Source organism: Eleutherodactylus coqui, chromosome 9 (genome assembly GCF_035609145.1).
Source record: "Eleutherodactylus coqui strain aEleCoq1 chromosome 9, aEleCoq1.hap1, whole genome shotgun sequence".
In the NCBI taxonomy this organism is placed as follows: domain Eukaryota; kingdom Metazoa; phylum Chordata; class Amphibia; order Anura; family Eleutherodactylidae; genus Eleutherodactylus; species Eleutherodactylus coqui.
Genome location: NC_089845.1, coordinates 53,521,984 through 53,594,072, shown reverse-complemented (window position 1 = coordinate 53,594,072; position 72,089 = coordinate 53,521,984). Strand labels below are relative to the sequence as shown.

The 72,089-nt window shown below is 45.5% G+C and overlaps 1 protein-coding gene across 3 annotated transcripts; it reads right to left on the bottom strand.

Annotated features, from left to right (window-relative positions):
• Positions 1–19,078: 19,078 nt before the first annotated feature.
• Positions 19,079–65,913, bottom strand: RNF144B (ring finger protein 144B). 3 transcript variants are annotated; one of them, XM_066579420.1, is made up of 8 exons: positions 65,719–65,913; positions 49,934–50,130; positions 41,766–41,870; positions 40,015–40,075; positions 35,606–35,810; positions 23,586–23,730; positions 21,854–21,943; positions 19,079–19,838 (listed from the first exon to the last, which is right to left on the bottom strand). In XM_066579420.1, the coding sequence occupies exons 2-8, from the start codon at positions 50,096–50,098 to the stop codon at positions 19,695–19,697; spliced, it is 915 nt and encodes a 304-aa protein (XP_066435517.1). In that variant the 5' UTR covers positions 50,099–50,130; positions 65,719–65,913; the 3' UTR covers positions 19,079–19,694. The 3 variants fall into 3 exon arrangements, with proteins under 3 accessions (XP_066435517.1, XP_066435516.1, XP_066435518.1); XM_066579419.1 differs by having other exon boundaries at positions 49,934–50,135; positions 65,719–65,912; XM_066579421.1 differs by having other exon boundaries at positions 49,934–50,135; positions 65,829–65,856.
• Positions 65,914–72,089: the final 6,176 nt, after the last annotated feature.

Genomic DNA, 72,089 nt, shown 5'->3' with positions numbered 1-72,089 from the left:
AGGAAGGGTGGGCATGGGGTGGGGGCCACAGCCAGTTAGAGCAGCAACAACTTTTAATCCCAAGAGGAAGTAAAGGAAGTATACACATTCTTTATGATGTAAAAAATGAACATATTTTAATGAAATTGTTATTTTCTAATAAAATATTCAGATAATATAAAAGATTTTAATACAAAAACAACTTCTTTTGTGGTCAATGTTGAATGGTTCCAGATCCAACTATCATCCAAAAGTTTAAAGTGTGTTTTATGTTATTCTTTTTATAGCAATAACCATTCATGATGTTCAGCATGAGAGGGTGCCCCACTGTCCTCCATGGTGCCTCTTGCCCACTACCCTTGCTACCCATAGGGTAGAGTGCAGAGTCTGAAGGCTTGGGAAATCTGTCAGGAACAGGTTGGGTATGGAGTGGGTAGGATTTTTTGGATCTTGCTGGAAGTGGACAGGGGTTAGGTGTGGAGGGTGTGGGAATGGCTGGCAGAAGAGGACAATGTGATGGTGAATCTATGTGGTTGTTGCAAATATTTGTGAATGTGTTGGGACATTGTAAACGGGGTGGTGTGCGTGCAGGTGGAAGCAGTGTAAATGAAGGACAGTGTTGGCATGGTGGACGACAACGTGTTTGTGATGGATATGGGGAGGGTGAATAACGGCTAGCGGTTATATGAGATGTGATATGAGAAGGAGGGGGGATAGGAGTGGGATAAAGGATAATAGTGGGAAAGTTGGCGGTGCCAGATTTTCTAGACTTCTCTGTGTACCACAATGTGGCACTTGTACATCTGATCAGTCATCACTTGCTCCATCTCAGACAGTAGAAGTTGAAAAAAAATGATAATGCAGACTCGGGCTTTAATTAAACGATCCCAGCCCTTCCAATCGTTGAGCCAAGGACCATGTCTCTTCCTGGTTCTCCTCATCTGTTCGTCCAATCAGAACAAGACATCTTCACAATGCCTTTGCTAGATCCTTTCACTGCCAATGACTTCTGCAGCCAGCCCATGTTGCCGATATAAATCCCATTAGCTACTATTGGTATCAACCAGTTTATCAGGGATATTTGTGGACTCAGAAATGCTAGACATTCTGGGGAAAAAAAAAATTTCAATAAGTTTTTTTTTGTTTTAAATCACAGAAACCTCAGAGAGGCGTGGCTAGCAATGGCGGGATAAGTCGCTCCTCAGGCGAGCTCCCGTGTCCCTCACCTTAACCAGCGCTCCGAGGCACCAGCGAGCGGCTAAAGGTGAACACCCGACACGCTATGGGCAAGAGGAGACCCCAGCGCTCACAGCCTGGCACTCCAGCGGGACGCAGAGGCACACTAGAGCGTTTCCTGGGCGGCGGAGGAGAGGCCGCCGCCGGAGGCAAGATGGCGCCGACTCCCGCGGGACCGCGGTCACAGGAGCCCCAGGACAGCACAGAGACGGCGCGGCACTGCAGGGAACAAGAGGAGAAGATGGCCAGCCGTAACCAACCACACACAGGCTCACCAGCAAGGGGAGGAAGCCTACAACCCCAGAGAGAGAGAGAGCAGGAAGCCCAGGAGGGAGACAGAGCTACCGGAGGCACAGTGAGTACGCCTAGCAACAGCCCCATCACGCAGCATAGCTCACCACTACATACTCCACAGCTGCATATAACTGAGGGGAGTAGTAGTCCTCCCTGGCCGCTCTCTCAGGCATCCAGCATAACCAGCAGCCCCACACATAAGGAGGGAAGGAGCTCCCCAGATAAAACACAAGAGGAGGCATGGAAGAGCCGTATAATGGACATTCCAACTAAAAAAGACCTTGACAAATTTTTCCAGAGGTTAGAAACATCCAATAAAAAAGCACTAGAAAGCATACATCAAGATATACAACACCTAGGACATCGAATACTACAAGTAGAGGACGCGCAAGAAAGCACAGCAGCCATCTTGGAAACGCATAGGCAGGCCATTCAAGCACAGGCTGATCAAATCTCAGGCATCGTCATGCATTTAGACGACCTGGAAAATAGAAATAGGCGAAACAACCTGCGGATCCGGGGCCTGCCAGAGGAAGTAGAGGGTCAGCACCTCGACGCGTGGGCGCAGTCTTTCTTCCGACAAATATTAAACCGCAAAGCAGAGGACCGTATTGAAATTGATCGAATTCATAGAGCTCTAGGTCCCAGAGCCACTGACCCTAACAGGCCAAGGGACGTTATCTGCAGAGTGCATTTTTATAAAGACAAAGATGCAATCCTACGAAAGGCCAGAGAAAAAGGGGACCTGCAGCATGAAGGAAAGCCAATAATGCTCTTACAAGACCTTGCTCGCCACACGCTACGAATGAGGGGAGCACTCAGACCCCTGCTGACAACCTTGAAAGCCAAGGGGATCCCGTACAGGTGGGGGTTCCCCTTCTCACTAACAGCCAGCAAAGACGGGAAGACAGCAGTGTTTCGGTCAGCCGGCGACCTCCCGAACTTTCTAGGCGCACTCCAACTGCCATTGGTGGCAATCCCTGATTGGCCTGCGGTTCCATCGATCGTGGCCCCCACAGCCCAGGAACAATGGCAGACCGTACCGCCCAGAGCCCGAAGGGAGAAACCTCCGCCCCAAAACCCCTGATCGCGCACCAGCCCACTTTGAAGAAGATATTGATTCCTAAAGAGTGCCTACCCGCAGCTTTGTTGGCACGAGAGGAACTCTCCAAATATATGTCCTGAGGCATAAACCTCATTAAGAGCCTACAGAGGGGACTGACCAACAGGCGTTCTTTGATAGACTCAGGAACACGCAAGTACCCACCCTGCTTATCACAGAGCGGACACTCTATCCGGGACATAGGCGGGAAAGCGCCTTAACTCACCTTAACAATAGAAATTAGTTTGTTCAATTTCAATTCAATTTTTATTATTATTATTGATTTACTCTTTGGTGCCTCTAGCGCTTTAATCCAAGACCCCAGAAAGGGGCAAGTAGCAACCCAAAAGGGGTCGTGTTGTGGGGGGGACGCGGGGGCCTTAAGCTTGTCCTGACCGGGCTTCCGCGTACCTCACATAGGGCGACCAATCGCACTTCGTGCGAATACTGGTACTCGACGACCAGTAGTTCTCCCTGATTGTAAACGCAGCAAATACACGCTGCGCAAGGCCCATTTTTCTTTTGGGCCTTTCTTTCTTCCTAACCTCTATCTATACTCAGGGTTATACCGTAACCATGTCTAAACGCTATGTACCCTTCACCTCCCCCTCCTCCCATACTGACCTGCGCACCCTTCTCCGTCCGGCGTCAAATGCCGATTTATTGCTTGTCATAAGATGATGGCTAATATTACTTTTTGCACCTTTAACGCCAGGGGCTTGAACGGGCCTTCTAAGAGAGGACAGATCGTGGACCACCTGCACCGTAAGGGGATTATGATTGTATTCTTCCAGGAGACACACTTCCAGGAAACGAAGACACCAAATTGTAAATATCGGCACTACACAACGTGGCATCACAGTCCTCACCCAGACAAAAAAGCTGGGGGTACATCCATAGCGATACATAAACGCTTACCCCACAAATTCTTAGCTATGGAAAAAGATAAAATGGGAAGGTTCATATTCTTAAAAATCCAAATAGATAACGAAATCCTAACATTGGCAAATGTTTATTTTCCGAACCAGGACCAGAAACGCTTTGGAGTCCGAGTGCTGGGGGAGCTGGCGTCCTTTGCTGGAGGATCTTCCATCATCCTTGGCGGAGATTTTAATTTAGCCATGGACCCGACCAAAGACACATCCAGGGGTAAGTCGGGGATTCCCCACCCAGCACTACACAGAATCAAAGCAGAATTAGCTAACCTCAAACTAATAGATCTCTGGAGGGTTCTGCACCCAGGGGAGAGAGACTTCAGTTTTCACTCCCTGGCACACAACACATATCATAGACTAGATTACCTATTCATCTCTCACAATTTACTAGACAGATCGCCAACATCAACAATGGGCACATTTATATGGTCCGACCATGCTCCGGTCTGGGGATCACTGACAGGGGGACAGGGGGGCAACCCGAATGCTACCTGGCGACTAAATGACAACTTATTGGAGGATGGGGCGTGCCTGCAGGACATACAGCAAGCTATTGAAACATTTGTAGAAACCCACAATGCAGATACAACATCAGCCCCAATAAAGTGGGAAGCCCTTAAATGTGTCCTCAGAGGCATCTTCATTTCCCATGGGGCGCGTCTCAAAAAATTAAGGGCAACCAAACTAGAAGGATTACTCTCACACCTAAATAACTTAGAGATGACCAATAAAAACACACCCTCGAACTCCATTGCATCAGAAATATCGGCAGTCAGAATTAATATATTACGCATATTAGACCAAGCCTCGCTTTGTCAGAGAGATAAAATAAAAGGATGGCATTACGAACACGGAGACAAAAGCGGAAAGGGTCTAGCTAGAGCTCTTAATCCTAGATCACCCCAAACATACATCTTTGAAGTACATAAACCAGGGAAAGGGACAGTCCACAGCAACACAGAAATCCTTGAGAGTTTCCATATGTACTACGAGGAACTATACAATTTAAGGAAACACCCCGAGGACTCGACAGGAAATATAGAGACAGATAGGAACGCGTACGTGGCTGAACATACACATAGGCACATATCAAGCGAGGAAGCACATGCATTAGAAGAGGACTTCACCCTACAGGAGCTAAAGGAAGCTATAGCATCATTAAAAGTAGGAAAGAGCCCAGGCCCCGATGGCTTCTCTCCCCGCTTCTATAAGATCTGCATGGATCACCTGGCCCCTCTGATGCTGGAAGCATTTAACACAGTCTCTAGGACCTGCCCCTTCCCGGCACAGGCACTGCAAGCGACCATTACGGTACTTCCTAAACCTGGCAAAGACACAACGTGTTGTGGAAATTACAGGCCGATCTCACTATTAAATATAGACACCAAACTATTTGCGAAATTAATAGCGGGCCGAATGCAAACTTACATCCCAACCCTAATTCATGGAGACCAGGTTGGCTTTGTGCCGGGGAGGGAAGCGGGAGATAACACCATAAGGTCCATAGCCCTGGTCTCGAGAGCCACTAAATCAAAAGACCCATTGTGCCTGCTGTCAGTCGATGCTGAAAAAGCATTTGACAGAGTAGAGTGGAACTTCTTAGAAGTAGTGTTGAAGCAGATTGGATTGGGCCCTAGATTTATGGGGTGGATCATGGCATTATACAACAAGCCATCAGCAAGAATCCGAGTGAATGGCAGACTCTCACAGCAGGTACAGATAAGGAATGGAACGAGACAGGGCTGCCCGCTGTCCCCTTTTCTATACATTTTGGTGATGGAGACCCTGGCAAATGCCCTTAGGGCCAATCCCAGCATCAGAGGGGTTCAAACAGCTAAAAATGAACAGAAAGTCGCATTGTATGCGGACGATCTCTTACTATATCTTGCAAATCCAAGAGTGGCCCTTCCTAACGTATTAGAAGAGTTCAGGAAATTTGGTAGACTCTCTAACTTCAAAGTTAACCTAAATAAGTCAGAAATCCTAAATGTCAATATACCGGAGGCGGAGGAGAGAGCCCTAAGGGCGTCCTTTCCGTTTAAGTGGAGGAAGGAAGAAATTAAATATTTAGGCATACACATCACACCGAAGATAGAGGATCTATATAAAAAAAACTACGAACCACTTCTGACAAAAATAGGAAACGACTTTGAGAAATGGCGAGTGGCACCCTTATCCTGGTTTGGCAGGGCCAGCTCAGTAAAGATGAATATCCTCCCTAGACTGCTGTATGTTATGCAGACCTTGCCGTTACGTCTCCCTGGGACCTTCTTAAATAAACTGAGGAAAATGGTGATGAGATTCATCTGGGGCTCAGGGAGGCCCAGACGAAATTGGAGAGCTCTTACTGGTCATAAAGAGAAGGGCGGCATGGGGATTCCGAACATTACTTTGTACTATAGAGCAACGCTGACCAGATACATATTAGAGTTGACACAAGGCAGGTCCCCAAAAAGATGGGTAGCCATGGAACGGGACGCAGCACCCCACTGTACAGCCGGCCTAATCTGGATCCCGGGCTACGGGAAATATAAAGACGTAGGCCTATCCCCATTCATAGAAGAGATAATTACAGCTTGGCTGGGGTGGGCCACAGGTTCGGGATTGATCAGGAGACCAGGCCCATTAACGCCACTAGTGGGTAATATAGACTTACCAACATTCTTTAAGGGCTCGACTCTGGTCAATATGCTGAAGGAGGGTGAAGCACTAGACATTCCCAGAGTAAGAGACATGATTAACGAGGGGAGGCTGAAAACACTGGAAGAGATATTGAAGGGAAGGGGGTCCCCGACCGGAGCATGGTACCAGTACCTGCAGCTGGGTCACTATATAAGATCGTTGGGGGAGATTCAGCAGATCGAGATCAACCCAACCCCTTTTGAAGCCCACTACATCCTTAACACATCTACAAGGGGTAGCATCTCCGAATTATACCACTTTCTAGTGGATAGGGACACACAGAGAAGCGGGATCGCATTAGAGAGGGAATGGGCAACAGACTTAGGTCAAACACACCAGGAAGGGGCTTGGGAAAAAGCGTTTATCCTTACACATAAGCTGAGCATCTCCAGCAGATTGCAGGAGTTGAACTATAAGATCTTAATCAGATGGTACAGGACGCCGGAGAAGCTCGCCAGAATATACCCCCAGTACTCGGACTCATGCTGGAGATGCCAATCGGAAAGAGGTACCTATATTCACATGTGGTGGTCGTGTCAATCGATCTGTCCTCTATGGCGGGAGGTGGGAGCTCTCTATTCCTGGGTAAGCAGAAACCCCCTTCAACTGACACCGGAGATAGCCCTTCTATCAATGTTCACGGGGTCCTTGTCGAGAGTTAAAAAATCTCTGCTAAGATTCTTTATATTAACGACCCGCCAAGTAATTGCGAGGAATTGGAAAGCTACGTTAGCCCCCTCTAGACTAATGTGGCTGGAAATGTTAGACAGAATAAGTTACATGGAAGAATTATGTGCTAGAGATGAAATGCGACGTAACAAATATTTAGCGATCTGGAGCGGTTGGATCTCGCAGAGAGAGTCGATAGAGGTGTCCAATTGGGTCCAAACAGGATTGATCCCTCCCTCGAGGGTTCAGTCCACGAAACTATAAGAGGAATCAGTTGACACGGGTAAAACTGACGAGAAGAAGCAGGACAGTAGCCCCCCCCCCCCCCCCCCATCCCACCCCTTCACTCCCTACCTCTTTTCTTTACCACCCTTCTCTACCCATTCAAACGCAACCCCACTACTTTCTATCTCTACTTTCCTTCCTTCCGGGACCAACGCGCCTTGAGTCTCTTCTGAAGGTGCGCTGGGCCACCTAATTGAGTTATGTGTTATTGTTGAATAACGGAAACGGTTCCGAAAGCCTAAGTTAATTCACAGCAAAGAACAGAGTGCAAGAACCAAGTATTAAGTAGTTTTATTTAAGCTGTGTTAATTATAAGCTAAGAATGTTGTAACGTTGTTTGTTGGCCTGGATAGTAGGCCTTGTTGTTATACGCCTTACATAACATAAAACAAATAAATACCTTTTGAACTATAAATCACAGAAACCTGAGACAACTCTCCACAAAGCAAAAATGCAGTCAAAATATGTGCAACTTGAGTACAACTTTATGCACATGCATACGGTTGCTATACGGTGGGTAGTCTTCTTTAATTAGAAAAAAATGGAAACTGGCATTTTACATTGTTTCATGAAACACTCTGGGACATTTGTGATGTAACTAAATAATTGCATGGTAGAAAAGTCTAAAAAATGTAGCAGAGGGCCATGCTTATGCCATGTTTTAACGACTTACATGACGTTTCGCCCTTGCCTTGACACTTTCTTGAAAAATGCCCAGGGCTTCTCGGCAGGGGGCATGGCGGCCTGGGATCTACAGATTAACATCAGAAACTGGCGGACATTTTTGAGTCCACATACAGAGGAGCGGAGATTATATGAAGAAGCATGCGCCTCTCTATACAGTGGGTTCACTGTGCAGAGATTATAATAAGACGGGCCTTGAAAATTACGGTTTTATTAAATTTTCCTGAATCTGAGTTAAAAAAAAATTCAGAAAGGTAGACTTTCAAATAAAGTATACTTACTGTCACTCTTGGTCCGGCCTTCGTAGAAATTGTAGCATAGCTGTGTATCTGTAGATCCTTCTTCTCAATGGTGCCGAACCACTCGGGGCTGTGCAAGTTCCGGATAAACCAGTCTCTAATAGAGCGTCACCGTGTCATGACCTTTTTGTCTTTTAGACAAAATGTGAGTTTTCTGTGTTATTTCTGCATCATGGAGACTCTTATAAATCCTGAGAAGTAAAAGTCAGGGGTTAGTGCAGTATTAAATAACGGAGGGGGAGGGTTGTTTGCAACATTTACTCTGCAGTCTTCTGGATATTTTTGTTTGGACGTTGGAAACAGTTCTTGAAACGTAGCCTCCTACACTTGCCTGATAGCAACATGGTCCGCGGGTCTGCTGGTCGTTTGGTCCCATAAGGAAGATTGCGCGTCCATCAGCTGGATCAGCAAGTCGTTTCTTATATCATGATCAGCGGAGAGAGGAAACAAAGTGGAGATCGGCGCCGCTGCAGAAGATTCCAGGAGAGGAATTTTTAAACCTTCATCGGGCTGCGTATTTTTAGCTGCCCGTTGATTGGTAGAAGGAGACGTGACATCAGATGCTGGGCATTTCTCACTTTTTTACTAGCATTTAAGTTTGCTATCATGTTGTTTCCTGTAAGTGGCCTGATGAAAGAGCTGGTCCGGCACAGAAAATAAGCCATAGCTGCAGAATTTTTCTTTTTAAAGTATACATCACCTTAGAAGCGCTGTCTGGGGCTTCCTGCATTTTCTCCCTGCTCCCCGACACTGTTCTTCATCTCATCTGGCCGGGAATTGAAAAATCCCCACCTCCTGGAAGCACTGGCTGTAATTGCCTGACGCTTAGCCAAACAGAGCCAGCGCTCGTGAATGGCTGTGATTGGTTCATCGAGCACCGACTGTGATTGGCTAAGCATCTGCCAATCAGAGGCAGCACTTCCAGGAGGCGGGGATTTTTCAATTCCCGGCCAGAAGAGATGAGGGGGAATAGTGCCGGGGAGAAGACGAGCCAGAGATTGCAGCGCTTTCAAGGTGATGTATACTTTAAAAAAAAAAAAAAATCTTGCATCTGGGGCTTAGGTTATAGTTTTGACAGCAGGATTTCCTACTGTCAAAGTTGCATTGCACCGTACAAAAATCGTGTTTTCATGAAAAGCAACAGAGAGGCTTTATAGGGAAACATGGGCTACAAAACCTCAGGAGTCGTGTGCATATCGCCAGACCCGTAAGGTTTTTGTGTCAGGATGTTGCACCCTACAAAACATCACATGTGTGAATTAACCCATAGGAAAGCAAGGGGTCACATACATGTGATTTGTAGCATTGTCGCAAGGCAACAAAATCGCGTGACTTTGTCGGCCGTGTGAACGAAGCCTTACTGGAAGTGTGCTCTGCAATCCAGCGGGTGAAGGGCTGCAGCTGCTCCCGGCTTTATACTCACGCACCTGTAATATTCTTGCTGGGGTGCGAATTCAGCATTAAGGCTGGGTTCCCACTAGGTGGATTCCCGTCAGAAATCCCGCGGTTTGGCCGCAGCCGAAACTGCGAGATTTCCGCCGGGAAAACCGCCGCGGAAAAACCCACAGCGGCTTTGAAGCGGCCCAGACACTCGCTCTTCCGCTGCGGCCGGCGCTCCCATAGAGGAGAGCGCGGCCACGGCGGAAAGAAATAAAAATAGGGCATGCTGCATCTTCTGAAGCCGCGGCTGCGGTCACCGCAGCCACGGTTTCAGCCGTACTTACCGCAGCAGATTGGCCGTCCCGTGTGGACGAGATTTCTCAGAAATCTCGTCCACACGGCTGGCTAATCCAGAGATTAGCGGCCGCAGGCGGAATTGCCGCAGCGAAATTCTGCGGCAAATCCGCCCTGTGTGAATGCAGCCTTATATTTCTCATATCCATGATACATCCACGGAGTTTGAGTTCTGCACTATGGAAGCACTGTTTTTAATCTTTATTATAGTGGTTTCTTACATCACGCACATGCTCTTGCTGATTGGACCCTCTGGATCTTGTGGAAGTTTGCAAAAAAGCAATGGCAGTTAGTTTCAGCATAATTTAAAAAAACGCACCCTGGGGAAAAAAAAAGTCACATCAACATTTTCATTTTATTACCATGAATAATCAGTTTCTACATATAAAAAGTTTACTGACTTGGCCACCTCAGCCATGACGTCGTGTTGTTGGAGCGGTCTGTGAACTTTTGGCTTGTGATGGCCTTGCTCTTGCAGATGTGGTATCCTAAAAATAAAATAGCAAGACAGTCATGCAGCTACATTCCCAGACCAGTGAGCAAGTGCGAATGTTCCGTAGTGCCGCCAAGCCTGCAGAATGCCGAGAGTCCATTACCTCTTAAAATTAAGCTTAAAACCATTCGTATTTTTTTAATTACCCTCGCTTCATTTCCATTTATATCGTTAGTACTTACTACTTCTACGTTTTCACCAGTGTCTGTCGCACTACCTTGCTGTGATGATGCTTCACTCCACGATTCCTAGGAAGAAAAATGATGCACTGTACCGTTCGCAAATACACCCTTGCATGGGATCACATATAAGTGCACATACAAATATGTGTGGAGACTAGAAATGAGCGAGCATACTCACTAAGGCAAACTACTCGAGCGAGTATTGCCTTATGCGAGTACCTGCCCGCTCGTCTCTAAAGATTTGGGTGGCGGCGGGGGAGAGCGGTGAGTTGCGGAAGTGAGCGGGGGGGGAATTTGTGACAGGGAGATCTCCCCCCCCTTCCTCCCCGCTCTCCTCCGCCGCTCCCCCCCCCCCACCGGCACCCGAATCTTTTAAGACGAGCGGGCAGGTACTCGCATAAGGCACTACTCGCTCGAGTAGTTTGCCTTAGCGAGCATGCTCACTCATCTCTAGTTGAGACCAATGTCTGCTTATCCTTAGATGATGCCATGCTTGGGTATTGCCCAATATCAACCTTTCAAAAAAGGAATAGAAAAAAACCCCTCAAATGCAATGGAAGAAAGTACATCACATTTCAACTATGTAATACACTATGTATTCAGGAACTACTTTTCCCTTTAATGGCAATCCTTAGTATATGAGCGTGGATCAATTCCTGCTACAGCCAGAGGATATTACAAATGCAGCTGTGCAAAGAAATAGATGTCTAAGAAGCAGCTCCAACACCTTGTAATCTTTTTTGGGCAAGTATGACATACATTCCATTTTCCTCCATCACATCCACCAAAAAACTGCCTATTTGACATTAAAAAAATAAGTACTCCTGGATCATCACATGCCCTAAGCCCTATTTCCATAGCAGCGTACTTACAGCCGTCTGTTTCCAGAGTAAGGAAATGGCTTTCCTGCAGTTCGATTTCCCTCACTTCTGGGAATGCCTCCAGGGAACTTCTGTGCAGCCTGTCCAGATGCTGAAGGGTGGTGGCTGAGCAATTGCCTCCTCTTTCCTGCTTGTTTACAAGCATTTCTGTGTAAGGCCTCCTTCACATGAGCATATGCATAATTGCGCACGCATGAGCGTAGCATTTTTTGCGGAATGCACAATGCTTTTTTTGTGCGCATCAGCATATTTTACTGTACTTTTTGGGCCTGCAAGACATATTCATTTACGCACGCCAAAGATGCAGCAAAAATACGCGCATGTGATCAAACCCATTGAAATCAATGGATTTTATTCTTTGCGTATTGTGTGTGCAAAATTTACATGCACCATATATAGAGAAAAGAACCCATTGATTTCAAATACGTCTAGGTGAGTCTAGCCTATGTCTGCAAAAAAATTGATCAGTTTATAACGCATTCTGTTTAATTCCGTCTTCTATAGACAATAGTGGGAGAACAAAACAGACTGTTTGGTTTCTGCTCATTGCAGTAGAAAAATAGCGCTGCAAACTGCCTAATTTTTTCCGTCAAAAAAATATAAACCAGATGGAATGGGAAAAAATGGAAGTACTTCCGGTAAAAAAAATAAAATAAAAATGCAATCATTTTAATCAGCTATTCTCCAGTACTCTGTTTGAACAAATGGAGTAGAAAAACAGAAAATAGGCATAAAACATGGCGCAGATGTGAATATAGCCTTAATCTGTCCTTATGACGGTATGAAATGTTAGTATATATCATGTAGCTATCTAAATGACCACTAGATGGCAGTAGAACCGTACAATAAAATGAGTCACATTTGGAAGAGATGATCCATCTGAAAGTTATTAGAGTGGAAATCTTTTATTTTATGTTTATCCTGTGCGCCAAAATCATGTTTTGGATTTCCACTTTATTTTTGACCTGTGGCCAGAACCCAAAGGAATGTTCTATAACGGCTGATAATCTTACTTAGGACACATTTACAGGCTAAAAAGACCCTGCTATGAAAAGTCGTAATTTCTGCTCCACAATGTGGATGAAGAGTCAGAATTTGATATAAGTCATAGTACTGACTGAGCACACCCTGCCTTTTCTCACCAGTTTAGGCTGGTAGTGGTGGTATGATGGTGTCCTACCACATAGCATACCTCCCAATATATAAAACCCAAATTACTGGACATTAAAGCCACACCCCAGCACCACCCAGGAAAAACCTCTGAAAATTAGGAAATGCCTCATTTTATTAATCTGTTCATAAGGCCCATCCCCTCTGATGTGTTTTACAGAACAGTCCTACTATTGGCCAGTGTGTTTGGGTTGAGTATGTTATAAATTATCACATCTGTTCGAGTCTGCTTACATGTTATTTTTACTTTATGTTTGCCGTAAGCTCCTGGCGCACACATATCCATAGGCCCCCATACACAGTGCGTACGTCAAACGTGTGTCCTATTGGCATACAGCGGTCCAGTATGCACTAATATGCTTTTTTTCTCATTATAGAAAAGCTTAGTCAGTTGCACTTTCCTACACAGTGGGACAGAGTAAAAAAAAAAAAAAGCATTTAACCCCTTAGTGACCAAGCTGGTTTGCCCCTTAATGACCAGGCCAAATTTTGGAAATCTGACATGTGTCACTTTAACATAGAATAACTCCGTAAAGGCTTTGCAGATATAAGTGATTCTGACATTGTTTTTTCGCCACATGTTGTACTTCATTTAGGTGGTAAAAAGAGACCCATAGAATTTGTGTTTATTTATTAAAAGCGCCAAAAGTGGGAAAATTTTGAAAAAATTATCATTTTTTTCACATTTTCAACTACAATACCTCAAATATGTGCAAACATACTATACAAATTTTTGATGAGATATATATTTCCATCTGTTTCCTTTATCCTGGCGTACACTGGAAAAACATTTTTTAGCAATTTAGGAGACGTACAAATTTAACATTACTTATCAACATTTTGAGGAATATTTTGTTTTCCTATACCAAGACAAGATTGCAAAGGCTCGTAGGTATCAGAATCACAGATACCCCCACAAATGATCCCATTTTTTTAAAAATACATCCCTAATGTATTCACTGAGGGGGGTCAGGAGTATTTTGATCCCACAGCTTCTTTTCAGGAATTAAGGCACTTTAGAGGAGAAAAAAATAAAATGTCATATTTTTGCAAATAAGTCATTGTAAAGCCAGTTTTTTTCTATAGTGCACATGAAAATGAGGATTTGTACCCCAAAATGGATACCCCTGTTTCTCCTGTATTTAGCAACATACCCATTGTGGCCCTAATCTTATGTTCGTATGCACAACGGGGCCCAAACTGAAAGGAGCAGCTGGTGGCTTTCAGAACAGAAATTTTGCTTGAAACTGTTTTAGGCCCCATTGCCCACTTGTAGAGCCCTTGAGCGGCCAAAACGATAAAGAGCCCCATAAATGACCCCATTTTGGAAACTAGACCCCTTAACAAATTAATCTTGGGGTGTGATGCATTGTAATCCCAATCTGCTTACTGGACACATAGCAAGGCCTATAATGGAGGGGACACCCATTGGATTTCAGGGACCAACTGTATCAATTCCAGGCCCCTTGCACACTCATGCAGGAAAAAAAAAACAGACTCCCTAAAAATAATCCCCCTCCTTTTTCTTTCAAAATGTGTTTATTGATTTTCCATGCCAACAATACAGCATTTCAATAAAATGGGTACTAATATGAACATACAGGGCGTTGTTCTCTTTTCTTGTAGCGCGGTATGGGTCGCAGGCTATTGCGGGTTCGTGCCTCTCCACTTTTTTTTTTTCCCTTTATATATCGGGAGCTTAATATTCAAGGTATTTATTGAGTAAGGGTGTACCCGTCTAGGCCATAGTGTCATTATGTGGGCCACGGAGTCCGTGCTTCACAATTTCTATGAAGGTCTCTTACTCTCAATGACCTTTACTTTTAGTTATCGGTATCAACTGATGAGCTTCTGAGGAAGTCACCCGCAGTGCCCACCACCCAGGGACCGTCGCTTCTAAATTTCCTTTTATCCCTGTGGGATTAAGCAATGTGCATTGCAAGCAGATTTAGTAGGTAACATTATATATGAAACAGAACTAGACGAACAGATACAATGATATACCCCAAACAGTGTTGGGGGAAGAAAAGAGAAAAAGAAAGGGGGGAGGGAAAAGCTGGGTACGAGGGGGAGAGGGGGAAGAAGGAAGAGGGTTTGGCTGTCTCATAATTTCGCTGAGCGTATGTTGATGCTGGGAAGAGAGGAGTTAGAGGGAATAGGAGGGCGAGTAGAAAGGGGACTCCAACGTCACGCGGATAGATTTTCATCTCTGCCTATAGAGATCCGTCGGCCAACCATTTGAGGAATGATGGGGAGCCTTTAAAATCTATCCAGGCCACCCAGACATCTCGAGACCCGGCTACTGATTGGTTTTGCACAGTTTCGCTGTTCCGGAGGTCCTCCATATATTTAATATGTTTGACCGCCTCCACCCATGTAGTCCTCGGGATCGCTCCTCCCCGTCTCCAGTGTTGGGAGATAATGTGGCGCATGGCCATGATGAAGTGGCCTAGTAGGCTTTTTTTGGTCCTAGAAACAGGGCCGGGAAGCATGGAGAGGAGAGCGATCTCGGGGGTCAGAGCCATTGGGGATCTGCAGACCTTCTCGTAAACCCTGGCGACGTCTCCCCAAAGGGGCGCAATCAACGGGCAGGCCCACCAGATGTGTAGCATGTCTCCTACTTTGGAGCAACATCTCCAGCATGTGTTTGAAACTTCTGGGAAAATTCTGTGGAGCCTGTCCGGGGTTCTATACCATTGTGTGACAATTTTATAGTTGAGCTCCTGTGCCTTGGTAGAGATGGACATCTTGTGGGTTAGCTGATATGTCCTGCTCCAGAGCTCTCCGGAGAACCGTTTATTCAGCGCCTCCTCCCATCTTGTCTCCCATGGCGGTCGTGTCTCTCCCATTTTCACGTCAACCAACAACCCGTACAGCAGAGATATTGCGTGACGGGGTGCGTCAGGACCCACACATAGCTTTTCGAATGGGGTGAGCTCCGAGCTCAGTGCCCCAGGATTCCCAAGCGATCCTAGGTAGTCCCTCACCTGGAAGTATTGCATCCAGGCACCTGGTTTTTGTCTATGTGCCCCAACTAATTCACCCAGTGGGCGCATACCACCTGGTCCCCAGACCTCTCTAACTCATGGTTTAGGTGCATCTGGTAGGATTGATAGTTCAGTTACTGTTAGGGTGGCGGAGATTTGGGGATTGCCAGAAAGGTGTGTTAGTGGACCCGGTATGTTCATTATCTTCCTGCTCCTGACTATTCGGTTCCAAGCCCCCAGGAGAGTTACAGCAAGGGGGGAGGCCCCCTGTCCTCTCCAGTCTACTCTTCCCGGGACCCAGAATGCGCCCCCTAGGTTTAGGTTGTTCTCTTCCATCTCTAAAGTCACCCATGTTTTTATGTCTGGGAAATGGAGTATGTCTAGGATACATTTCCCTATTGCTGCCTTGTGGTAGAGTTCTAGGTCTGGCATGAGTTCATGATCCAGGAAAGGACCCTCGGGCCCAGACCCACCTCCCTCAACACCTGCTCCAGGAAAGACCATCTCACCCTGTCAAAGGCCTTCTCGGCATCCACTGCGAGAAGGCACAGTGGGGTATGGGAGCTCCGAGCTTTATTGATCAGTGATAATGAAAAATAATCCCCCTCCTTTTTAACATTCCCTAAATCTTAGATAAAAGTAATAATGTAAACGGTGTGGTATGCCTGAAAGCAGGGGTAATTACAAGGGCTGGTTGGGATGGGCACATGGGGCAATAAAACAGAGTATCCCTCCTTCTCCCAGGCTTGCTGTCTTAATCTTGCTGAAGTGCGGCGGTCTCACACAGAAGGCGCTCAACAAGCTGCACCTGGAACTGCAGGAAGGCGATCGTTCCCGGGGCTTCTTGTAAATTACATATTAAAGGTAGCGATCTAAATAATGCCAGTCTCACAGGGCAGTATGTGGAATGTGCTTGCGGAGGCCCACAACGGATCCCAGCTGTGAACCCGGCCGCGTCGCTGTGTACAGCCATGTAATGTACTGCGCATAACTACATACTTATATAGGCGGTCATGCGTAATATGCCTTTTTTGTTTATATTTCCCGTACCGTCACTTAGCGATGACTGCTGGTATATCCACAACCATAGAGCACAATGGGCTTTATGATGCAGGTATCCGCTGTACAATAGAACCTGGTGCGTTCTGTTTTCTGTGAGTGGATTACATAATTCCGACCCGGTAATGTGAGTGGAATTGTGTAATCCAATGCATTTGATTGATCCACATATTACCACGGATCAAACGCATGCAGAATCCACAATTATGATCCGGTCGGGCGAGACCGGCCTAAGGTAGATTTCTACCTTTTTACCACATTACGGGGGACCGCTCAACGAGGCCACCGGTCACTGCTCAAGGCTCAAAAGGTAGCCGAGAAAAAGGAGATTTTACATTGCGATTCAAATGCAGAGGTCTCTGGTGAGAAGATTCATCGCCCCTCACTATTCGCATCCATGAAAGGAGATTAAACTTCAACTTTTTTTTGTTTAACATATGTGATCGCCATTATCCATTGGATAATGGCAATCACGTGACCGGAGACCGCTCACCACGGCCCTCGGTCACTGCTCCAGGCTACGTTTAGTAGCCAGGAGCAAGGAGATTTTACATTTCCCAGGCCCTCCCCAGCTTCTGAGCTTGCGTCCACCAGATCCTTCGGTAAATATTCAGTCGGGAGACATCACTGGAGGCATTAGGTAAGTAATTTCACCTACCATCCGCAGCTTTTCAGCAGAGGCCTGAAGGTTTTGCGCCAAAATGGACTGCTATTTGAAAGCATTCATAATTCCCTCCACCATGCCTAAAGCTGCAGTTCCAGCAGCAGAAAAACATCCCCAAAGAATAATACTGCCCCCACCATCTTCACTGCGGGTACGGTGGTATTCCGGTGATGTGCAGTATTGGCTTTGTGCCAAACATACCTTTTGGAATGAAGGCAAAAAGTTCCCCCTTGGTCTCATCAGACCACAACATGTTCTCCCACAGACTTTTGGCAACTTGATGTAGGTTTAGGTCAAACATAGCTAGGCTTGGATGTTTTTCTTTGGTAGAAAGGGCTTTAGTCTTGCCTCCTACCCCACATCCAAGACATATGAAAAATATGGGAGAGTGTTGTCACATACACTATACAACCAGTACTTGCCAGAAACTCCTGCAGCTCCTTTAATGTTGCTGTAGGCCTCTTAGAAGCCTCCAAGGACCAATTTTCTTCTAGTTTTTTCAGCAATTTTTGAGGGACGTCCAGTCCTTGGTATTGTCACTTATGCCAAATTTAATACACTGTGTTCCATGGTATGTGTAATGGCTTGGAAATGTTTTGGTCCCCTTTGCCTGACTGATGCCTTTCAACAATCTGATCCCTTTGATGTGCTGTAAGCTCTTTATGGACCATGGCTTATGCTGGAAAATGCAACTAAGAAAAGGTCACGAAAATCCTACTAGAAGAGCTGAACTTTATATGGGTAAATCACATTCTGTAAATGGCAGCTGTATATTGGCTACTATTTAACATAAGTTTAAATGGGATTGGCTAATTTTTAACATACTGTATATACTCGAGTATTAGCCAACCTGAGTATTAGCCGAGACAATAAGTTTCACCACAAAAAAAAACTGGGAAAACTTATTGACTCGAGTATAAGCCGAGCTATACTCAAGTATATACTTGGTAAAAAGAAAACCCTCCATACTCACCTCCCAGCCGGCATCTGTGTGACAAGCTGCTTGAATTCTCCCCGCTGTCATGCCCCGCCGTCCTCTCTGCTTGGCTAGGTCAGTGCTGTGTAAGTGCTGTGATTGGATTGAGCGCCAGGCAATCACAGCTGGTGTTCGATTAAATCACAGCGGCTACTTACACAACACTGGCAGCAGGGGATTTGAAAGCAGAGCAGGGAGATGACAGCGGGGAGAATTCTAAAACAGCTTAATTGGCTGACGCTCGATCCAATCACAGCTCTTACTTACACAGCGCTGATGGCAGAGGATGACAGAGCCGAGCAAAGAGGACTGCAGGGAATGACAGCGGAGAGAATTCAAGCAGCCTGACACACAGACGCCGGATGGGAGGCGGGATATGGAGGGTTTTTTCCTTAAGCCTTCCCTGACTCGAGTATAAGCCGAGGGGGGCTTTCTCAGCACAAAAAAAATGTGCTGAAAAACTAGGCTTATACTCGAGTATATACAGTAACTATAATCCCCAAATATAAGAGGGCGCTCACATTTCTGCAGCCACATCATCATTTAGTTTTCTACCCTAAAAGACTGTGAATTTGCTTTTCAATGGAATTGTACAGATAACGGGTCACATTGAAGGTGGAAAAAAAATCTGAAATGATTCATCTCTTCCGGATATTTTAACATGACAAAAACATGGCATTTTAACAGGAACGTGTAGATTTTATATCCACTGCAATTGCCGGGGATCAACGGCTGATGACATATCCAGAGGATAAATTATGAATACGTCTCAGAAAACCTCTTTAATATGCAGAAAAGTTAACATACATGAATTTAGAAACACTTAGCATTTCTCCACCCGTGCAGCTTTATTGTAAACTGTCATAATTTCCCTAATATACATGATATTATCACAAATGGAATGTTTTTCTTATAAACAGTCTGTAATTTGCTTTTTTTAAATTACTCAGGTATCTTACAGTGAAAACCCCGAACCCACTGCTCAGTTTTGCAAAGAAACCTCTTCCTAACAAAATAAAGCATTTTTAAAATAAAAATAAGACCAAAAAAAATGGTTAAAAATAACTGTTAAAATTCTTTTGACAGTGCTGTACTTCGACGAGGTTTCATTACCTTCTTTGAAATATAAATAGGTTTATATAGATATACAAGAGAACGTAAGAAAAAACAATATACAGCATAAAATGTCAATATAATGTATGTTACAAAACTGGTTTAAAAAAATAGTATATTGTGAAAGTAAAAGGTTTAAAAACAAGTTGTCCATTACATTTATTGAGCCTATACCAGTCTGCTCTTCCATATCCCAACTGCATGAATGATAAACGTCTAGCGATGGATTATTGTTTAAACCTCTTAAAAACACTAAGTGTTCCGTCCAGATTAAGTAGTTGGTGATGGAGAGTGCTTTTTCTTCTTCCCTTTACAGGATTTACAGACACAGCAGATTATACACGGTGATGCTAAAAGGAGTAAGGGTGATGTCACAACTGCAATAATGCCAAGGCCAACAAGAATGCCCACAACCTGTCGAGAGAGAAGAAAAATAATTAAATTGGGGGTTGTACGGACAATAAATGTACTGGATTATATCTACAGCATCTTTCCTGTAACATATGAATGGGAAATAAAACACTCCATTCACGGCAATCGCCAGCAGACGGCCGGAGGATTCTGTCAGGAATTAGGCAAGGAATCGGCTCCTGAAATCCTAACAGAAACCACAACATGTGAACATGGCTTTACAAGTCATAACATTGTTCCAGATTAAAAGAACTATCCAATGCATATACAAATGCAAAGCCATTAGGCAAGTTCGCAGTATTAAACCCTTCTGTGGCAAAGGCCTTCGGTGCCTAAATGATCAAAATTTCTACTTTTCATAATACATTCTAAAGGTTAGTTCTTCATATAGTACCAAAAACAGGATGACTACTTTGTAATTATAGAAATACAGGCAAAAATAGTTAATATACATTGTTTTTTTGCCATTTGTAAATAAATGTAATATATCTCACAAAAAAACTTCTCAAAAAACACTGCCATATATGTACTTTGTTTAACCCTTTCATGACCACCATATGAGTTATGTATATCCTAACTGCGCATACCCCATGCAGTTAGCACATGTATAGACCTCATCAATGTGGGGGAAAAAAAAAATCAGGGGTAGCTCCCTCCTTCTCTCCTTGGTCTCAGCAGCTCCCCTGCTCTCCCTCCACCTCCCTGCTGTTCAGACACGGACCTCATCTTGCATCGGCCTAGTGTTATTTACAGGCAGATAAGGAGCTGATAATCACCATTTATTAGAAAAACAAACTTCCACCTGTTAAGTCCCTCGTCAAATTTCCTACAGGCATAAGTGAAGGACTAAAAAGGTCATTTACAGGGGACGATTATCGCGTAGAATTCGTTCAAATGAACTAATATGCGTGATAATCGTTACGTCTACATGCAAAAACATAGTTTACTATTCATTTACTTTTCGTCATCACTGACTTTCAACCAGAATAAAAATAAAATCGCTTGATCATTGAATTCTCGCTGCATGTAAACGCTCCTCACTCAGCGCTTCACAAACTATTTGGGCTCGCTTTGAGCACCGTTTAGCACTTTGTGATAGAGTGCTAATCAAGCTCTTTAATAAAGGTAGACACAGTGTCCTGGTTGGATGCTACAGCTGTCAATCAGAGCAGTGTAGCAGCTCATTAAACAGAGGAGAGTACTTGGGGCGGCATCAGAGTGCATTTTTTGACTGCAGAGGACCCTAAATAGCAAGGATAAAAAATGCATTTACAGCCCTCTCCCCTGCCTCTATCCAATGAGTTCGAAAAACTGTTGACAGGATCCCTTTAACCCCTTGGTACCAAAGCCTGTGTCTTAATAAACTAATTTCTCAGGTCTTTTTGTTGTATTCCAAGAGCCATAATTTTTTTTACATTTTTCCATCGCCATGGCCACATGAAGGTTTGTTTTTTGTGGGACAAGTTGTATTTTTAACGACATCATTTTGGGGTAAATACAATGTATAAGTTTTATTAATTAATTGTTTTTTGAGGGCGATCGTCAAAAAAAAAAAAAAAAAAAAAAGAAAATCTGCAATCGTTTTCTGGATTTCATTATGGTGTGAGGGTCTTGTGAAGGTTCCCAGGCCTGCCATGGATTTCAACCTATTATGCCTTTATTAGGCTGGCAGTAAAAGTACAATATACAGCAATTTTGAGGTATATTGTACAATTCATCACAAGTGCAAGTCCTCCCACATCGTCTAAAAAAAGCTCTGCGACAGAAAAAGACACTTCTAAGAGTACATCTTCAGCTGCCAGTAGCAGCCAAAAACGAGCAAGCCAATATGCTCACATGAGCGTTACAGCCACCTCATTCTAGCAATCAGCAGGGGTCTCAGCAGTGGGCCCCCCACTGAGCAATATTTTTGCCATATCTATGAAAAAGTTCTGACAGTGCAGGTACTCTAACTAGGTGTGTACACATTTCTGCACAAATTACAGAACTACCAATGCATCCGCTTTCTCTGTAAATACCTGTGTTCTGTTCCACATTACTGATGCTCTGGAATGTCCAAGTTTGTTCCTGCAAGGACCTTTATCATAGTGCCGTAGAAAAATATCATTCTGAAAAACAAAATAGATGCAGAAGCTAAATAGAAGGTGACAATATGAACAGTTTTTGTTTTGTTAGGTGGGGGCAACCTAATTTTTGACAATCCAATGCTACAAGATTCAAGCACACTCCCAGCCAAATATGAAAACTTCTCTCCCTCCCAATCACACTGCAGCACTCATGTCCAATAAGCAACACAAACTAAGTTATGGTGCCCATAGTACAGGGACTATGAAATTGGGGGGTGTACTACTTACCTGGCTCTCCGTTCCCTCATAACCTCTGGAAGTCGGCACTAAGTTTGTGAGCGCATATTGCAATAGATAACAGTGGTTATACGCTCGTACTTGCTGAAGAGTCACACTCACAGATGGAGTGCCAAATTCCATGGGTGACAAAAAAGGGAATAGGGAGCCACGTAAGTATAAGTAGTACAGCCCCGAACTCCATATTCCGTTTCCTATAAGCACCATGGTGGAAATTTACTAAGCCAAGCATTTCCGACATTCAAGTATAATTTCCTCCAGCATCTCCGTGCATCTTCTCAGAAATGCTTGTCAGGTCAGACTTGGTGTACATTTCTGGCATAAATTAGATATAAATCTGTTGGAATGGGCATCCAAGCCCCCTCCCAAACACCACACCCAGGTTTCAAAAAAATGTTAAGGCTAGCAAAAAAAAAAAAGCTAAGAATTTGCAACTTTTTCTATAGCAGAATCTTGCCAATTTTTTTTTGTAAACGTCCTCCAATAATTTACTTTATGGTCCTTATCGGACATGACCGGTTCACTTTAACTTTGTTCAGCACTAAAACTGTGATGGAAAAGCATATACTAGCAAAACATCTATAACAGGGATGCACAACTTGCGGTCCCAGGGCTAAATGTTGCCCATGATGCCATTCTGGTCACAAATACTTTGTCTGTGTGCCATTGCTCATATGTAGCTTCAATATCAGAGAGAAGAGGAGTGGCGAGTAGTGCAGGAATAGAGATGGGTTAGTATTAATGGTGCACTTTGTAGCCATCCCTGGGTCTTTCATATATTAGTAGAATTCAGTCCTTTGACCCCTTTTGAGAAGCTCAGTGCCATCATTTGAGGAATTATAGTGACTAATTAATAGCACTCAAACATTTTTTGTTTTTTTTCCACAGCATTTAGTGGGCGTTTGCACGCATGCTAAAACACTGTACTGAGCCTCCATTCATTTCAATAGGGCTTCTCAGACGAGCATTTAGCGAAGTGCTTCTAACATGTGCTAAAACGATTGCTGTGTGTTCCATTTTCATGCGTTCTGTGTGTTTTTAAACACACTACATCACCCGCTGATGGGGCTAGTTAAAAACCCTGTCAAAAACGCAGCGCTAAAACTCTGAAAAACGTGGCGCTTTTACAAATGCCTGTGTGAGAGTTGCCCAATTTTTGCTGGAGAAGCCGTGCTTTTTTTTTGCGCACGATACTGCACATGACTTGCGTACAAGAAAAAATACCGCAAGTTACGCCAATGCACGTGCAAATAAACAATCCATCGTTCCACAAAAACTCTGTGCTCATAGGCATGCAAATACGCATCCACTGGTGTGAATCTGGCCTTAGAATAGAATTGTGCAGACAAAAATGTAACCAGTAATGACAGTAAAGATAAAGCCTTACATCGAGGTTCTGTAAGCAGTACCAACAGAATGTGTGTTTGCAGTTCTTGCACATCATTTGTGCGCAGCCTTCATTCCTTTCAATATAAATATGACAAACGGGACATTGCTTGATACAAGCATCTACATCCGCATTAACAAGGACTCTGGGAGAGAAAAGGAAAGAAGAAGTCAAATTAATGCTTTCACAGACAGCTCAGAACATTAAATATTAATTAGAACATCAAGCTTTCACCTGGTTGATTTCATAACATGTTTAGGTCAGATTTTAGTAGCATTTTGACCCCAGATGTTTTATCCCCAAAACACGGCATGCCTTAAAGGGGTGTCATTTTTTATGGCATTTTCTTCTCATAGACTCGAAAGGAAATCTGTCAGCTTGAACATGCTGCCCATCCTGCAGGCAACATATTATATATAGAGCAGGAGGAGTGGAGCAGATTGATCGTTTTATGGGAAAAGTCAGTATAACTTGTATTTTATACATTTATATCTGTTCATTCTGAGCTGAACAGTCCAATGTGCGGTCCTATTCGTGATTGACAGACGTGTGTAGGACTGTACAAATAAGGGAAATGGAATAATACCTCCACAGTGCCACCTATTGGATGGCAGCATTCCTTCTTTATACAAGCCCTGTAACAATGACCGCGAATTGAAAGATCTAGGTGCTCTCCCCTAACAAAATAGAGTTTCTGTAGGACTGTACATACAGGGAAGGCTCTGCCCATTGGACTGTTCAGCTCAAAATGAGCAGAGATATAAATGTATAAAATACAAGTTATACTTAATCTGTCCCCAGAAAACGATATCCCAATCTGCTCAGCTCCTCCGGCTCCATAACATGATGGCCGCAGTATGGACATCATGTTTGGGCCAACAGACCCCCTTTAATTTCTACAAAACCTGAAACTGCTTTTATGACCCATTCTTCAGTTGTTGAAAAAGTTAATAGCTTTGGTAACTCATCCATCAGCACTTCATATGCAACAAACAAGAAGAAATCTGTATCCACAGTAGGGGGTTTCATTTTTCCAAATATGTGATTTTCATATGACTTTGCTTACGCCCCGAGTCTCAGTGATGTAAAAGATATATATGCCAAATTTCAAGAAGATTGGATAATATTTAGGGGTTGCACACATTGATCAAACTAGTGAAATTTCTAATATTGAAGTGCTTTGTACTAATGCTTTACTGAGGTAGTGGAATCAAAATGTACTAGAGGATGCCTTCACAGTTTTGATCCTAAAATATAACTTAATATTTAGAGCCCCGCACAGAAACGTCACTCACCCGCCGCCGTCTCCGGTCTGCGCATGCGCCGGCTGCCTGGCAGCCGGCACATGAAAGAGCCAGGGCCGCGGGTGAGTACGTGCTGCTCTCTGCAGGCGCTCGGGTCAGGTCCCGCGTCGAGAATTCTTGCTGCCGAATTCGACCCGCCCATCTGCAGGCGGCCTAAAGGACAGACAAACACACATGTGCCTGCGTCCCTTGATGTACCCCTTGAAAAAACGTATACCAAAGTGTGTGCGCTGAATATCTTCCCCTGTGTGGGGAGTAAAGTGCCAAAAAAATTGGGTCCTACCAGACGTTCAGTTGGAGAACCAACTGAGAATTTGTTAGATCGATAATCTCAAATATATAGAGGGGGTAGGCTAACCGTGCCAAAATATTAACAGGTAATAGCGGGGAAAAAAAACGGATATTGGCATTATTTCAGTTCCAAAAGGATTATAAAAGATTTTATGGTTCTGTGATTTGACGCATTTCTACTGTTTCCGACACATTTATTCGGGAAGTGGACAGATTTGGGCTACGTAACAATATCATCGGAATGTCTTGATACCCCATTTCCCTGAAAATAAGACATCCCCTGAAAATAAGACATAGCATGATTTTCTAGAATTTTTGAGGATGCAAAATGATTTTTCAGGCTTCTTGAGGATGCTTGAAATATAAGCCCTACTCCAAACTTGAAGGGGTTGTCCCGCGCCGAAACGGTTTTTTTTTTTTTTCAACCCCCCCCCCCCCCGTTCGGCGCGAGACAACCCCGATGCAGGGGTTAAAAAAGAACACCGCACAGCGCTTACCTGAATCCCCGCGCTCCGGTGACTTCTTACTTACCTGCTGAAGATGGCCGCCGGGATCTTCTCCCTCGGTGGACCGCAGGGCTTCTGTGCGGTCCATTGCCGATTCCAGCCTCCTGATTGGCTGGAATCGGCACGTGACGGGGCGGAGCTACACGGAGCCGGCATCCTGCATGAGCGGCCCCATTGAGAAAAGAAGAAGACCCGGACTGCGCAAGCGCGTCTAATTTGGCCATTAGACACCGAAAATTAGACGGCCTCCATGGAAACGAGGACGCTAGCAATGGAGCAGGTAAGTGAAAAACTTCTTATAACTTCTGTATGGCTCATAATTAATGCACAATGTACATTACAAAGTGCATTAATATGGCCATACAGAAGTGTATAGACCCACTTGCTGCCGCGGGACAACCCCTTTAAGTCCGGCTAACAGTTAATTAAAAAAGTAAATTTAAATAGTGTCCAGGCAGCTATACATGTAAAAAAAATTAAACCTTTTTGAACAAAAATTAATATAAGACATTGTCTTATTTTCAGGGAAACAGCGGTACTACAGCATCTAATACAAGATTGATCCAAGGGACATGTACCAGAATTGAAAGGGAATTCGGACGAACATTGTTATGGTTGGCTTGCCATCATCACACCCATGAACTAATATTGAAAGGAGTGTTTGAGGAGTGTTGTGGCATATCATCAAGTGGTCCTGACATCCAGATTTTTCAGAAGTTCCAAAGTCTGTGGGCTTCACTTAATAAGAAGTCATATACGACAATGCTGCATAAAGAAAGTCCCCTTCAAGGCTTTCTAGAAGAACGAGTGAAAATAGTGCTCTGCATCAAGCAAGGTGGATGGCAAAGGCAATACAGTCACTAAAAATTGTCCTCTTCACTAAACTGTTGAATATTCCTCAACGAGAATTGAAAGGAATGAAACGGGTTGCACATTGTCAGCCTCATATATGTTCGCTTCTGAGCACTTACCCAGATGCGGACGTAAAAAAAAAGTGTTCTCACAGTGCTAAGAGACACCTTTGGTAACTGTCAGAAACCAACATATGATTGGGTTTTTAGGACAAACGTATTACTCAGGCTGATAAGGAAAATAGGACTAAAAATTTAGAAACCAAACTGCAAAGAAAAAGGAAGCGAAATAATTAGAGGGTAAAAACCTAGTTTTTGAAGGAAAAGACATTCTTTGAATTGTTTGAGATCCACGGCGTGACAGAATACTGCAGTGATTTGCCATGTAAACGCTCTTAAGGTGGTCAATGACACCGCAGAAAGAGGAATTGCTTGGATAAAAAAGTTTAACGAATCGGTCAGGGACGAACAAAAACAATTCTTGTTGAGGTTAGTCGAGCATCACAGAAAAGTCGTCACCAAGTGAACAAAAGAAGGGATTTGCATAGTTCAAAGTTGATTGTTTTGCCTATCATACTACCCAATCTTAGTTTCTAGTTTTAGTATTATTTTAAGTTTTTTGATTTCTAGTTTTCCCCAAAAAAGTAATTTAAAATTGAAAAATCATATTTTTTGCCTACTTTTACAAAAACTGGTCAAAGTGTGCAACCTCTAAATATTATCCAATCTTTTTCAAATTTTCATAATATATCTTTTACATCACTGAGACTCGGGGCGTAAACAAAGTCTGCAAAAAGTCTACATTTTATTTTTTGCCTTACAAAATGAAACACCCTAATCCACAGTCATTACCATTTCCTCCTGGGTACCACATTACTGCAAAACACTGTATACATTACATATGTATGAACAATATTAAGAGAATATGGAGTCATATTGGTTGCAGTAAAGAAACTGAAGTATCATTTAGGCCCCAAGTCTGCGCCTGAAGCCGAATATAGCTAGCGCTATTCCACCATGGGGGAGCAGGGGGGTGGGGTGGAAGCAATGACAGGTCTCCGAGATGAGCCCATCTAATAGATAGGCTCACCGTGGAGAATCGTGGTAATCGCAGCATGCTACAATTTAAATCACACGAGTGGACAAATCGCTATGATTCTCCACTTGTGGACGCCGGCGCTGTGCTTTCCATAGTAATCTGCAGGCAATTTATTGCAAGCGGATCATCGCCCGTGGACAGGCAGCCTTAATCTCCATCTCATGAAGGCAACCTGTTTCCAATCCAATTTCCACGCCAGCCGCACACTTTCCAGCTCTTATTTTGGGTGGGAAAAAGCGTTGTTGATTCCTTGGAATGACTCAACAAAAGCACATAAAAATTAAACAGTCAATCATTTTATTAGCAGTTTTTTGAAGATGAAAATATATATGTTAAATATTTCGTGTTTTTCCACTATGCAGAAGAGAAGTCCATCATCGCCGTTCTCTTCAGCATATGTATATTATCTATATTGTACATACTCTAATATACATATGCAGAAGAGAACTCCGAAGTCAGGCCTCTCCTCTGCAGAGCGTTAGAAACATGTGTTGGACCTCGTCCGAAATGGGGGCAATCTCAATGTTGGATGAGGTCTGACAATAGATTGGAAAGGGTTAAACTTAAAGGAGATGTCTCGAGGAAGCAGTGAATTTTTTTTTTTGCCCAGTCCCCCTAATTAAACATACATTACTAATTACCCCTGTAAATGACTTTCCTAGCTGGTTTCTACTTACCGTTCCAGCGTTTCAGCAACTTATAAAACTTTTTCCCAAGATGGCCGCCGGCTCTTTTCCCGTCGCTTGCTGTAGCCCGACGTGCGCGCTCCCGAGACGCTACCAGCTGTGTCTCCATGGCAACCAGACGCCCCGCAGCCGCCGACCGGACCCCTGGAGTGAACACGGCCGACCAGTCACCCACCGCCAGGCAGAAGGTAACCGGCGCAGCCCCCCCCCCCCATCACAGCGGCAGCCCCCCCGGCCCAGCGACAGCCCCCCCCCCGGCCCAGCGCTAGTTCCCCCGGCGCAGCGACAGCCCCCCCGGCCCAGCGCTAGTTCCCCCGGCGCAGCGACAGCCCCCCCCCGGCGCAGCGACAGCCCCCCCCCGGCGCAGCGACAGCCCCCCCCCGGCGCAGCGACAGCCCCCCCCCGGCGCAGCGACAGCCCCCCCCCGGCGCAGCGACAGCCCCCCCCCGGCGCAGCGACAGCCTCCCCCGGCGCAGCGACAGCCCCCCCCCCGTCGCAGCGACAGCCCCCCCCCCCGTCGCAGCGACAGCCCCCCCCCCCGTCGCAGCGACAGCCCCCCCCCCCCGTCGCAGCGACAGCCCCCCCCCCCGTCGCAGCGACAGCCCCCCCCCCGTCGCAGCGACAGCCCCCCCCCCCGTCGCAGCGACAGCCCCCCCCCCGTCGCAGCGACAGCCCCCCCCCCCGTCGCAGCGACAGCCCCCCCGTCGCAGCGACAGCCCCCCCGTCGCAGCGACAGCCCCCCCGTCGCAGCGACAGCCCCCCCGTCGCAGCGACAGCCCCCCCGTCGCAGCGACAGCCCCCCCGTCGCAGCGACAGCCCCCCCGTCGCAGCGACAGCCCCCCCGTCGCAGCGACAGCCCCCCCGTCGCAGCGACAGCCCCCCCGTCGCAGCGACAGCCCCCCCGTCGCAGCGACAGCCCCCCCGTCGCAGCGACAGCCCCCCCGTCGCAGCGACAGCCCCCCCGTCGCAGCGACAGCCCCCCCGTCGCAGCGACAGCCCCCCCATCGCAGCTGGATGGCTGGACAGCTGGGCGGCTTCTCCGGACAGCTCGGCAGCTCTGCACCTTCCTCTAACAGAGGAAGGTACAGAATGGCCGCTCCAGCGCGCTCCCGAGCAGTGACAGCTCGTCTGCGCATGCGTAGAAGAGCTGTAGCGGGGAGCACACTGAAGCGGCTCGTGCTGAAAGGAGAAGACCGGACTGCGCAAGTGCGTCTAAAAAAGCAAGCTGCCAGCGAATTTAGACGGAACCATGGAGACGAGGACGCTAGCAACGGAGCAGGTAAGTGGAATAACTTCTGTATGGCTCATATTTAATGCACGATGTACATTACAAAGTGCATTAATATGGCCATACGGAAGTGTATAACCCCACTTGGTTTCGCGAGACAACCCCTTTAAGCAAGCAAGTCCAGCAAGAGGAGCATTTGCAGTGGATTTGCTTTCAAAAATCCCCCACAATCAGATGTTGCCATACTGATCTACAACCAGCCATACATCCAAAAGAATGGATGACCAAGCTGTGTCTTCCAGAGCAAAAGCCACTCTTTGTAATTTGCTGTCTATGATAGCCAAATGTTATCAGTGCATACTGAAAGGGGATGCCTTCTTAATACAACCCATTTAAATATAGTTTACAGTATGGCTGCCTGCAGACGGGCAGAAATTCTGCGGCGGGATTCCCCGCAGAATTTCCGCCCCTGGATGCCTGCATAGGTTTGCATTACAATACGCAATCCTATGCAGACGGCCGCGGTTTGTCTGTGTGAAATCACACACAGCAAACAAAACCGCGGCATGCTCTAATTCTGTCCGGGGCTCGCAGAGCCCCGCACGGAAACGTCACTCACCGCCCGCCGGCTCCGCTCTGCGCATGCGCCGGCTGCCCGGCAGCGGGCACATGAAAGAGCCGGGGCCGTGGGAGAGGCGAGTGCCCACGCTACTCTCTGCAGACGCTCGGGTCGGGTCCCGCTGGGAGAATTCTCGCAGCCGGATCCAACCCGGTCGTCTGCAGGCGGCCTATATTGCCTGTACATAACACATGTTTTACTGGGTGAAAAAAAAAGTTCACTGAAAACTTTATAGGATTTAGAATCTCTATAAAATAACAAAATATTCAGAAAACAGACATCATTCAATGATTCAGAATAGGCATTATACTAGATTGAATCTTTTGTCTCTGCTGTATCTTGAGCATAAACGATCACGTGAGAATGGCTGCGATTGGATAAAGAGGATTCCATTCTACCGAACCAGAAAGTCTGGTTGTGTGCGTGTCTTAATTACTGGTTTGTTATACTAAACCTTTAGTACTAGACGAAATAATAGTTCTCTGGAATGCTCCAAGAATACGTTTGGCTGATGTTAGCAGCAAAATAGATACATATCATTGCAACAACAAACACAGCAGATAATATATTCCGTGGGATGAATCATAACACTGTTGCAGGTTGCACATTTTCCCACCTGCCCAACTACAGCCAGCATGTCATGGCAGCCCATCAGTTGTATATGGACTGGCAGACTACAGCACACAGTAGAGTCTTCCGGGCTGCAGTTAGAGCTAGGAGACAGGTTGTGGGGATTTAGAAATATCAGTTCTGTAAGACTTCTCCAAAGTTAGAATTAATCTCTTCAGAAACAGGCTGGGCTCACATATAAAGCTAGTGGTGCAGCAAAACAGAGCAATAATGACAGTTGTTTCAGTAGAAAACTTTAAAAAACTGAAAGCAGCAAGTAAATATAGCCAAAAGCGGAATTAAAACTAAACTAGAGTTTTATTTTAGGGAGAACCTGTCATCACACGCTGTGATGCTAGTCAGTCATTTTTTTATGGTTGCAATATTTAACAATGTGTTACATGATTATAGACTCTTCTCTCCTGTACTGGGACCTATATTTGTCTGTGCTATAAAAGGGCCATATTGTTCACATCCCCAGCCTTACCCTTTGCTCTTGCAAACAAAGTTAAATCCAGCAGTTAGGCCTCATGCACACAGCACGCATGGATTCCGTGTGGGGAATCCCGCACACGGAATCCTCCAGTGCCTGCTGCCAGGGGCACTGCTCACCTGACATACAGATTTCCCCGCACCGTCGCTAGGCGATGATGTGAACGCTTTGACATTTCTTCAATGCTCATTGCGGAAGTGCCGCGGGACAGACGGCTTCCATCAACTTCAATGGAAGCAGTCTGTGCGTATCCTGCTCTGAAATAGAGCATGCTGCAATTTTATTTTCGGCACATTGTGTCTGCAAAAAAAATCCACTTGTGTGCGTGGAGAGAGGAATCCCCAGACACCTATGGGCAAATTGAGCAGCGGATCGCCAGCGCCAGTGACAACCGCGGGATCTATCTAGGGCCAGTATTTCCACAAAACTGCTAACTCTGTGGTGTGTTCTTTTGCAACAGTGTTGAAAGAATACCAAGAATGGTGTGATTAATGAAAAACATACGGGGAAAGGGGATCCTGTGGATGCAAAGGACTTTGACAAAAAGGGGTCAGAAGAGGATATCCAAAATTGTTCTGATGTGACGAACTGATGGTGCACAGTTAGGGAAATTGCAGGCGAATATAAAGAAGGCCAGTTCGAGTTTTGTTGTCTAAATGAAACTGAAAGACAAGACTTCAGTAGGCAAGAGTTGGCAAAAATTGGATCACTAAACAATGGAAAATCACCAGCTGGTCAAAAGGAATCCAGATTTCTGTTGTATCATGCCGATGAAAAGGTCTAAATTTGGTGCAAACATGAATCAATGAACCCTTCCTTTCAACAGTTCAGAGCATATCAGGACCTCCATCTAATTTGTGGCAACTGCAGGAAGCCCTCCTGTCTTATTTGCTGCCACAGCGGTTTCCTCCCCTCTTCATATAGATCATTCCACTTTACATCACTTGTCTAACTTATAACATTATTCATATGTCCCCTTTTGTATAAATATTAATATTCAAATTTTGTGATAAACCATACTTGATGAAGAGACCCATTATATATTAGTTAGTATAATTAATTCAATACAGAATTTGTTGTATATTTTGTCGTATAGAACAAATATTTCAAAGCTTTACTAAATTCTTATGAAAGCAAATATACAACCAAATTCTGCATAGGGTATTACATATTTACACTTTAGTAAAGTTTTGTATTCTGAAATTGCATTCCAATAAATATATTTTTTGTTTTATTTGAATAGCTTAAAGGGGTTGTCCCGCGCCGAAACGGGTTTGTTTTTTTTTTTCAATAGCCCCCCCCCCCCCCCGTTCGGCGTGAGACAAACCCGATGCAGGGGTTTAAAAAAAAACAAAAAAAACGGATAGTACTTACCCGAATCCCCGCACTCCAGTGACTTCTTACTTACCTTGCGAAGATGGCCGCCGGGATCTTCACCCTCGGTGGACCGCAGGTCTTCTGTGCGGTCCATTGCCGATTCCAGCCTCCTGATTGGCTGGAATCGGCACACGTGACGGGGCGGAGCTACGAGGAGCAGCTCTCTGGCACGAGCGGCCCCATTCAGAAGGGAGAAGACCGGACTGCGCAAGCGCGTCTAATCGGGCGATTAGACGCTGAAAATTAGACGGCACCATGGAGACGAGGACGCTAGCAACGGAACAGGTAAGTGAATAACTTCTGTATGGCTCATAATTAATGCACAATGTACATTACAAAGTGCATTAATATGGCCATACAGAAGTGTATAGACCCACTTTGTTTCGCGGGACAACCCCTTTAATAATTTTATCATAAGGGCTCTGTCAGATGAGCGAAGTTTACACACTGCTAAGCAATGTGTAAACCACGCTGCTGTCACCCTAAAAAAGATCGCGTGATCGGGCCGCTTCTAGCTCCGTGAAGCAGCCGATCACACATCCATGGTCTGGGCTGCGTGCTTCCAGGGCTCCCAAGGAAAACACGCTGCGCACCACGGAGGCGACGGGCGATTCAGCACTTGCTGTCTGTTTTCTTTTAGAAGTGCAGGTTCTGCGCTTCTCAAAAAAGGGTCCAGGGGAATGCTTCCATATAAACCTGTTGGTACCTATAGCAGCGTGGTTTACACCTGACCAAGGCCTAATGGTGATGAAAAGTCCGATGTTACCATTTAATAAGTAAATTTATCACTTAAAAAACATGAGTTCCATATGAAGGGAGTCTGAGTCTGGGAAAATTGAGGAGTTGGAGGTTTTGCTTACTGATTCCACAGCCCTGATGGTGGCCTCACAATACTCCTGATGTTGAGGGAAATGAAGAAAAACAAAACAAAAAACAGTCCATTGGATTTCAACTGACCAAACTTTGTTCTCAGGGAGATAAGCCACTCTGGCAGCCGCTTTCTCCTCTGTCTGCCTTCAGAACACATGCATGCTCTAGGGAGTGTCCATTTGTCTAGGGGCTTTCAGGCAAGATAGTTGATATCTAAATGACTAGATAGCTGATCTCTGAATCATTTAAAATTAGTACCATTTGAATGACTGAGAACATGCCTTTATACAGAGTAATGAAAGCAAGCACAGAATTATTATATACAGAAAAGCCACACAGACCCAGACATAAAAATTTCCCCAGAAAATCCAGTTACGTCACAAAAGCATCTCTCTGGAATATAGCAAAGAGAAGTTGCTGTGTGTCAAAGGGACACTATGCTTCTAAATATGCTGAAGCCAGTTTGTTTCAGGCCAGTAGTGTTCTGGGCAGGGATACGATTTTAGTTTACACGTCTCAAGGTCACGTTAGAAAGTAGAAAATGTAAATTTAAGAGCTACACTAATTATCTAGAACATTAAAACTATCCGACTAATATTGTGTAGCCACTAAAACAGCATTGCTATTAGGGAATAAGACATACATGAAGGGGTGCACTTGGTCTAGACTCTACAATAATGTTTAGGTTGGAGCAGGTGTCAACGTAAGATCCACACGTATGCTTGGACCCAAGATTTCCCAAAGTATCGCACTTCCTTCACCTTCTTGACTTCTCATATTGCATCCTGGTGTCCTCTCTGACCCAGGTAAGCAATGCACACAACCATCCATATGATGTAAGAGAATGTGATTCATCAGGACAAGGCCACCTTCCTGCATTGTGCTTTGATCCAGTTCTGATCCCCATGTGTCCACTCTAAGTGCTTTCACTGGTGGATGGGAGTCAGCATGGAGATTCATCAAGTGCAATATGCAGAAAGCTGCAATGCACTGTGCGTACGACACCTTTCTATGATAACCGGCATTAACGTTTTCAGCCGTTTGTGCTACAGTAGGATGGGCCCAGACTGGTTAGCCTGCACTCCTCACATATCTATTACCCTGTTGATTTACTGATTGGCCTTCTTCTAACACTTTTGGTAGGTACTAACTACTGCATACTAGAAACACTTCACAAGACCTGCAGTTTTGGAGGAGTTCTAACATGGTGGTCTAGCCATGATAATTTGGCTTGTGAAAGTCAATCATGAGGGTATTGTTGTATACTAAAAGGGGCATGGATTCATGGGACCTGGATGTAATGTTACCATTGTACAAAGCATTGGTGTGGCATCATCTGGAATTTGAAATTTAGTTCTGGGAAAGTATTCCCCATAGTTAGTAACGAGACAAAGAGCAGCAACTAAACTGATAAAGGGTAGGGAGAATTTTAGTAGAGATGAGCGAGCATACTTGGTAAGGACAGATACTCGAGTGAGTTTCGTCCTTATCGAGTACCTGCCTGCTCGCCAAGATTCGGATGAAGGCGGAGGTGAGCGCCATGTTGCAGGAGTGAGCAGGTACTCGGTAAGGACGAAACTTGCTCGAGTATCTGTCCTTACCAAGTATGCTCGCTCATCTCTAAATTTTAGTTATGAGGAAAGATTAAAATGAGTCTTGAGAAGAGGCATCTAAGAGGGGACACGATCACATTTCTATAAGTATATAAATGGACTACGATATGATGAAAGCTGTTCCATGTAAAACCCCTTCAGACACAAGGGGGAACATCTTCCAACTGGAAGAAAAAAAAAAGGGTTTAATCACCAAAGCCAACAAGGCTTTTTTACCATAAGAGCTTTGAATCTGTGGAATAGCCAACTTCAGGAGCAGGTCACAGAAGGAACATCTGATGTAAAAGGCTTACACAATTTCTTAGAAGTAAACATTAACACGTTCTAACACAGAACTCTTGCTCGCCACATCCATTTCAGCTCCGTCCTTTCCCATCCTTTGGTTGAACTTCATGAACATACAGTATGTATTTTTTAAATTGTAATAGCTATGTAACTTAGTCATCACAATAATGCCATTTAAAATCAAGTTACCCTTTTTCCGGTTTTACAGTCACTGGCTGCATCTCTTGACACGTGTGCTCCGGGTGCCATGTCCTTTTGCATGCAGAACAAAACTTTATATGGCAAACATGGCAGTCCACTGATACAGGCAAGTCAGAATCACTCAGCTCAACTTGGCATACCGTTTGGCAGTCTGCAGTAGGACACCATGTTCGGCAAGGGTCAAGGTGAACCTCTGAAAGAGAATAGCAAGAAACAAAGCTTTTACATTATACCGTGTAAACAGGTGACTCATTTACACAGTTTAGTTATAGAATATCATGCTATATATTTGGGTGCATTAATACAATGCAGAGAAGAGATAGGCAAGGAAACAACCATCAGCCATACAGTAGGAGGTCGGCTGTTCTGTAAGCATAAGGCTGCCTGCAGACGCTTGGGTCGGATCCGGCGGGACCTAACCCGAGCACCTGCAGAGAGCAGCGCGTATTCCCCTGCGCCCCGCAGCCACGGCTCTTTCATGTGTCCCGCACAGAAATAAAGTATGCTGCGGTTTGTTTGCCGCGCGAGATTTCGCGCGGCCAAACCGTGGCCGTCTGGATAGGATTGCGTTTGTTAACGCAATCCTATGCAGGCTTACAACGGCGGAAATCCTGCCCGTCTGCAGGCGGCCTAAGATTATGTTTAGTATCTATGATTACAGGATGTGCAGAGAAATGGTCCTAGCTCATACGTCTAAAAGGTCATAGTCTACTATAGGCCCAGCAGCTGCCAAAAGAGTTACTTTTTGGCATCTGTTGAGCTGGTATACCAGCTGTGCTTTCCTATGTAGTTTGCCACGTAGTATACAAATGTTTTATACAATGTGGCGCTATGGATCTTTAGAGGGGTTATGCCGGGATTGAAAATTGTCCCCTATCCTGTGTCTAAGTTATAAATTTTCAGATTGGTGGGGGTCTGACTATCAGGATCGCCACCATTGCAGAGAAAGCGGGTTTGAAAGGTTTCAAGCCTAAAAGTTAGCCCCTAATAGGGGAATAATTTTTAATTCTGGCACAGCCCATTTAAGTTCTCTGCATGTGTCAGGAGATTTTTTTAGCGTATGCAAATGAACATATAATCACAGCACAGCTTTTACTTTTCAAGAGAACTTGAAGAAATGAAAGCTGTTCTGTGATTGGTTGCTATGGGCAATGAAGACTGTATTGCATTCCAAGTTTGAACAAAGCCTAAGGGCTCCTGTCCATGGGTGATAGTTCATTGCGTTATCTGCGGCGATAATCCGACATCCACGAGCGGAGAATCATAGCGATTCTCCGCTCGCGGGATTCAAATCGCGGCATGCTGCGATTCTCTACGGTGAGCCCATCAGTCAGATAGGCTCACTGCGGAGACCTGACAGCTCTCCCCCCTGCTCCCCCGCGGCAGAAATATCGCTAGCGATATTCCGTCATGGCCGTGGACAGGGGGCCTAAAGCAGTATGAACCTGGAATAAAGAGATGATAGGCTACATGGTAAACACAGTAACTTTGGTCATGTGACACGACTAGTGCAAAATTGTATCTAATGAATATCAATGTGGCTGCGTTGCAATACATAATATAACACACCTACAATGAGAACCGAAAAAATCCAAACTTGTTGAATCTTTGGTGGCAAGTTGCATGTGACTTTACCTGCATAAATGTCAATGCAAGGGCTCGTTCACACAAGTGTTTAGCCTGCATGCCGGCTTTCAATCTCGGTCCCATTTTTGGAATCAAGAGGCAGAATTCAAATGGAATTAAATGTTTTGTTTTTTTTTATCACCATTGATTGCAATGGGCTTTTTAAAAAACAAAAAGCTTTCAGTTCGCTCAGTTCTGTTCGGTTTACTTTTTTTAACTCAACAGCACAGTCTTCAGAACTGTTTGTATTGCTAAAAACAGAAACCTATAAAAGGAAAGGAAGCAAACAAAGCTTTCCATTTGTTTTCTGCTTAGAAAAAATTGAAATCAATGGGGCAGGGCGAATGGAACAATTTAGTTCCATTTTGATTCCATTTCTCTGCTCCAAAAACATAACGGTGATATGGAAAGTCTGAACGCAAGTGGAATGCTGGTGTAAACGAGCCCTTAGTTATGTTAGGCAGCGTCTTGTTCACAATAAGTCTCTCCTCCAAAATAGTTGCGACAGTAAGGCCTCATTCATATGGAGATATGTGTAAAATGCTATGTGGATCACGGAGTGTTTTACCACCGTGGGAGCTATCCAAAGGCTCAAAACCTGTACACACTTGATTCTACTCACTTTGCAGTGTTTGCTAAACAGCCTGCACCCAAGACTTACTGCATACAATGTAGCAAACCCAGCTATAAAAAAAAACATAGCTCAAAGATCTTGAAAATGGTAAGGCATTAATATACAAAATCGCTATTTATCAAAATCTAAAAAGAGTGTTGATCCAGGGATTATTCTGACTGCCATTATGGAGTCAGGGAGACTTTTTTACCCAAAATGGGGTAAATTGGCTTTTCTCTCTTTTTTTGTGCCTTCCTCTGGTCAACATTGGGGGAGTGGAAACAAACTGGATGGACATTTGTCTATTTTCAGCCTAGCATACTATGTTACTATATAATGCAAATAAGTGAAACATTTGCCCATAGTCACCAATTTTTTGTTAGTTTTAGAAACCCTATAATGAAACCTAAGAGCCCCCCCCCTCCCCCCCCCCCCCCCCCCCCCGCTCTGCGCCGCAACTCACCTGTCACCCGCGCCGGCAGCCGAATCTTTAGAGACGAGCGGGCAGATACTCGACTAAGGCACTACTCGCTCGAGTAGTTAGCCTTAGCGAGTATGCTCGCTCATCTCTAATTAAGACCCTCAAAATATTTCACAAAATTGCATAAACTTTTCATTGAACAAACTAATATAAATAAGCCTACAGGCTTTTTCCTGCACCATTCTTTGACCCCTTTGCGAGACCTCTGGTGGCTGATTTTGGGGTCAGTGGATTTGTACCAACCTCACCACTGCCGTAAAATCCTAAAATTATAGTTTGATACAGTGAGCTCCCTGTTAGAGCCGATCTCAATTCCCAATGTTAAGTCTGCAGCTAATTGCAGCCTAGCTCGGTTAGGAAGAGTGGCGCATTGCTAAGAAACGTTGATATGAGAAGAACAGCCGTTGGCTCCACGCGCTGCTGTTCTCCTAACCAACTCAGTCATGCGGACCACTCACTGCCAGGAGCACAGCTGATCCACTGGAGAGGTCAGCATGACCAGAAGAGAGCCGGTGAAAGGGCTCCCCAAATGTTTCACAGAGTCCTTCGCTGTACGGGGTTCCTGCACTCCTCCCTCCTCCTCCTCTGCCAGAGGCACACAGAGCTGACAGCCTGGCGCTCCTTCATCCCTCTATAGGAGGCTCTCTGAGCACCACTGGATTCCCCCTTCCCTCCACAGATAGTAGACTGCGCTGACAGCCCGTCAGACCCTATCAGGTGAGAGCACGGGGAAAGCTAGCAGGGCTTCCAAGATGGTGTCTAGTCAGAGGAAAAAGATACAGAAAGTGAAGGGTCCCTACAGTGCATTTAAAAATAGCTCATCATAGAAATTACAGACCATGGCAAGCCATTGACCCTTCACAATTACATAACGGAGGGCTGATTATGTCACAGAACCTTTTACATGACACGATCTACATTGATTACAGTATGTAAGAAGTTAACAGCAGGCATCAGTGTTCTCACTGATCCCCGTTGTTGCAGCGGGAGGCCAGCTGTCAGTGACAGCCGATTCCTGCAGGATGGTGCAGGCTTACTTCTGCTCTCATGTAGATGTATTATGTACTACTACACGCTATATCACACAATCAATCAACACCATAGCATCTACAGAGTGGGCCACAGTAGCCGGCACCACACACTTATGAAAGCTGTCCAAAAAGAATCTGCGTTGCCTATAGCAACCAATCACAGCGCAGCTTTCATTTATTATGCTGCTGGGGTGAAATGAAAGCTGCAATTGGTCGCTTTGGGCAACAAAGCTTTTCTTTTCAAAAGCTTTCAGAAGCATGTGGTGCTGGGATAATTTTCCATGACCAATCCCGTGCAGCAAACTTCATTGGAATGTTTACTGGGAAATCTTAATTAGATTAAAAAAAAAAAAAAAAAAAAAGAGCGCGGAGGCTTTTGAATAATTCTGATCATGTCTACAAAAGCAATCCAGTGGGGCAACACACAGAAGGGACCTCCATGTTGGCTTGCACGGGGTATTTTGTTTATTCTAAAAACAGCCGACGACTTTGTATTATAACGATTATTCCCAATTCCATTGAATAATTTTTCGAGCATGGATAGAGATATACATCTAAATATTTATATTGCAGTCACTGCCCTGGGATGGGCTTTCTACTAGTACTGTATATACACACGTTACTTCAGAGACTAAAAAGGACATACCTCGTTCAAGTTTTAACTGCTGAAACAAATGCAGCTGTTCAATGGATACTAAGCAAGCAATCTAAGAAAAAAGAAGAAAAACATAAAAGGGTCCAGCATTCATTAGCTTTACAGAAGCACTAACTGTATGAAAAACGTACTCCGAGCAACCCTGCAGAACGTCATTGCATGGCAATAGCTAAACACATACATGTCATAAGCCTTTCATGATGTAACAGTTGCCAAAAAATGCCATTACAGCCTATGGTTAACGGATGCATTAAACAGATGTCGCCCATAGCCTGTAATGGCACAAGTTTAACAAATCCATCATGAAAAGCTCGTGACATACATGTTAAACGAATGTCATCATAGCCTATAGGTGATGGATGCCACTGTTAGGCATCATTACAGCCTCTATTCAACATACACGTTGGGGCATATACGTTAAACAGAGGCCAAAAGAGTAAACGTGACATAGCCCAAGATAAAAGGATGTGTTTTTCCATATTCAGCGGTCCAATAGAAGAGCATATAGTGGAGGTGTGCATGTATGTCCTCCATTGCCCACACTTTGGGATGCGCCAGGCCTGCAATCTCAAAATCAGTGGTCTCAGCAGTAGCACCTCCCGATCACAATTCACAGATAAGGGATAACTAGCTATGATGGTATTACCCCTTTAATGACTGAGGATATTCATTAAGGTACATTCACATGGGGCAGAAATGCTGCAGAATTCTGCAGCTGAAAATTCTACAGCCAATTTCATAGCATTTACATATCCAAAAGAGTCAAAATCCAGATCATTGGTGCAGATTTTGATTCAAAATCAGCTGCGTACGTGCAGCAGATTACAGCAGGTACAACACTCCTAATTCTTCACACTACAAGCACAGCCTTTTTACCAGTACCAGGTGGCCTGTAGTGAGCGCAGCGCTGTTGGTCAGGTGCGACGGCGGTGGCATCACATGACCAGCAGTGCTGTGCTCACTAGAGGCTTCCGGGAGAAAGGCTGCACTGATAGTACAAAGAATTGGGAGCAAGGGGAGCGCTATTTCTGCTGAAATCAGCTGTAGACATCCAGCCGATTTGGACTCAAAATCGGCACCAATGGTGCAGATTTGGACTCTCTTTTGGATGCGGAAATGCTGCAGAATTTACAGCGGAATCCTCTACTGCAGAAATGTCATAATATTTCCGCCCCATGTAAACATACCCTTATACATTAAATATGCCTACCTGGCAATAAAGTAATGGGACAGTGGCATCTAAAGGGATTATGAAGTGGCGTTACCTCCAGTGACATCTTGGGAAAGTCCATCTGTACAAGTTGTAAGGTGTTCCTTGTGAGTGACGCTGAATACTGGCCAGCATGCTCATGGCAAGGTGACGTGAGTTATTGGAGTTTGAATGAGGCCCGATTGTGGATACTAGACGTTGTGTGGGCATTTAGCATTCCTCAATCCATTGCGTTATGTGTGTACCAGGAATATGTCATAGAAGGGGTTATAAGGCACACCAGTAGCTTAAAAGTTTCTAGATGTGAAGTTTAAGATATGTTGATGTGGATAGAAATAGCACAGGCTGACTGAGCCGATGTAAAAGCAAACATTAACTTAAGGCAGAAAAAGGAACAAGAACTCCATTGCTTATGACTTCCAAAGCAATGATGGATGGATGCCAGTTACATATTAGTGGTAAGCAAAATAACTAACAGTTTATTAAAAATGGAGGCGTTGATCCAAAGAGGAAGTAGTTTAGATGTCAGTACCTCTGATTCCTGAAGGGAACCCCGGTTTGAGCACACCATGTCTGGGCAAGTGATGGGAGAACCAAATCCTTCACGAACTGCCAACTGTACATATTGCCTGAGGCACTAGAAGGGGACAAAAAAAAAAATCACTTGGTCACGAAAAGCGTAGATGTGCAATTCTCGTTATCTAACATTACCATATTCACAACTAGAGATGAGTGAACATACCTTGCTAAGGACAATTACTCGATTGAGCATTGCCCTTAGCGAGTACCTGCCCGTTTGGAAGAAAAGGTTCGGCTGTCGGTGCGGTGAGAGGCGAGTTGCGGCAGTGAGAGGGGGTGAGCGCAGGGGAGAGAGGGAGAGAGAGATCTCCCCTCCATTCCTCCACGCTCTCCCCCGCCGCTCCCCGCCTGTCGCTGTCAGCCAAACCTTTTCTTCCGAGCGGGCAGGTACTCGCTAAGGGCAATGCTCAATCGAGTAATTGTCCTTAGCAAGTATGCTCGCTCATCTCTATTCACAACTTATTGAGGTCTTAAAAAAATCTATTTCTGACCGTTTGCATGGGGTTAGAAGAGGATGAAACAGACAGACGGAAATGACAAAGTGAAAGAGGGGTTCAATGAATGGCTGTGATTAGTGCATCCAGCACTGGCTGTGATTCGCTGAGCCAGCTGACACTCAGCTGGCTCAGACAATCACAGCAATCTCTTGCTGGAGGCGAGGATTTCAATCCCCGTCACTAGCAATAGATGCTTTGTTGGCCATGACAAGTGGCCAGCATCCTGCATGGAGCTCCGGAGAACAGCGACAAGAACCCAGACAGCACCAGCTAGGCGGGTATTGAATTTTTTTTTCTTTGGCTGCATTTTAAGCTGTGCTGTCAAAAATGCCCGACAACACTGCTGAAACCGCAGTAAAGGTAGCGTTGAAAAACACTGCGTTTCTGCAAACGCCTGTGTGAGGGAGGCCTGACTCCTGTCTATTGAACTTTAGTTACAAAAACCTATGTACAGACTCATGCTGTTGAAGACTGGCTTATCCTGTACATTGCTAAATGACACTGATATTTTCAGCAATTTCTATCTTTTAATTAACCCTTTCCAATCCACTGTCTGACGTCTAAAAACATTATGATTTAAGGCTGTACAGCTCCGATGTTGAAAGACAATTGTGGGGGTTCTCTTACTGTATATTGCCAGCCTCTCTGCTGTCGGAGTCTATCCAACGTGTCACCTCATGCAGTACCGGCTTTAGCCAGCAGATAGCACCGTTTTATAACAGCAGAAAAAGAGTAAGCCCCCTAGGAAAACCAGGATATAAATTGGATTGGAAAGAGTGAATTGTAGATAAAAGCATAAAATCATTCATGCAGTCCTGCACATATGATGTATTGCCATATATTCAAGTATAATTCCTGATAACTAAGCAAGATTCTTATCCTCTCATATTCTGGTCTATTCTTTTATTTAAGAGGCCTCTCAAGTAATTTACTATGAACTTGACACATAGATGAGTCTCGTCATTACCGACTGACATTGCCTAAAGTACCTTCATTCAATGTGTGGCTTCATGGTCCTGCTGTAATTTTATGAATGCTGGCATAAACACGAATTACATAAAGCCTTCTATTTGTATCCATAATGAAAAAGAAAATGAAAACTGAATGTGACATAAAATCTAAACAGGAAAGATGAAATCAAATGCAGAATGTAATTGCAAAGAACACACATAAAATTCATGAAGTATGGTTGAGCAAGCATACTGGTCACTGAAACCAGCAGTCCTGAGGGTGAATTTTGGAAAATAAAATTATTTGCTTACACTACATGTTAAAAGTTTTAGAACACCTCAATTTTTTCCAGTTATTTTTTTACATTAACACAGTTCAAGTCCAGGAAATTAACATGAAATGGTTCAAAAGTAGTTAAAGACATAAAACTATTATGAAATGTTAACCTGAAATACAATAATAGTCTGAATTTATGATTTTAACCAAAGGGCTTTTTCAGGGACACATCAAGGATATCTGCTCCGCAGCGCAGAAAGCAAATCATGGTTTGAAATTGGATGCAAACTATTCCTGCTGGTGTCTCAACTTTTGTAGATTACTTTCATACCCCCAGATTCTATATAACCAATGTTGGAACAGACTGTATTACAACCCCTCTAGGGCAGGATTTGAACAGTTTCGCTCTTCAGGATAGAGCACATCGCTATCATAATGGCAAGAAAAGGACAACCAAAAGACAGACCGATAATTATAACCCTTAGAAGGTGTAGGTCTGTCCTACAGAGAAATTGCCAAGAAAGCCAAGGTGGCAGTCAGTACAGAGTCACTATCCATCAAGGAATATTAGGGAATTGCTGAAGTAATAATCCCCTGGTATACAAGCATGGGTTCACCAACAATAATTCTGTGTATTAACCCTCTCCCGCTCTGCAATGTATATGTATGTTATAGGTGGGAACGAAGGAGGATCACCAGCTGAGGTCGCTGCATACCTGGCGAGTGTTGGTTATTTGACAGCTTACACGTGCTGTTAATCCTCCAGCTCACCATCTCCCCTTTGTGATGCAATCATGGGGTGCCGATTGTTGCCATACTAGCCCTTGGCCTAGTGAAGGCTCCTGGGGTTAACATGTGTTTAATCCCTTAGCGACCACCGTATAGACTTTTTTACGTCCTGCTTTAGTGGGCTATAGGCCGCTTCCTCACGGGCAACAAGATATGGATGCGAGAAAATCTCAACGATATCGCGTCGGTGGTCCATGTGATACTGCTGCGTTTTCTTGCGGCCATAACGCAATTGTGTTGCTACAAAGTCGAGCAACATTGTAGCACCACATGCGAGGATTTTCGGGGGTGGAAAGGGCTGGCTCAGATTGGTTCATGAGCACCGTGGCTCAGCCAATCACAGCCAGCACTTCCTGGAGGCTGAATTCAAGAACCGCTGGCAGAAAACTGAAGATAAGTGCCAGAGGTAAAGGAGACACACGTGTCGGAGCTGACAGCGCCTCTTAAGTGATGCATTTTCTCTTTTTTTTCCCCTGCAGCTAGGGCTTAGTTTAGGGCTTTTACAGTAGGATTTCCTACTGTAAATGTTGCATCGCACCACACGAAAACCATGTTTTCATGCAATGCAATAGAAAGGAAAGGCTCCATAGAAAAAATGCAAATAGCGGCTGTATAGAGCATGCCACAATTTCTTATTCTCGCAATGTAGCAGCCTACAAAACATCGCTTATGTGAAAGAACCCATAGGAAACCGTGGGCTTCTCATACATGCGGTTTGTAGCATTGTCGCATCACGAAAAAAATGCGCGATTTTGTAGCCCGTGTGAAAGCAGCCTTAATCCCCAGGGCTGTAAAAACACGCTCACTCTGGGGATTAAAGCCATGTGGGCAGAGGATCTGAAGCAGTCATGGGGGGCTGGGATATCCAACCCCCGGTCACACGATCAGCGTCATCCAATGGATAACACTCAGCTTGTTGAGTGCCTTCTGTGCGAGATCGACGCACCTCAGCAAGCTACGAAGACTCACAGCGCCACTTTTTACACCCTATCCTTGCCATAGAGGTCAAGAAATACCCCCCAAAAAAGTGCCACTGAGGAGGGATACCCGGTTTTATTGCCCAGAGTGCCCATTACAACCAGGCCTCTGTAATTACCCCTGTCTTCGGACATACCACACAGTTTACATTATTAGTTTTATCTAAGATTTAGGAAATGTCAAGAGGAACGGGGGAAGGGGGATTATTTTTAGGCAGTCAATTTTTTTTCTGCAAAAGTGTGCAATGGATACCCCTGTTTGTCCCGTGTTCAGGGCACAACTGAATAAATATTCAGTTGTGCCCTGAACACGGGACAAACAGGGGTATCCATTTTGGAGTGAAACTCTTCATTCCTATTTATGCTGTACATAAAGTTTTTAATATGACACAAATGGCAAAAAAAAAATGAAAATTTAAATTTTTTCTCTCTGCTTTGCTTAGATGCATTAAAAAATTGTGGGGTCAAAATATGCAGCACACCCCTAGATGAATTTAATAAGGGGTCTGGTTTTCAAAATGGGGTCATTTCTGGGGTTTCTCCATCATTTTGGCCACTAAAGGGTTCTACAAGTGGGCAACGGGGCCTAAATCACCTTCAAGCAAAATGTCTGACCTGAAAGCCACCGGCTGCTCCTATCGGTTTGGGCCCCGTTGTGCATACAGACCTAATATTAGGGCCATAATGGGTATGTTTCTGAATACGGGACAAATTGCACTAACTCCTGAAAGAAAAAAAACTGTGGGGTCAAAATACTCATGACATCCCTCAGTGAATATGTTAAGGGCTGTAGTTTTTAAAATGTGGTCATTTGTGGGGGTATCTAACATTCTGACATCTATGAGTCTTTGCAATCTTGGCTTGGTGTAGGAAAACAAAGTGTTCCTCAAAATGTTGATAAGTAATGTTAAATTTTTAAAAGCCCATTTAGACAACGATTATCGCTCAAAAGACGGCTTTTGAGCGAATTTTGAGCTATAATCGTTGTGTCTAAATGAGTCTTTAGTCTTCTAAATGGTTAAACAAAAAAACAAAACAGTTTTTTCAAATGTGTGTCCAGAATAAAGTAAACAGATGGAAATGTATATCTTAGCAAAAATTTGTACAGTATGTTTACACATATTTGAGAAACTGCAATTGAAAATGTGAAAAAAAAGACAATTTTTCTAAATGTTCCCAATTTTGGCGCTTTAAATAAATATACACAAATTCTACGGGTCTGTTTTTACCACCTAAATGAAGTACAATATGTGGTGAAAAAACAAATGTCAGAAGCACTTGGATATGCAAATCCTTTAGGCCGCCTGCAGACGGGTGGGTTGGATCCGGCGGCGAGAATTCTCGCCGCGGGACCCGACCCCAGCACCTGCAGGGAGGAGCGCGTACTCACCCGCGCCTGGCGGCCCCGGCTCTTTCTTGTGCCAGCTGGCGCATGCGCAGACCGGAGCCGGCGGCCGGGTGAGTGACGTTTCTGTGCGAGGCTCTGCAAGCCCCGCACAGAAGTAGTACATGCCGCGGTTTGTTTACCGCGCGGCCAAACCGCGGCCGTCTGCATAGGAGTGCGTATTGTAATGCACTCCTGTGCAGGCTTTCAGTGGCGGAAATCCCGCAGATAATCTCACCGCGGGATTTCCGCCCGTGTGCAGGCAGCCTTATGGAGTTATTCTATGTTAAAGTGAGACAGGTCAGATTTTCAAAATTTGGCTTGGTTACTAAGGGGATAAAATATACATATGGCTCTTTGCTAGTAGCTGGGTCCTGAAGTATTTGGAAAGTGACAATTTTTTAGAATTTAGCCTATGTACACCACTACAATGGATTTGAAACCTAGCCATTAATATGCTAATGAAGTGCAGACTTTTCAGCTTTAATTCAAGGACTTTAAAAATCATCTATAACTTTTTTAAAGGAGTGTGTGTATATATGTAATACTTCTGGACCCAACTGTTAGCAAAGTGCCATGTGTAGTGGTCTTCAGGCCAGGTTGTGGCAGTAATTAAGTAAGAAGAAATCGATTTAAATCTGCCCTACTACTAAATATTGCGTTTCCTCATAGTAAAATGCACTGCTATCACGGGATAGCCTAGTTATTTCTCGAAAACTATGTGACCAGTTTGCAAACTTTCTAATAATGGACTGATAATAAAATCTCCCTTGAAAATGATAATGAACCCACTGACTGACAGTTGTGGTGCCTGGGTCAATGTGCACATTATTAATACATAGTTATCTAAAATGTGCTTAAAATGGGCTTTCTATCCTCAAGGTTAGGTCATTAATAGTTGATCGGCTGGGGTCAGTCACTTGGGATCTCCGTCGATCAGCTGACAGCACCACAAATACATTAGTGTCAGAGTGGAAGCAGATGCATTGACGGCTGTGTAGTGGCCAATGCTTGTAACTGCAGGTACAGCTCTCACTGAAATCATTTACTAGCAATGAGCCATGGATAGCATTAAGAATTTACTTGGCTTAGTGTCAGTAACAGATGATGGATAAGGCGTATAATGGCCAGCAATGTACATGAGAGAAATATACACTTAAGCTGCCTAAAATGTATACAGCCATATAGCCTGGTGCTGTTCTACTAATGTATTGAATAAGGGAGTCGGTTTGCATTTTTGCACAATTTGTCAGGATGCTATAAAACACTAAAATAACACAAGCATAAAGGACTATTCATGCTGCCCACGGTTTAGACAAGCGAGGCTAAATAGACTTGATTCATACACTGAAAATTATATTGAGTATGCATACTATTTTGGCTTTTACCGAATACTCTCCAATCCAGGAGCCAGTATCCCACTGCAGAGGGAAATGAATGTATCCAAGCTAGATGCTAATAACTGAAAACCATTTTCCGCTATCCAGATCACTGGCAGACTAAATTTTTGTAAGCCTCTGAATATCAGAAAGTATAAGTCCCTTCAGTGACTAGAAGGTTGTGCCTACTTTGACCCAAAAAACTTCTCTTCTAGTATAGCTAATAAAATACTTTGCTTTTACCTTTTTGATCACATACTGTTTGTGGGACAAGGAAATGTGTTCTACTCAAGAGTTTTGAATGTAAAGTGCAATTGGTAGACACTTTTATAACAAAACCGATAGTCATGGATTTGAGGCTGCATCCGCACGGGCTACAGAATCAATCGCTACAATGTGAAGCCCATGGGTTCCAATGGGTTTTTTCACATGAGCGATGTTTTGTAGCCCGTGTGGATGCAGTCTTAGCAGCATTTTTACCCACAGGTGTATGGTTTCACTATCAACTGACTGGGTGATAGGGACAATACTAGTAATTATTAGGAAATTATAGAACCAGTGCTTCTGGCGGCGCAATGCACCACGGTACATGTATTATGATTCCCACACAGCTCTAGTACATGTATTCTGACCCCACGCATTACACACACAGCTCTACTACATGCCACAAACAGCTGTAGTACATCCATCTTGATTCCCACACATTACAAAACACAGCTCTACTGTGTGCACGCTGACCCAACACATCATACACACAGCTCTGCTACATTGTAAATCCATTTACATCCATCCTGACCCCACACATTACACACACAGCTCTGCTATTCCACACGTCACCAGACTCATGGATACAGTGATCACCCCATGTCATGTGATTCCTTACTCCACCCACAGGTGATCACATGACAGTGACATCACCACAGGTACTGGTAGCAGCTGCTGTCGGTTTATCCAGTATACAGTACTTTCGACTAAACTGCACAATGGCTCCTCCCACAGCAGTGATGTCACCACAGATCCTTCAGCCCACCAGATCTCTGTGGTGGCGGTAGGTTGGGGTCTTCTGTCAGGATCACAGATGTGTCTGAGATAATAACGGCTTAACGGTTTGGTCTCTGGATAGAACTGAACAGCACCGTACGGACACCATTGACTATAATGGGGTCCATACGCTTTCTGCCCAGCCGTACAGCTTTTGGACAGAAAAAAAAAAATCTGCATGCAGTATTTTGAATTGGATCTGTAACGGAAAGTCCGACCAGGGGTTCCAACACAGATCTGAAACAGGCATGAGGCCTCACGTCCATGGCACGCACGGATTTTTCATGTGTATTCCCGCAGCGGATGCACTGCAAGTAATCGTTAAATTGATTTTTTTTAATTATTGCTTGCCGGAGATCACAGATTGCGTTTCTTTTCCCCGTGCGGATGTACGCGAATGCACTGCGGATCATCTGCGTAGAGGAAAACTGCAACCCCACTCCCCCAGCTTTTTCCCCACCTCCCAAATTGATCTTAACCTTCAAATCCGCAAATGTGTTTGCGGATGCACTGCAGATCGTAAGCTCCCATAGAGAGGAATGGAGCACATCTGTGCACGATCCGCGGTAAAATGGAGCAGGCTACGATTTATTATCCGCGCATGGCATCCGCACATCAAATAAAAACAAATCCGCAGGTGTTTTATGAAGTGCGGACGCCCCATGCTTCTCTATAGGCAGCTTGATTTACGAATCTTACGCACGGATTCCGCAAATCAAATCCGCCCGTGCACATTGGGCCTTAGACATGGCAGAAAGTTCTTAGTGAAGTTTCTTCTCAAACTCCTAATATTATTAGACAGCAATAATTATAAACAAACGTCTTACCGCTGTGCAAAAGATACAGCTGCATTCTCGAAGGGTGGTCATCATATCAAGGGGATGTTCACACAGACACAGCTTGCACATAATCAAAGGTTCCAGAGCCAATTCCCCAGGAGATGAACTGCTACTCATCATGGCATGATGACAGATTTTACCAGCAGAAGCCATGCTTGTCTTAAACGGTTAACATCTTTACCCGTCTGTACTGGAAGAAAGATGGAATATTAGAGACAATAACATGAAGTTCTAGGAATATGGTCTAACAATACTATCAAATCAGCAATCTAAATGCTCATTGCATAGGGACGGTGGGAACCAATATAGGTAAAGAGTCCATAGAAATAAATTATAAAACCTGATGAGCACTTTAAAAATTCTAGTTATTCCAAAAGTACTAATACCAGAAGCTACATAGTGATACATAGCTGCTGCTAAACAGTAATTAAGGAGTGTATGATCCTGAACCGAATACCAACATAGTAGGCATTAACCCAGGTAACAAATTGACCGGGTCACATAAAACACTGATGTGTGGTCCACACAAGAGGAAGCGTTTAACCCTTTCCAATCCAATTTGTATCCTGGTTTTCCTAGGGGGGAAGTTACTCTTTTTCTGACATTATACAACAGCACTATCTGCTGGCTAAAGCCAGTACTGCATGAGGTGACACATTGGATAGGCTCCGACAGCAGAGAGGCTGGCAATATACAGTAAGAGAACCCAGATGGACGTCCTCCAACATTGGAGCTGTACAGCCTTAAATCATAATGTCTTTAGATGTCAGACAGTGGACTGGAAAGGGTTAACGAAAAGCTACTGTACTACTTTTGTCCATATTGGATACATTAGATTAGACATACTGATGTAGAGTAAACACTCTGTAGCTGATCCCCAAGCCTTTAATATTAAAACAACATTCAGTCTCTAATTTTGGGGAGTCTAGGCTGACGGCAAAAGTTCTAAACTGATCATAAGTCCATAATCATAAGTCACAAGTAAATAGATATGTAGAAATCAACAAGGGCGTATAAATGGAAAACTACGCTAAGGAAATAATCACCTTTATAGTCAACACTCTTAGGCTGTATTTACACGGCCAATACAGAGTTGAGCCCATGTAAAACTTGTACAAAGCTTGCGTGAGAATATGGGCTGTGTAAATATGGCCATAACCGCACGCTCCTATTTCATGAGCTACATAGTAGCAACAGCATTTCCACATCACATAACAAACAAGAGTGAAGACTCAACCGCTCCTCTTATTTGTGCAGGTGAAGAGGCTTGTTCTCGCATACAGCATTACCAAATAATTCAGAAAGCGGCTTCCTGAATGTGACACTTCTGCATTCCATCGTAGAATACTGTCTGAATCAGTCATCTGACAATTAAGGTTTGTTTATTAATGTGATATAAATGGAAGTCCACTGGTTAGATCACATTTTGCTCTCAGCATAACATCTACTTAGCTTCAGGCCGCCTGCACATGAACAGATTAGCATTGCAGAATCCGCGGTCGGCGGCCGCACCGCGGATCAGCGGCAAATACCGTTCATTGCATGCTATGGTAAAGCACTTCTTCCTGCACACTCGCTGCCATATGCAGGGATACCCCGGTTCACAGAGCAGTAAAATGCTGCATTATACACTCAGTGTTTACGCATACGGCCTTGTGAATAAGCCCTTATGTTACATGATTAAGGGCGCTTTCACATTTGCGCTAGGGATTCTGCTCTCCTGCCCTGTTCACGGTACTGGAAAGTGGAATCCCGTGGCTGTCTCTGGATGGAACCGAACAGCACCTGTCGCACCCCAAGAGTAAAATGGGATCCGCCCGCTTTCCACTCAGGTGCGCTGCTTTTATACGGAATAGAAGGCACTGCATACAACGGTTTTTCTTCTGGTAATTGCAGCCGCATCTCTGACCGAACCTCTAGCAGGAGGTTGCGACACATGTGAAACCACCCTAGAACTGCATTTACACTAGTGAGCATATATGGAGTCGAGACACTCACCCCATTATCGTGCTCGTCATTTCAACAATGGATGGGAGGCATTTTTCAAGCAAAAATCGCCTTGCATCACTTCTGTGAAATTCCGATTTTCACGTGTGATAGAGGATCGCAAGTGTTTCCAATTGATTTCAATAGGAAACATTGCATCCTACAGCACGCAAGTGTGGCATACGAGGTCTTTAAGGTCGTTCGAGGAACATAAAAAAAAAAAAAATTTAAAAAAAGGACATTCAGCAATTTTACCTGACAGCATCGAGGTGAGGGAAAACATCACCCATGTGTATGACTCCATTTAAAAGAATGGAGTTCATATTCGCACGTCTCGCAATACACAAAACTCACGCAAATTTCACGCTTGTGTACATGTAGCATAAGGCCAGTTTCACGCAACCAAGAATCTCGCATGTCTATGAACCCCAAAAATGGGGTCACACAGGCGAATGAGACATCGCCGCAGCTGCACTGTGTTTTTGTATCGAGAATGTCTCACATCGCTTCAGGGATGTAGAGATCCTCCGCTGCAGCCGTGTGATGCTTACCGTGTTTCCCCGAAAATAAGGCACCCCCTGAAAATAAGACACCTCCTGGAATTTGCTGAAGTCCCAAATATAAGGCACCCCCTGATAGTAAGGCATAGTAAAGTGTGCAGGCAAGTCAAGAGGCCTGTCCCCTGCTGCCATCCCCGTTGTCTCCTACCTCCAGATGTATAGGTAGATCTGCAGACAGTCTGCTGTTATCCTGTCCCTGCTGTGCTGTACAAGTGTGCTGTTGTGAGCTCCCCTTGCTGGCTGGAAAAATCCATACTGTACGTTCTGTTCCTGCTGTACATGTCTGCTGTGATGAGCTCCCCCTGGTGGCCGGAAGCTGCAATACCACCCCTGCTTACAAGTGTTACAGGAACTTCTGTCTGCAGACAGGTACGTTACTTTACAGCCCTTATTTTTTTATGGCTCTGTGTGATTCTTAAGGCTGGGTTCTCACAGAGCGTATTTCCAGCGGAAATCTCGCAGTTTGGCCACAGCAATAAACAGCGAGATTTCTGCCGGGAAAGCGCTGCTTCAAAACCCACAGCACTCAGCCGCTTGTTTTGAAGCGACCTGGCTGCATGCTTTTCCGTTTCTGTGGCCGGTGAATCCGCACCACAACACCGGCTTCTCCCAGCTTTGCCGTGACAGATTTGCTGTCCCAAGTGGGCGAGATTTCTGAGAAATTTCGTCCACCAAGCTGGCCAATTGAGGGATTAGCGGCCACAGACGGATTTGCCGCGGCGAAATAAGACACCCCCTGAAAATAAGACGTAGCGCATATTTGGGAGCAAAAAATTAATATAAGACGCGTCTTATTTTCAGGGAAACAGGGTAGTAAGCCCCATTTAAAACAATGAGCGATGTGATGCCCAAAGATAGGACATGCGGCTCATGTGTATGACTACATTCAAATCTTGCGTGAGGCCTAACTCTTAAAAAAATAAAAAATAAAAAAAAAACACAAGAAAATGGCAGAACCGATTCGTTTTTTCTCCAATAGAGTATATGCATCACAAATTCCAAATGTGCAACACTCTGTATAGCATTTAACACACCGCTCACTATTCCACCTGGGGGAAGGAGAAAAAAAAAGGTGATGTCCTCAGCTTGCTTCGCCTGCGTTATTGCACAAAACATGCAGTAAAAACGCAAGCAAACATTTACAAAACACTAAAACGCTGCATTGAAAAACGCACCATCTTTACAAACACTTGTATGAGTGTCTTAATCTTTCCAGCATCTGTAGGATATTAAGGGCTAATGCCCACGATCAGATTTTTACTGCGGTTCCCACGGCGGAATTTCCAAGCCATTAGGTTCTGTTGAACCTAACCCACCAATGCCGACACATGGAATTTTACCGCAGATTTCCGCCGCATGAAACAAATCATGGCATGTTCTATTTCCTGTGGATTTACATAGTAGTAATGGAGATGGGGGGAAAACGTTCTCCCGCGGCGGAATTCTGCGATGGCCGTGGCATGAGCCCTAAAGCAATCCATGCACTAGCTTTTGCATGCCAATAAGGTGTGTATGCGAGGCATTATTTTATACATATTTAGGCCCCCTGAACACGGGCAGGATTTCCCGCAGAATTTCCAGCTGTGCCCACTAACATAGGATTGCATTAGATAATGCAATCCTTTGCACACAGGGACAATTGGTCCGTGTGAAAATAAATTGCGGCATATCCTATGTCTGGCGGGTCTCGCAGAGGCCCGCACAGAAACGTCACTAGTGATGGGCCGGCTCCGCTTTGCGCATGTACCGTCTGGGCGGCAGCCGGCACATAGCAGAGCAGAGCTGACTCCGGGAACGGGTGAGCCGCAGGCCTCTGCAGGGGCACGGGTCTGCATCCTGCTACGAGAATTCTCGCAGCGGGATCAGACCCGGCTGCCTGCAGGCGGCCTTAGTACATAATATCACTGTTATATTGAAGTGTTCACAACAAATAAAACATTGAGAAACTTCACGGAGCGGTGCCAGTGCAGACAATCTTCTGCAACATGAGTATACCAGGTTTCCCCTTAAGTAAGACCTACCCTGATTTTCAGGGGACTTGAAATATAAGCCCCACCCCAAAAATAAGCCCTAGCTACACTACGTGAAAAAAAAAAACAATACTTACCTAGCAGGCACAGTCCGAGTCCCTCCCGTTGGCTGGTAGTGATTGCTCTGATTGGTTCTAGAGTGCCGCGGCTTTGGAAAACATAGCTCATATGTGGGACTCCATTGAAAATCTATTTGTGCGAGATTTGTGCGTCTTGCAAAGCACAACTTTTGCATGATTTTCTCGCCAGTGTGAGACAAGCTTTAATTGAAAAATCGACATTTGTCCATATATCTAGGCATGTGTTACATGCGCGTATGAGTATTTACGTGTGCATTTGCATGCGCAAGTGCATTTTTTTACTGTGCCATTTGCACACACAAAATAGAGTGCCTTTGCACACGCGGGGGGGGGGGGGGGGAACAATGCTCTCACCCACTGAAATGGCCAATTAGTTTGAGTTCAATTTGCTGTTTTTGCCTGCCCAAAGGTGCAGGAAAATAGGGCATGCTGAGTATTTTTTTGTATGACCGAAATGCGCACTCCAAATACCCGCATGTGAACAAACCCACTGAAATCAATCGGCTCTATTTGTTTATTGCGCGCACACATTCTGCATGCACAAACACACCCGTGTGACACAGGCCCGAGTTTCTTCAGTTAAAAGAAAAACAAAGCCTGTATTTAAATCCCCACACCCCTATATACACTTGTGACGGTGACTGTGATACTCGTGACTGTAAAGTGCTGGGAGGCATTTTTGCAAGTGCCATCAACATACTTCTAAAACATATATGGATTTGACGGTAAAATGTGATATTCTTTATTTTAGAATTCAGACTTTTTAAAATTACTTTTAAACTGAGAAAACTGTTCTGGTAGCAACAAGGTTAATAAAATATCTGAGATTTGAATGACTCCGTTCACTAGAATGAGGAATGATGAAGCAGGCAGAGGCACTTCAACACTGATATCCAGGACAGACTCCAGGCTGTATTCAGAATATGGCCTCGTTCAGACGTGGGGATATTGTACCAGAGTCAATACGAAAGAGGCAACCGTGGGTTCCCCAGCTATTCTACACAATGGAGCGTACAGCACTAAAAAGAGTCCATACAAAGGATGTACCACCCAGAGCTACCAAGGATCTAGTGAACGGAACCTACAGCGTTCAGCAGCACCGGGATGTTATACAGGGAAGCGTAAATTGGCTCTTCTGTGCATGTCCGATATAGGGGGAAATTAGGTTGTGAGCTCTACAGCGGAAGGAACACGTATGTCTCCATATAGTGCTATGAGACATATTTGTGCCATATAAGCAGCATGGAAATAAATTAAAAAATGACAACTAATACGGCTGATCTTCCAGTTGTTACTTCAGGGGGGGAAAAAAGAGTCGCTGCAATTAAATCCAATGTCTTTGAAAGTAAATAAAACAGAAGTACTAAATAGAGATGAGCGAACGTACCCGTTTCGAGTACTTACGCACCCGAGTACCGCCATTTTCGAGTACTTCAGTACTCGGGTGAAAAGATTCGGGGGGGGGGGGGGCGCCGGGGGGCGGGGAGAGGCGTGGCGGTGCGGGGGGTAGCAGCGGGGAACAGGGGGGAGCCCTCTCTCTCTCCCTCTCCCCCCCACTCCCCACTGCTACCCCCCGTGCCACCACGGCGCCCCCCGAATTTTTTCGCCCAAGTACGGAAGTACTCGGAAATCGCGGTATTCAGGCAAAAAAGGGGCGTGGCCGAGCACGTTCGCTCATCTCTAGTACTAAACTATCACTCCAACATCCGATACCGATATATGGCCAATTTTAAATTCCGGTGCATTGCAAGCTTCCAGTCTATGAATGTGGTCTTACAGTTCGGCAGACTGCACTTGCTCACTAAAGACAGACGGACGAACAGACAGGATTTAAAAAATATATATATTTAAAAAAAAAGAAAAAAAGAAAAACACACAAAACAACTCCAAAGAACTTAGAATAGCAAGTACACGCACACAGATCAGACAATGTGTTCTTCACCGGCTACTGAGAGAATGCGGCATACAGAGGAGTTCATCTGTATTCCAGCTTCTCAGTAGGCAATCATGTCAAGCAAGGCTGGTGAGCAATTTAGAGCCCGGCTAAGCAAGACAGATTGCACTAAAAGATTTCATCTGCAGGATTTGAGAACTGCGACACATGAACAATGGCTGACACGTCATTACTGGGCTATGGGATCTTGTATTCGTTACCTAATCAATGGTTCATTATGGTCCGCATCTCTCCATGCTCGTAATCATTGTTCTATAAAGAGGCTGGAATAATGCTGTAGACTTGAACAGCCCATTGGGCAACTTCAGGAACCATTTAGATGGCGACTTTGGCGTGATACAGGGTGACCAGTCGATCACAAGAAAACCATCATTTTTGGATTTCTTGCATTCTGCAAATTGCAGCTACTATCGGGCCACAAAGCGGCTGCATTGACTTCAAATGGATTGCAAGGTTGCAAAGCTACACTGTAATCACTAGCTGCGTCACAGCTAAAGTCACCATGCAGTCCTGGGTCACTGGTGGGACATTTGCCCTTATAAGTGCTTTTGTTATAATTATGTAATTATTTCCTTTCTCAAGCTGTTTTGTCACCTTCTACACTGTGGGCATTTAGATGCTCACAAGTGTAGCCCCCAACATTACCCCAACCTCTGGGTACCAAACAGGGCAATATGGGTGATTTATAAGTTCCCCCTCCATCATCAAGGTGCTGGAGAGATGCTTCTCACAAGTTCAATGGAACTACAGCAAACCCGATCACATGCAGTCATATGACCAGGATGCAGCTATGCTCTATGATGCCACTACAAGGCTACTACGAATGTCCAATCCACTTAGTATTCTGTTGGTTGCCAAGAATCCATAGCAAGCTTTCTCTCTGAATAGCAGTTGGTCCCGATCACACAACTTGTGTGTGTTGCGAGACAGATGAATCTCACTTGAATATGAACTCCATCCTCTTGAATGAAGTCATACACAAGCATTTTTTCCTGCACAGCAATGCTGCAAGGTAAAAAAACAAAAAAACAAGCCGCTGTACGTTTTATTTTTTCACATCCCTCGGAGCACATCACCCATTATTTTCAATGGGACAAACACATCGCATCCTACGGTATGAGTGCGCAAATGGGAAACACTTCCTGATCCTCCTATGCCCATAAAACAAGAGCTGGAGGATCAGAATTTCAGAGAAGTAATGCATGAAGCATGCACGTTGACAAGCGAAACACTGCCCGATATTGCTCGGCCTGATATCACGCTCACCCATGTGCATGTAGCCCAAGGATATATTCACACAGGGCAGAATTATTGCTAAAGTTTTACATGGTCACTAACTTTTCAAGCAACTTGGAATTATATGATAGCCAGAGTCCTAACTACCGTGTTTCCCCAAAAATAAGACAGTGTCATATTAATTTTTGTTCAAAATGGTTTAACTTTTTTTTACATGTATAGCTGCCTGGACACTATTTAAATTGACTTTTTAAATTAACTGTTAGCAGGGCTTAATTTTGGAGTAGGGCTTATATTTCAAGCATCCTCAAAAAGCCTGAAAAATCATTTTGCATCCTCACAAATTCTGGAAAATCGTGATAGGTCTTATTTTCAGGGAAACGGGGGGAGCAAAACTGCAACATACTTTATGTAAAATAGCATTTTTGTGCCGAAAACTCCTTCTAAAGCACTCAAAGGGACCAGTGGAGAAAGGGACTGGCGAATATAACTCCTTTTGTTATTTTATATGATCATCAGCAATTTGCTAAATAAATCCTATGGGATTGGACAAACTGCTTAACGACAAACCTTCCTTATGGCGAAAACTAGATAGAGAAAAAAAACAAAAACAGCGTCCCTGTCACTATATCCCTGAGCTGGACACAAACTGCATTGCTGTAAAGAAAATATTGTACACTGTCAGATTTTGTGCTCATTTCAATAAACTTTAGGCTACATTTACATTTTCTTGCAAAATGTTTTCTTTGGCCTGCAAATGATCTAAACTGTTATGCAAAAAGACTGATGAAACATGTAACATTTTGCAACAATTATTTCAATCTGTCATCTACTGCCCTGAAAAAAAATGTATCAACATAGAAATGAAAGTCTGCCATACTGCAAAATAAGTTATTCTTGATCACCATGTTTACGGCTTACAAGGACATTAAACATGATTGCATTTATCGCTGCTGGGGCAGACTAGACTCACACCTGCGGGACGCGGCTTCTGCCAACATAATATTTCAAGGGAGGAATGCGTGTTATCACACAAAACAATAGCTCACAGAACTGGTTGGCAAACCAGAAAATACCCACCGTGCCAAAAGTCTGGTACTGCCATTCTACAATTACTTTCTTTTAAGTTGTTTGTACTCGGGGACAGTACAGGATTTCTTGTGACCATTTGTGATTGCTTTTGCTAAAATTATGCCGAACAGGACCTTTCTTTTTTTTTTTTGCTGTGCCAGATTTCTACCGTAAATTGCGGCATTAAATTGATTTCCATTACAAAAAAAAAATAAAAATTTAAATACAAATATACTATTGATTTGAGTAGAAAACAACAGATATTAAGCCTTTAACTCTGCTTTTCAAAAGTGTACAGAAAAGGGAGCGGGCTTTGAGTGGAGCGAGGTTGAGATATTGACATTTGATTTTTTTTTTTTTTTTTTTTTTTTTTTTTTTTTTTTTAAAAGCCTCAAAATTTGTTGCAATCTCATTCCAGCAGCCGGGTAGCTTACAAAGTGACTCCACATCTCTAGACATACAGTCAAAAAGTCTAAGTAAACCCTCTTTGAATTCTATGGTTTTACATATCAAGACATAAGAGAAAAAAAAAAAAAAAACTGGTTCTTAGGTGGTCTTAAAATTAGGCAAGTCCAAACAGATGAACACCACATGACAGATTACATTGTGTCAGTTAAAGGGGTTGTCCCGCGCCGAAACGGGTTTTTTTTTCTTCAAACCCCCCCCCCCGTTCGGCGCGAGACAACCCCGATGCAGGGACGTAAAAAAAAAAACGCTCAGCGCTTACCTTAATCCCCGCGCTCCGGTGACTTCTATACTTACCGGCTGAAGATGGCCGCCGGGATCCTCTTCCTCCGTGGACCGCAGCTCTTCTGTGCGGTCCATTGCCGATTCCAGCCTCCTGATTGGCTGGAATCGGCACGTGACGGGGCGGAGCTACACGGAGCCGGCATTCTGCACGAGCGGCCCCATTGAAGACAGGAGAAGACCCGGACTGCGCAAGCGCGGCTAATTTGGCCATCGGAGGGCGAAAATTAGTCGGCTCCATGGGAACGAGGACGCTAGCAACGGAGCAGGTAAGTAAAAAACTTTTTATAACTTCTGTATGGCTCATAATTAATGCACAATGTACATTACAAAGTGCATTAATATGGCCATACAGAAGTGTATACCCCCACTTGCTGCCGCGGGACAACCCCTTTAATGACAACAAGGCCAAAATGCAGAAGCAGGGTTTGAAGTAGTATATTCTTAGGCCGACTGCAGACGGCCGGGTCGGATCCCCTGCGAGGATTTGAATTCTCGCTGCGGCATCTGACCCGTGTCCCTGCAGGGACCAGTGCGGCTCTCACCTGCTCCCACAGCTACGACTCTGATGTGCCGGCTGCCACCCAGCCGGCGCGCCGGGAGTGACATTCCTGTGCATGTATTTTCACGCGGACAAATCGCGGCCGTTCGCATAGGATTGTGTTTTGTAATGCAATCCTATGCAGGCGGGCACGGGCGGAAATTCTGCAGGAAATCCCGCCACGGAATTTACACCTGTGTTCAGGGGGCCTTAGGGCGGCTTCAGACAACCAAATATCCTCCAGGTTTTCACGCCCAGCCGATATACGGTGTCTCTCTCTGCAGGGGAAGGAGGCTAGAAGAGCCGGGAGCAGTGCTCTGCTCCCAGATCTTCCAGCCTCCTCCCCCTGCAGAGATGGACACCGTATATAGGCCAGGCGTGAAAACCCAGCCAATGTACGGTCGTCTGAAAAAGCCCTTAGGCCGCCTTAATATGGCTGTAACTGGGCGCGCAATACGCAGAGCATAGGGCCCATTGTTTTCAATGGGTTTGCTCACATTTCAGCATTTTGCGTGCACATTTCAGTCTAACAAAAATAATCAATAAATAACTATTTTCTACGCATTGGTGCACCAAAGATCCCCATAGAAGTCAATGGAGGGTATGTAAATGTACACGCAACACGCAGGGGGATGTGTGAATCACTGCATAATTACGCTGGAAAGAAAAAACATCTGAAACCAAATAGCTATTTCAATCAATGAATTTGTTTGCCATGTGCAAATGAGCGGGCCATGCGTGAGCGAAAAATTTTTTAAAAAAAGAGTAAAACACGACGAGGCATGCAAAAAGGCATCGTTCATTTTGCAAAAACGCAGCACTAAGGTGCGTCGAAAATGCACTTATGCTCGTGTGAAGGAGCCTTTACTGCTTACATAGAAGCCAGATACTACTAATCAAATGCCCTTCATTAATTAATCAGCAACAAGTCTGACATCCTCTACAAAAACAGAAGCTTTGGCAGTTTGCTGGTCTGGAGCATTCAGGCGTGTATTAGCATAATGCAAAGGAGGAAAGACATCATCAATGATCTTAGAGGAGAAACTATTGCTGCTCATCAATCTGGGATGGGTTATAAGGCCGTTTCCAAACATTTTGGAGCTTTAGGTCGCTGGCAGGGTTTATAATGAACGCTTATCGTTCAGTGTAAAGGGGCCTTTACTTTCGCCGCCACTAAAAAACTTAGGGATTGTCTAAAGGAACTGCTAAAGAGATTATCTGACTATGAGGGGAAATACATTAGCGTATGTTTTCCTGTGCGAGGATCTGTTGTAATGTGTTTATCTCAGAGGCATGACACAGCAGCCATTATGTTCTGTAGTGCTCTGATAAGAATTAAAGGGAACCCGTTACCTGCCTAACGCACCATAAACTAACACTTTGTTACTACACAACGACAGCAAATGGACCCATATTACTCAATGTGGCAACACACACTAGAGCGTTTCTCCGCACAGACCCGGTGTGGGAAAACCTCATTACATGCACTATGCTGATCTGTTTTATGGAAGAAACTCATTCAAATCAATGGGAACAGAAAACAGGACAGCGCTCAGATGTCATCCATATGCTGGACATTTTTTAAAAAGATGCAGAAAAAAACTAGCCTAAGAGTGATTTATCATTGAGCTTTTTTTGGAAAACCACCACATTTTTAGCTTTAAGTAAAAAAAAACAAAAAAAAAAACTGAGGACAACAGGGAAGCATTCACCCCACCCTCCCTCCCCGAGACATTCGATATATATGTACATCAGATACGGACAGGGCATGGCGCAGGCATGGGAGTGGGCTATTCACAACTAGCTGCTGTGCCCAGTATGACATAGAACTCTATTAATATAACCTTATAAAGCCCTTATCCGAGATAAGGACTTACTAGAATAAGTGCAAAGTATTGCAGTATACTGAATCAAGACTGATTTAGACAACGATAATCGCTCAAAAGATGTCACTCAAGCGACTTTTGAGCGATCATCGTTGTGTCATTTACAGCCAAAGATAATCGCTCAAGATGAGCGATCACCTTGTGCTGCCAGCGGAGGATGCAGAAGACAAGCTGGGTGTCCCTCCTTGTCTTCTGCATCCAGCTGTTCCCCCGCTCCAGTGCCCGGCTCTTATACAGCCGAGCGCTTGGAGCGAGGAATGCTGACACCCCGCTTGTCTTCTGCATCCAGATGTTTTCTGCATGGACCGCCCGATTGTTAAACAGCCAAGTGCTCCGTGCGGGGTATGGAGAACAGAGCTGGACCGCTGTGTTCATACCGAGCTTGTAATCAGCTGTATCCCGCTGTGAATCCCTGATAAGGCTCATCGTTGTCTTTCAGCATGCTGAACGACAACGATGAGCGACGGGATAACGAAAACTGCCTGATGTCAGTGCAGGTACACACAACGATTATCGCTCAAAAGACGGCTTTTGAGCGATAATCGTTGTCTAAATTGGCCTTCAGCGATCAAACCATCACAAGTAAAAAATAAATAAATCTGCTAATAACTTTCTTATTGGTTGTAATTAAAAAGTTAAGTTTAAAGAAGACCCTTTTCCGATTGTAAAAAAAATAATAATCCATATTTTTGAAAATAGAAGCTCATAAGATCTTTCAGCGCTGGGAAAAAAAATAACAAGATCAGGACATAAGGCAAAAAATTCTACAAGGGTGGTCAATGGTTAACAGATGCATAGTGGGGGAGACCTGGAGGGAATCTTCTTTTAAGGTAATGCATAAAGCAATCTACGGTTTTAAGCTTCCGGCCACCAGTGCCTTCCCAGAATGTATCACGCATCGCCCAAAGTGTAAAACCCCAGCCACAGATCTCACACACGGGCTATGGTTTTGTGATCGCTCACAAGAGTTGTGGGACTGTATTCTACAGCGTATCGAAACACATTGGAAGGTGGAACTCCAGAGGAACATCCATTATACCCCCACAGAAGCTTCAGCTCCCCACAATATAAGCATCATATCACCATTTATACACATAGGGCTATACATAGCAACAAGGGCACTATTATCACACTGGATAAGAGTTACAACCGCGGTCATGGGGGGAAATATTGTGATGCCTTTTCAATACCCATCGTGGTATCTCAGGGAGGGCTTAAAGGGGTCCCCGGGTAGGTTAAGACTCCCTACAATGGTAGATAAAGTAGTGGCACTGAGTAAAGTGACAGGTTTTCCTTAAGTGATATCCTTTTCCTCTCCCCTCTACCATTTTTTCATCTTTTTCTCTCTTCCCTCTCCCCCTCTTACATTTTCCAACTTTTCACCGAAAGATGAAGGGGTATTGTTGTACCTTGTCGACACCGGAAGCGAGGGTGTTGACAGCAGGTAACGCCCAGGCTTTGCCCCTTGTTGGTGATTGGTTGCATGGTAGGGCTAGAGGGACCGGAGTGAAGGCACTGGAGTAACAGGGGAGCGGCAAGGCCATTGTGGCGGGCGACAGCCAGCATCGATGGGAGGCCGCCAGAGACTGGGATGCTGTAAACACATCCATGCAGAGGAAGCAGTAGTGGGAGCACACCCCCTGCAGGCTGAGCTGTAGCTGCGCCGCCACCCCGCATCTGTCATTCTGCCGGCTGTGCTTTGCCTCTCCCCAGCGGCAGTGTATTCAATCTGCCTGCAGCATGCCACAGCTTCGGCGTCTCCTCCCGCTGTGCAGACTCCGGCAGCGGTGTACCGACTTCTCCTCCACAGCTCCTGCAAGGCCAATTTTGCAAGTGTAGGATCCAACAACATACACTCCTGTACATCGTCCCGATCAGGGTGAGGAGGAAAAAGATGCAGAGCCGAAGCGGGGGTCAATGAACCAAAAGCCCCAAAAGTAAGCCAATAGATTAGTATAACCAGAGGCCAGTCACTCCTTGGGGTGAATATCCCCTGACCACAACGCCAATCCTAACCCTAACCCGCTTCGCCATCCTCTCCTCAAGCCGGTTCCCCCTAAGGTGCTGTGATAGCTCCTTCTTCTTTCACAGCGCTGAAGGCTACGCAGCCCAGCCAATCCCCAGGTGGGGGTGTGAGCAAGGCTTTCCTCTCACTGATGCTTATCTCCACCAATCCCTTCCGATACACCAATACTGCTTTTTTTTTGTGCGCGCAAAAATGCAGTATACGCAAAAAAATACAGTGAAATACGTGACAGGTGAGGGCGAGCGGCCCGACGCGCCCCCGCTGGTGAGGGCGAGCGGCCCGACGCGCCCCCGCAGGTGAGGGCGAGCGGCCCGACGCGCCCCCGCAGGTGAGGGCGAGCGGCCCGACGCGCCCCCGCAGGTGAGGGCGAGCGGCCCGACGCGCCCCCGCAGGTGAGGGCGAGCGGCCCGACGCGCCCCCGCAGGTGAGGGCGAGCCCCCGCAGGTGACGGCGCGCGGCCCGACGCGCCCCCGCAGGTGACGGCGCGCCCCCGCAGCTGAGCGCGCGCAGCCCGACGCGCAACCGCAGGTGACGGCGCGCCCCCGCAGGTGAACGCGCGCGGCCTGACGCGCCCCCGCAGGTGAGGGCGAGCCCCCGCAGGTGACGGCGCGCTGCCCGACGCGCCCCCGCAGGTGACGGCGCGCCCCCGCAGCTGAGCGCGCGCAGCCCGACGCGCAACCGCAGGTGACGGCGCGCCCCCGCAGGTGAACGCGCGCGGCCTGACGCGCCCCCGCAGGTGACGGCGCGCCCCCGCAGGTGAGCGCGCGCAGCCCGACGCGCCCCCGCAGGTGAGCGCGCGCAGCCCGACGCGCCCCCGCAGGTGAGCGCGCGCAGCCCGACGCGCCCCCGCAGGTGAGCGCGCGCAGCCCGACGCGCCCCCGCAGGTGACGGCGCGCAGCCCGACGCGCAACCGCAGGTGACGACGCGCAACCGCAGGTGACGGCGCGCAACCGCAGGTGACGGCGCGCAGCCCGACGCGCAACCGCAGGTGACGGCGCGCAGCCCGACGCGCAACCGCAGGTGACGGCGCGCAGCCCGACGCGCAACCGCAGGTGACGGCGCGCAGCCCGACGCGCAACCGCAGGTGACGGCGCGCAGCCCGACGCGCAACCGCAGGTGACGGCGCGCAGCCCGACGCGTACCCGCAGGTGAGAGCGCAGCCCGACGCGTACCCGCAGGTGAGAGCGCAGCCCGACGCGTACCCGCAGGTGAGAGCGCAGCCCGACGCGTACCCGCAGGTGAGAGCGCAGCCCGACGCGTACCCGCAGGTGAGAGCGCAGCCCGACGCGTACCCGCAGGTGAGAGCGCAGCCCGACGCGTACCCGCAGGTGAGAGCGCAGCCCGACGTGCACCTACAGGTGAGATCGCAGTCTGACGTGCACCTACAGGTGAGAGCGCAGCCCGACGCGCACCTACAGGTGAGAGCGCAGCCTGACGTGCACCTACAGGTGAGAGCGCAGCCCGACGCGTACCTACAGGTGAGAGCGCAGCCCGACGCGTACCTACAGGTGAGAGCGCAGCCCGACGCGTACCTACAGGTGAGAGCGCAGTCTGACGCGCACCTACAGGTGAGAGCGCAGCCCGACGTGCACCTACAGGTGAGAGCGCAGCCTGACGTGCACCTACAGGTGAGAGCGCAGCCTGACGTGCACCTACCTGCTCCACCGTCCGTCCTGTCAGCGCTGCCGTGAGGTGACAGCTCCGCCACAGCTGCAGGAAGCCGCCGTCCCTCACACCAGGACGAGGCAGCCTGGCCTCCTCCTCACCTCCGTGCGCCGCTCTCCACCTCCCGGCTCGGCGGTGATTCCCGCCCTCCGTCTACTGGAAGCCAGTAGCCGTGATCCGGAGCGTCTGACTGGGCGGCTGCGGGTGGCGGTGACGTCACGGGAGGGGCGGGACCTCCTGGATCACAGCTCTATATAACAGGAAGCTGCCGGCCACTGCTGGGCCACACGTGGATACTGCTGCGAGGCTGCGCTGCGGGGTTACATGGGACTGCTTGATGAGAGCGGAGTGATGTTATTTACATAGGGCTGTATGGTGGAGGGGATGAATGAAGTGAGAATGATGGGAGGTGAAGCGGCTATTACACACCTGGCGCTTCCACCAATCTCCAGTATCGGACATGGAAGGGACATTTTTACTATCAAAGTTTTTTCATGTATTTTTCATAATGATGCGGAATCCACGACCTGTCCGCAGTGTTAATTGCAGACGAGCCGTTGTTGGATGGCTGTCATTGACTTCAGTGGAAGCCGTCCGCACAAAAGTAGTGCATGCTGTGATTTCAGTATGTTGCAATTTTTACTCTGCTTGCGGAAACCTCAATTGGTTTCCATGAGTGCGCAGGAAAGAACGATTTGCCCATAGCATGCAACGAATGGTATTTGGTGCGGATCTGTGGCTGCTTTTATGTCTTCCGTTTTCCTACTTTGTGGAGAAGAAAGTGGAATCCCTTTGGCCGAATGGATCTGTGCCTGCAGCACTATTTCTCCAGGTCAATCCCCGGCCAGAAGATGATGGACAGAAGCAGTGGCGGGGATGCAGAGAGAAGCTGCAGCGGCGGCGGACAGCACTTCTAAGATGATGTATGTGTTTTTTAAATGTCTTGCTGCAGCTAGGGCTTAGATTAGGCTTTGACAATAGGATTTCCTAGTGTCAGGGTTACCACGTTTTCATGCGATGCAACAGAGAGGAAGTCTCCATAGGGAAACATGGGCTACAAAACCTCATGAGTTTCATGCATGCCGCTGGACCCGCAAGGTTTTTGTGTCGGGTTGTCACATGCTACAAAGCATCACATGTGTGACGGAACCCATAGGAAAGCATGAGCTTCACATACATGCGACTTGTAGCTTTGCGACAAAATCGCATGTTTTTTTCGCCCGTGTGAAGGAGGCCTTAAACTTGCACATACATCTTTTTTTTTAAGGCGATGACTTGACTGCTATTGACAGCCAGGCTCCTGCTCTAAGGCTGGGCTCACACGAGCGTATCTCGCAGCGTACTGGCTACGTGCCGCTCATCACCATGTTCTATCTTCATGTGTAGGCTCGCGTAATATGTGCCAAGATAGGACATGCTGTGATTTTTCTGTGCAAGTTGTTTGAGCGGCAACATGGCCGCCTAAGGCAGATTGGTACAACACATTACAAGCACAAGACCCGTGCGCGGAATACGCCCTACCAACATGCTCGTCTGAGCTGGGCCTCACAGCTTGGCATTTTAACCCTTTACATGCCACAATCCGTAACAACTTCAGCATGTAAATAGATGATGGGGAGGGGCTCTGTCTGTCACCCATCAGCACCCCGCAGTGCGATATCAAGGTACCAATGGGTTCCCATGCCAGCTGGAAGCCTGACGGAGACCTCCATGTCTACAATGCTACTTGGCCTATTAGGCCCCACTTTCCACAGTGTCTAAAAAACTGTTCTGATTTGCTTAGTACAGGACTGTCAAACTCCTTTTCACAGAGAGCCACATCAGTCTTATGGCTGCCTCCAAACGACATTGCAGTTGTAAGGCTGTATACTAAGGGCTTGTTCACACAAGCATATTCGCGCAGCTTATTATGTATGCAGTTCTTTTGCACGTAATACGCAGTGAATAGAACTCATTGATTTCTGTGCGTTTGCTCACACGAGCATATATTTTCACGTGATGTACGATCGTGAAAATTACTCGGTGTGATCTGTCGCTGTGCGTATTACGCACTGCAATAGGCCATTGCAGTGAATGGGCCCACGCAGATATGCAAACAACATGCATATTTGTGCACCGTTTCAATGGGCCCATCTGCGGTCTTTTTCATGTGAATCAGAAATGCTATCTTTTCTCTTTCGGGAGAACACCTAGACTGTGAGTGAGGAGACTCAAAAGGTCATTTATGCTCCTCTGGGTAATATGTAAATAAGGAAGATGGAATAATACCTTCACAGTGCCACCTATTGGAAGGCAGCATTCCTTCAAGTCAAAGTCAGACTCATTATGCAAGCCTTGTAACAATGACCGGGAATTGAAAGTAAAGCCAGCACCCATGCACATACAGCTGTTTCAGGGTTTTTGCCCTTCATTCTGCTGCACACTGATGAAGGGCAAAAACTCTGAAACAGTTGTCTGTACATGGAGTCTGGCTTTACTTTCAATTCCCGGTCATTGTTACAAGGTTTGTATTAAGAGTCTGACTTTGACTTGAAGTCCAATAGGTGACACTGGAGGTATTATTTAATCTCCCTTTTGTGCATGTGCAAATACACAGTGTATTTGGGCACACAAAAACACACCGGAACAGCTGAAAGACACCAGCATAAGCAATTTTCGGTCATGCAAATATGCTGCATATTTGCGCAACCGAAATGTGCTTATGCCTGTCTAGACGAGCCTTAATAGTTACCCCCATACTGGCCCTAGTAGTATTAGGGTCCCTGATAGTGGTCACCGTGGTAACATTGTCCCCCATAGTCTCCCAAGTAGTACCCTGTTTCCCTGAAAATAAGACATAGCATGATTTTCCTGAATTTTTGAGGATGCAAAATGATTTTTCAGGCTTTTTGAGGATGCTCGAAATATAAGCCCTACTCCAAAATTAAGCCCTGCTAACAGTTAAAGGGGTTGTCCCGCGCCGAAACGGGTTTTTTTTTTTTTTCAAAAACCCCCCCCCCCCGTTCGGCGCGAGACAACCCCGATGCAGGGACGTAAAAAAAAACCCGCTTAGCGCTTACCTTAATCCCCGCGCTCCGGTGACTTCTATACTTACCGGCTGAAGATGGCCGCCGGGATCCTCTTCCTCTGTGGACCGCAGCTCTTCTGTGCGGTCCATTGCCGATTCCAGCCTCCTGATTGGCTGGAATCGGCACGTGACGGGGCGGAGCTACACGGAGCCCCATTGAAGAAAGCAGAAGACCCGGACTGCGCAAGCGCGTCTAATTTGGCCATTCGACCATTTTAGACGGCGAAAATTAGGCGGGCTCCATGGAGACGAGGACGCCAGCAGCGGAGCAGGTAAGTGAAAAACTTTTTATAACTTCTGTATGGCTCATAATTAATGCACAATGTACATTACAAAGTGCATTATTATGGCCATACAGAAGTGTATAGACCCACTTGCTGCCGCGGGACAACCCCTTTAATTAAAAAAGTCAATTTAAATAGTGTCCAGGCAGCTATACATGTAAAAAAGTGAAACCTTTTTGATCAAAAATGAATATAAGACACGGTCTTATTTTCGGGGAAACACGGTAAAAGATGAAGAATATTGGCCCCAGTAGTACTAGGGTCCCCCATAGTAGCCGCAGTGGTAACAGTGTGTCCCATAGTCTTCCCAGTAGTAAATGAGCCCCCATAGTAGCTACAGTAGTAATAAGTGACCCCCATGGTATTCTTGGCCTGCAGGTCTGGGCTGGCAGCGGCAGTGCAGTCTGTGACTGCTGACCTCTCCGCTCAGCATCTGCGCTGCGTACAGATCGGCGCACAGACTCCGAGGGAGAGAGGTCAGCGGTCAGACTACACTGTCACCGCTGGACCTGCAGGCTGGGTGAGTAGAATGCTGTACAGCTAACAGACCAATTAGACGGTAGGTCAAATTCGGTCCACGGGCCTTATGTTTCAAATGTGTGACTTGGAGTGCACTACATTAGAAATGTAGTGCACCGTCATAGCTATTGAACAATCACATCCCTAAGTCCCCTTCAGGGACTAAAAAATTGTGTAAACAATGATTAATTTAAACAAAGCAAAAATCCAGTAAAAAAAATTTTTAACTGCACAAAAATTTTTTTAAATGGGTAAAATATCCAACGACCCAAACAATGAAAGCATTTTGTTATTTATCTCGCATGGTGAATGCCATAAAAAGTAATGCCAGAATTGCTATTTTGCTTTTGTTTGCCTCACAAAAAAAGTAATAAAAAGTAGTCCAAAAGTCACATATACCACAAAATAGTACTATTAAAAACAACAATACTCTCCTCGTTACAGTAAAAATGTTATGGGTCTTAAGGCCTATTTGACACAATGATTATTGCTCAAAAGATGTCTTTTGAGCGATAATCGTTGTCATTTACATTGCAAGATGATCGCTCAAATGTTGAGCGATCACCTTGCGCTCCGGAAGATGTAGAGAACAAGCGTGGGGCCGCTTGTTCTCTGCATCCAGCTGTTCCCCGCTGGGAGCGCCCTGCTGTTATATAGCCAAGCGCTCCCAGTGGAGGATGCAGGAGACAAGCTAGGTGTCCCCGATTGCCTTCTGTATCCAGCTGTTCCCCGCTCTGAGCGCCTGGCTGTTATACAGCCGAGCGTTCTGAGCAGAGGTGGCCCCGCTTGACTTCAGCTGTTTTCTGTATGGAGCGCCCGGCTGTTATACAGCTGAGCGCTCCGAGTGGGGTGGGAAGAACACAGCTGGACAGCTGTGTTCTTCATACCCCCGCCTGTTATCAGGGAGCGGGATACAGCTGAAACAATAGTATCAGCTGTATCCCACTATGAATCCCTGTTAAGGCTCATTGTTGTCTTTCAGCACGCTGAAAGATGACGATGAGCGACAGGGTAACGGAAACTGCCTGATGTCAGTGCAGGTACACACAACAATTATCGCTCAAAAGACAGCTTTGAGCGATGATAGTTGTGTCTAAATGGGCCTTTAGCGTGCAATGATGCAGATTCAATCGTTCTTTAAAATTGTGTTTTTATTGTATTAAAGTAGTTAAAAAAACACTATATAAACTTGGTATCGCAGTAATCGTGCTGATCCAGATAATAAAGTTATCATATTATCTTTACTGAATAGTGAATGCTGTAAAACAAAAGCCAACTCTGAATAGTTAACCGGAGAGGACCATCCTGCGCATTTCAGTAGTGCAAAAAAACTAAAAGCAGCATGCTTTATTTTCCTGCACATTTGCATACCAAAAGTCCAAATACCCTAGGGCAGGGGTCTCCAACTCCAGTCCTCAGGGCCCACCAACAGGTCATGTTTTCAGGATATCCTATAGTAAGAACACCTGTGGCAATGTCTGAGGCACCGACAATAATTACATCACCTGTGCAATATTGAGGAAATCCTGACATGACCTGTTGGTGGTCCCTGAGGGTTGGAGTTGGGGAACACTATACTAGAGAATGTGTGAAACCTTGCATAATTGTGCAGTAAAAGGAGCATATCTGGCACACATTAGATTAATTAGCCATCAAAACTGTCACTCAGACTGCTGTTTGAGCAAATTTTGAGCTCCCATCTTCCCGTGTATATGCACACAATTATCGCTCAAAAGATGTCTAAATGGGCCTTAGGCTGGATTCACACGAACGTATATCAGCTTGGTTTTCACGCTGAGCTGATATACGTCGTCCTCATCTGCAGGGGGGGGGGATGGAAGAGCCAGGAGCAGGAACTGAGCTCCCGCCCCCTCTCTGCCCCTCTGCACTATTTGCAATGAAAGGAGGCGGGATGGGGGTGGGGCTAAGTTCCGGGAATTAGCCCCGCCCCTGTCCTGCCTCTTCTCATTACAAATAGTGCAGAGGGGTGGAGAGGACGCCAGGGGTTAAGAGCGGGGGGGCGCATCTCTGATGCACCCCCTGCTGTTGCAGCGGGACGCCGGCTGTGACTGACAGCCAGCTCCCGCTGCGGGATAGCGCGAGATCATATGTGATCTCGCGCTATCCCCAGGACGTAAGTTTACGCCCTGTTGCGGGAAGGACCCCACTCCCAGGATGTAAACTTACGCCCTGGAGCGGGAAGAGGTTAAATGGGGAAAATTGGCTTTTACCTCATTGGATTTTTTTTTTGCCTTCCTCTGGATCAACATTGGGGGTAGGGGGGTAATGGTCTGAACTAGATGGACATATGCCTTTTCTTTTGGCCTTACATACTATGTTATGTTTTGGGACTATTAAGAAAAAATCCTAAATTTACAGAAAATTTTCAGAAATTAGTAATTTGTATTTTTCTGCTGTAAAACAGAATAATACACCACTAAATAAATACCATTTCCTATATGTATCCTTTATGTTGCCATAATTTTGTAAGT

Bases quoted from the DNA above. Each gene is read 5' to 3' on its own strand.
- RNF144B (XM_066579420.1), bottom strand. From the start codon at position 50,098: ATGGCTTCTGCTGGTAAAATCTGTCATCATGCCATGATGAGTAGCAGT. The intron at 21,944-23,585 runs GTAAGGCTTTAT...TTTGTTTTTCAG, and splicing joins ACTGCTTACAGAACCTCGAT to AATGATATTTTTCTACGGCA. The intron at 19,839-21,853 runs GTATTTACAGAG...CTCTCTCGACAG, and splicing joins TAATGTGGAACAGAACACAG to GTTGTGGGCATTCTTGTTGG.